This window comes from Nelumbo lutea, chromosome 6 (assembly GCF_056320005.1).
Source record: "Nelumbo lutea isolate HS-2025 chromosome 6, American lotus-T2T, whole genome shotgun sequence".
In the NCBI taxonomy this organism is placed as follows: Eukaryota; Viridiplantae; Streptophyta; class Magnoliopsida; order Proteales; family Nelumbonaceae; genus Nelumbo; species Nelumbo lutea.
In genome coordinates, this window is record NC_142689.1 from 15,827,311 (window position 1) to 15,899,399 (window position 72,089).

A 72,089-nucleotide genomic window follows, 5' to 3' on the forward strand; every position below is an offset into this window, starting at 1 on the left:
CAGTTTTTTTGGATTGGGTCTGGGTTGGAAATATTGGGCTTAGCCTTAGGCCCAGTCTAGGCTTGAGTATGAGGCCCACATCTTAGGGTTGGATCTGGATTGACCATACACTTAGATTAGCCCACCATATTTAGTCAACATTTGACATTCCTTATTTTAAAGACTTATCTTCTCTTTGCGGTTAAAAATTTAATTGCTGTTTGTCAAGTCTTTTTGAAAGACCTTTTGGCAAACTTGACAGCTAAAAGCCGATGTGATCTTTTGCATTAAGATTTTAGCAACTTGAAGACTGTTTGGTTAAGGTATATCTTTCCTCTCAAACACTAATAAGTGCTTAATGGTGTGGTCCCTGCCCAAATAAGCATTTATTTTTAATAAGGACTTGTTTTCAAGCACTCCCAAACATGGCCTAAACAAAATTATATATTTTGTAACTTATTAATTAATAATTTAATCCACAATAAATTAGTGGATAAAATACATTGATTATTTTGAAAAAATAGAATTATTATTTGTATAAAAATATTAAAGAAGTAACAATTGATGTTGAAATTTTGGTTGAGAGTGAGGGAGAGGTGAATCTAACCGGCAAATTTAGATTCTTCCCAAATAATATGTCCTAAATATGCACACCATGAAATAGGCATTGGTAGTGAGATGAGAATGAGGTGGGGAGAAGAAAATTAAAACATCAGTTGCTTATTTTTGTGGTTGTCAACTTTTTGCTTTCATTGAGATTGTGCCTGCTCTAGGAGAAAGACTGTTGCCCAAGGAAGAAAAAGAGAAAGAGAGGAATGTGTATAGTGTTCAAGTCCAAGACACCAGGGTTAGGCTATTATGGGTTGAGGTATGGTTGCCTCGATTGTCCAGAAAAATACTTGGAGCTCCTATACCCAGTTGGAAGATATGCATCCGACCAAAGATATTTTACACATTAACTTAGGATTTAGGGGTTTACAATTTAGGATTTACGAGTTTAGAGTTTAGATTTTAGTGTTTAAGGGTTAGGATTTAAAGGTTTAGATTTTAGATTTTATCTGGCTTAGATATGAAATCAAGGGGTGGTTGGGTATATATATATATACTTTGATACCACCATGGTAGGAGCCAACTATTGGACACTCTATCCACTAATTGTTCTAAAGGCTCAGTTTGGAAGGAGTACAAATACAAATATATACAGTGCAAAGAATACAAAATACAAGGTTTTGCACTCTATAAATTTGCATTTGTACTCATTCCAAGCTGAGCCAAAGGAATGGTTGAGGTGGCAAGCCAAAAGTTTCCACCACAAGAACAATGACTATTTTATCTTGGAACTACAAGGGTGAGGGGAGCACCTCTGTAGTTCGGCACTTTCATCATCTCCTCAGAAATTAAAGTTTAAACCAGATGTCGTCTTCATTTTAGAAACCTGGTGTAATCATGAAAAGTCTCGATAATAATTCTTTCTAATCTTTGTCACAAATTTCTTTTTGGTGGAAGCAGAAGGCAGTTCCGGAGGTCTTTGGATTATTGGGTGGTACAAGAGTAATAATCTTAATATTCTTTACTCTTGAAAGAATGTTATCCATGCCAGTACCTTGAACTTTCCTTCTCATATCCCTTGGGAGTTTATTGAAGTGTATGTACGTGTATGGGCATCCTCATAAAGAGAATAGAGAGGAAGTTTGGAATGAAGTCAGGGCTATCTTCAATCAAATATCACACCCTTGGTGCCTTATGGGTGATCTCAATGCAATAGCAAATGACAGTGAAAAATCCGATGGTATGCGGCTGGATGGAAGACATATTCATCTTTTCAACCAACTTATAGAGGATTTAATTTACTGGCCCACCGTTTACTTGGTCGAATAGAAGGCAAGAGGATTTAATCTTAGAGCATCTGGACCGTGCACTGGTGTCAGCTGATTGGCTTAATAGTTTCCCATTTTCTCATCTTAAGCACTTAACAGCAGGCCGAAGTGATCATAAACCGTATAAGAGCACCTTTAGTAAATTTACCAGATTTGTATCCCTTTGGACTAAACTTGAGGACTTTAAACCAACTATCCAACAGCTCTGGAATTCTTGTAGTGGTAACTTAAGCAGTAAAGTTTCAGCCGTTAATGACTCTCTTTCTAGTTGGGCCAGGGATAAAATAGGCAATTTTCACAAGCAGATTGCTAAAATCGAGAAAGCTCTTTCTAGTATCCTGCTGCATGATGTCAAGGAGGAAACAAGACTCCGTAAAGAACTTGATCACCTTCTGGAAATTCAGGAAGTTATTGGAAGCAGAGAGCAAGAATCGAATGGCTTCAAAGTGGTGATAGGCAAACTAAGTTTTTCCATCTAGTGACAACAAATAGTGTTAGAGTATCTCAATAGTTATGATAGACTTGTAACTGGGATGGGTATCTCTGATAGCTATCCTAAATAACTGATCATGATTATTTAGGATAGCTGATCATCTTATCTCATTATCATGTAATTTCCTAGATAAGTTCTAACTCTGTAATTGTTATTTTCTGTACATAGTTATCCTCTTGTAACTTCTCTATTTAAATGATTCAACAAACCAGTCATCATTGACTGAGTCATTCCATTCTCATTATTTTTAGTATTTTTCTTATAAATAGAAAACGAAATAATCATATTAGATGGCTTAAAGATGGCAATGGGACCCGGACTTCAGTAATTTTGGTGCTCATCTCATACCTTCTCAAATCACAGTAGAAATGAATCAAATTCTTTGCTCTATTCCCTCTTATGAGGAAGTGAAAGATGCTTTATTCTCAATCGGTCCGCTCAAAGCTCCGGGTACTGATGGAGTCCATGCTCTCTTCTTCCAATCTTGTTGGGACATAGTGGGAATTGATCTCATCCACTTTGTTCAGGAAGTTTTCAGTAGGGCTGTTCATGGGTCGGGTTATTGCGATTTTTCTAATCGACCCGACCTGATCGGGTTACCTAACATAGAAACCGAAACCGACCCAGTGTTAAGCAAAACCAACCTGGTCGGTTTGAGTCGGGTTGGGTTGGTTTGGGTCGGTTTCGGTTCTAAGTTCATCCCTGTGATAAAATCTTGTTAATTTTAAAAACAGTAATAAATTGAACATCATTTCAACCATCTCCTATGATAAAATTTAAATGAAAAGATAATCACAAAAGTTGTTCATTAATCACTATCTACTAATCCAAAGTTTATTGCAACCATTCAAAAACTAGGTGGTCTAATGGGCTTTGGAACTTCATGTTTGAACTAAGTCGGTTCGGTTTGATTTGGTTGGATTGGGTCGGTCCGGATTGATCGGTTTGGTCGGGTTGGGCCTTCTTATGAACAGCCCTAGTTTTCAGAAACTTAGATTTAATAGCTGAAGTCAATGATACAAATCTAGTTCTCATTCCCAAAAAGAAAGGCTTATGATACAGTTGAATGAGGATTTCTTATCCTTCTAAATGGTAAGGTTGGAAGCTCCTTCAAACCCGAAAGGGGCCTAAGGCAGGGTTGTCCTCTCTCCCCATATTTATTCATCATATATATGGACCTTCTCTCAAGAACCTTATTGCACAATTTAGATATTAGTATCCTGCAGGGGTTCAAACTTGCAAGAAATTGTCCAAAGCTAAGCCATATTTTCTTTGTGGATGACATTCTCATTGTTGGGAAGTGCTACCCTTGAAGCTTCTCATGTTAAAAATATCTTGCATAATTTTGGTTTGGTTTCTGGCCAAAGAATTAATTTTGGAAAGTCATCTATTTATATATTTTAATAAAGACGGAGGAGCGGAGCCCTTGAAACTTGGAGCTTCTACAAAAATAGAGTTGCCACACTATGAAGCTTACTTGGAGGTTTTTAACTGAACAAGATAGAATTTGGGCTAAGCAGCTGAGGCTTAAATATTTAAATACTGAGGAATCCTTCTGGAGCGTCAAACTCGAAGGATCATTGTCTTATATCTGGCGGTGCATGATGAACTCAAGGAGGGACCTTCTTAAGGGCGCTCGAATGCTGATATCTAATGGTTGGGACTCGTGGATCCCAAATGGAATCATTACTCAACATGAGTCTCATTTGAGTGGTAAGGTTGCAGAACTCATTGATTTTGATGCTGGTGTTTGGAAATCAGAAATAATTCGTGAGAAATTTGATTCCATGCTAGCTCAGAAAATTCTTACAATTGAAATTCCTACTTACCCCTTAGTTCACCAGGACAAACTCATCTGTTCTTTGACGCCAAATGGTCGATTCTCCAGTGCCTTGGCCTACAAATTATTGAATGTGGACTTGGCTGATTCATCTATTGGAATGTTTTCTGAGCTTTTAAGGAGCTCCCTCCTTGGATTCAGATATTCATTTGGAGAATAATTAGACGTATATATTCTTCCTCTTAAAGCATCTCTCACTAAATTTACCAGGAGAATTGATAATCTTTGCCCTCTTTGTTCTAACTCGGAGGAAGACTTGTACCACCTCTTTATCCATTGTCCAGTTGTCCAACTTATCTGGTTCAGTTCGTGTTTAGCTCTTTGAGTCGAGAAATGGCCTGAAAAAGAATTAAAGAGACGCCAACTAGGGACTTGAGCTTATTCAACAAGTTTTCTATTATTCTTTGGCATTGTTGGAAGGCAAGATGTAAAGTTGCTTTGGAAAATTCACCTTTCAGGCCCTCTTCGATTATTGCTACTTCTAATGCTCAAATTGAAGAGTTGATCTCACTTAAACAAAGTAATGCCTCAATACAAACATCGATCCCTGTGGTGGGTTCCCCAAATGTTTCTTGGTGTCCTCCTCTTCCACCCTTGATAAAGATTGCGGTGCTCACAATCATTCTCATCAGTCTGGTCTGGGTATCATAATACGGAACCACAAAGGGGAATTCTTATTTGGAAGAGCCATGAATGTTCCCTTAGATGACTCTGGTATCCAAATGACCAAGGATTTAAAGCACTCTCATATATGGATCGAAAGAGACGCTCAAAAGGTTGTAAATTCTCTGTTGGACGACCATCTGTGTACCCCATGGCGGTTGTTCTATTGTAGGGATCTTTAGGAAGACTTTCAGTCTTATATTGTCTATTTTAGGCCTCGTGAAAGGTTTCGGTGACGTTTACGGGAATTTTGGCGACGTTCACCAAAGGTGATTGCCAAAAGTTGACAACTTTTTTTCTTGTCGATCTCAAATAATGACAACTTTTGACGACATTTACAAACGTCATAAAAAATGCAACTGAAGGAGACGTGAACTAATTTCAGAAAAATTCCCGTAAACATCACCGAAACCTTTCCAGATTTTTATAGACACAACATTTGCGCAAATGTCACGAAAAGCTTTCTACGACGTTTATAACGATTTTGGTGACATTTGTCTAATGTCGCCAAAACCCTGTTTTTTTAAGGGGTATTGACCATTAATAATAGCCTGCGAAGTTGTGAAAGGGATTTTTTTTTTTTTTTTTTGGTTCAATGAACAAAACCTCTGGGCCAACAGCTTTTCCATACTAATTTGTCAGATGTAAAACTTCTAGGTTCTTAAAAGAAGCCCGATAAAATAAACCAACCAGCAAATCCGCTCCCATTTTAACATTAAAATTCGGTACTTATTAAGGCTGCATTTGCATATGGTTGCACTGCAAATCTTGTTTGGATGTAAAATTCATATTTAGTTCAGGTTTGCTTTTGTTTGTAATTATGATTTGCTTTCCTACTTTACAAAGTTTATACCTTTTGTCTCTTTTACACTACTAGTTGGAAGAGTAAATTTTGCATCCCAAAAAATTTGCACTACCTTCCCCTTGCATCATCTTACATCCTAGACATATAACCCTCCCCCTACCTCCATTCCCTTTCACTTAAAAGCAGAGGTCGCTTCATTTTATTTCTTTTGTTTTGTACTTTTGCAATCAAACAAGACAAAGTCAAATTTGAAGCAGAAGTAAACCAGAATATATTTGGTCTATTTGTACTCCTATGCACTTACTCCACTGCAAATGAAATTCGCATTGCAACCAAACACAATTTAAAAGCTTTTTTTTTTATTAAATATTACATAAAAACAAAATTTCTGCTTGCCCAAATAATTACAACTTTCTAAAGTGGTGCAAATATGGTACAAACTCGAATTAATTATTGAAATAAGTTAACTAATTAAAATCTTTTCCACAATTAAGTGCTAACAAGTAAATATTTTGTTTCAGTTCCCATATTGGATTACAACATTGCATTTAGTAGTTGGAAACCTTTTGGTTAAGTTGAGTTTTGAAACCAAAGGAACCCCCAATTCGCATTTAATCTCCGGGTCATAGCCAGAAAAGCTCAAGAATCCAATCCTGTACTTTGTTCGTAGTAGTAGCTCAACTTCAACTTGGAAAATGCCAGCAGTCTTTTCTGCATTGAAATTATCAAGTTGGGAGGCATCCTGCAATGCCGGTGATTCACCTTTGAAGACAGGATTCAGAACACAAGTGCTGTTGTGGCCTTGATGAAAAGGTATCAGTGTCACGTTACCGATCAATAGTTTCTGAAAGTAGGCATTCCCCTCAATCTGAGAGTAGTAGATACCAAGCTTGTTGTTTGGGTTCCTCAGAGACATGTTAAGCGCCAGATTGTAATGAAGCATCCCATCAGTGGACTGATTGAATTCAACGAAGGAAGCATTAACAACATGGCATTCTACCTTCTTTGGATGAACAAGTAGCCAGAATATGAAGTAACTAATCCAGAATATGAACCCTAAACCAATGATGATCATTACACAGATGAATAGAAAAGGCTTCCAATCCTTCCAACCTTTCATTCTCAAATTCGAACAGAGAGGAAGAGAAAGAGATGGTATAATAGGGAGGGAGAAGAAGTGATTTATATTTATATGCATGATCCAACAAACAAGTTGTATTGCCGTCAATATTTCCTGAGGCCAAAAGAGAAACTTTTAGCAAAGGAGTTTTGGCCTAGGGCTAAAACCGTGAACGGCCTCTGTTGTATTGCTGTGGCCTCACCTTGAAATAGATGAACTTGAGGCCACAGCTGAGAACCCACAGAGTGTCCCACACTCTTTCCCCTTGTGCATTAGGAACATCTTCTAAGCTTGTCATAAGGAGATGTTCCCAATTCATGGCAGGGATGAAATTAGATTGGCACCCCACATATACATGGATCGTATATCTCAGTGTGCATTAGAAACATTTCCTGTACTTATCATGGAAGGTGTTATCAATACATGGATGGGAGATGATGTAGAGAGAGGCACCAATCTGATCTCGGGAAGAATGGGCTGTGAGACACCTGTGGGGAGCTAGCCCACCGTTTTAGCCCTAAAACAGTGAATTAAGGCCCTTGACGTGTTGTGGTGTGATGTTGAATTGGATGAAGTGATATTAAAGTAGTATCACACAATAACATTAAAAGCCATGGTTTCACGATTTTACCTCAACAGAAGCAATACATACATGAAAGGCTGTGGTTCATGATTTTAGCCAAACGTTCATTTAATGGCTGTGTTGTGGGGCGGGCTATTTTACGAATTATACCGCCCCACATCAGCCATCATGCGTACTTGAAGTGAGAAGAGTTTGAATGGATTCAGAGTAAGAAAGGATGAATCTGAACTTGCCATATTCCTAAATTTCCTACCACCAGAGATTTTAATAAGAAGAAAACAAATAAATCAAACCATTTGTCAACCAATTCTCCTCAAGGGAAGGCGAGCTTCAGCCTTGAACATTTAATTCTGGATAATATTGCTTAATATTAGTTATGTTTGAAATGGCAAGCATCTAATTAATGGAGGAGAAGTCAGTGGGGTGTTTATGGGAACTCTACCCTGTGATTTCTGATTTGTTAATTTGTGAATCCCTGAAAAAGTCAATAATATGTGCAGTAAGCATTAAATGATTATTTTATTTTTCAATGCTTGTTTGGTTTCAATGAAGGTTCAAAGTATCAATACAGAGCTATGTGCCGATAGGGTGTATCAGCCTGTATCAATACTCTATTATTATTATTATTATTTTATTCTGCTTCATAGGAATCAATTTAAAGCCCGTGTACCCCTTGAACCACTCGAAACAACCCCAAAGCCAGTTTAGGCCTGTATCCATTCATATAGGCTCTAACATTAAAGAATAAAGATAGAAGGTAGGGGAGAAGTGTGGCCTGCACCTCCAATTTCTTCCCCAGCAGCATTGTTTTTGAATTGCAAAGCTTTTCCATCTCAGCTATAGGACACCTGACTTGATGAGTTTGTGGTTGTTTTTTAGGGTGATAGAAGTAGTAGAGCAATGTATCACTGGTGGTGATGTTGTGGGGGGAAAGTTTCGTGTAAGAGAAAAATTTTAAGATTTTAGGGGCAGAAACTATCTAATGAAAAATGTAACATTAGAATATTGTCAAATGGACCAATTCCTAAAGAATTCAAACTTGCTCTTATGTAAATCGGAAGAAATTCGATCTAAATTTTCTTAGATATCATTTTGAAAGGATAATTAACAAAACATTTGCAAAGATGGATGAATTCGAGAAATGCTTTGGGAGATAGCATTGGTTGCCTATAAATTACAAAGCTCAAAATCAAACGCTTTTGTTTATGTTTGTCAAATTTATGCTGATTTTATTTTACATTGTTATTTTTATTAAAACATTATTCATGTTTTTTGTTTAAAATTTCTTAAGTCTTATTTAACAACTTTTCGTTGTTTTACTTAATGGGAATTTAGTTGTTGGTCGTATGAAAATAATGCAAACATCAATAGGAAATAGGAAGCCCTCCCTTAGAAGTTTCTTTAAATATTAAAGTTGGGCAACTTGTTCAGGTTAAAGGCAATGCTAAGACCTTTTCCTTTTTTTTTTTTTAATATTATTTTCGCAATAAGGGGTACAAATCCATTTGCTAAACGCTTAATATTTAAGACCTCTATTCATCTTATTCTTTTGATGTAATATCTTCTCCTTAGTGTTGTATGTTTCCTTGTACACTTATAGCACTGTTTTTAATATTTTATTTTAATCATATATATTAAAATTTTAATTATCACATGCATGCTTGCATAATTACTAGTACCCCAACGGATAAGTACTCTTACTCTAACCCGTAGCTTGAACCAACTTTTGGAATATTGATCTTCATTACAAACATAGAACAAATAATTTAATTTTCGTTGAAAATAACCTTTAATAGATTATCAAGAAGAAGAGTCAAAACAAAAGAACAAAAAAAAAAAAAAAAAATCCTCCAAAATAAACTAAAACTTGGTCCCCTAAATCTAAAGAGTAAATAACAAATAAAATTAACCAATTGTACTATAACAGCTACTAAAAGCGTCGTTCATGTTGGACTTCAGCGCTCCAACCTTGTACTTTGTTTTGAGGTAGAGTTTAACTTCAAAAACTGAAAAGCCCACCACTCTTCTCTCTATATTGAATTCCTCAATTTTGGATCCCCTACCAGCACCTGAGATTCACCATGCAACTCAGGATTGAGCAGTGAAGTGCAATGTTTTAAAAACCAAATGTGGAACCGGAATTTTTTTGGCCACCGGTTTTTGGGTTAGTGGTTTGACTGGACAGACTGTTTTAAATAAAAAAAAAGATTAAATAAAAAATGGCTAAAAACGTTGTTCGAATTAAATGAATCGATGGTTTGACCATCCGGCTCAATGGATCGCTAACCTGGCCACCGAATAGATTAAGAGTAAAAGAGAACAGTTACCTAAACGTCTCTTAGACTGAACGATCCGACTGTCTGAGTTAACACTGGTGAAGTATTTTTATGCTTTGATTAAACGGAGACAATTTCAGGCTACCGATCGAGAGCTGCAAATCCTTCCAATTTAACTCAAGCTTTTTGCAACATTAGTCTTCTAATGTGGTTTAGCTATTAAATGTGTTAGTCAATTGTTTTGCTCGGCTCAAACTTCAAAGAGATCCCATGTCAGAAGACCCTGTTTTGCTCGCCTTTAGGAACTGTTTGACAATGGCTGAAGGGTAGAGTTAAAAAAACTTATTGCTTCATCCTTTTAGTGATAAGTTTTCAAGGAGGTTTTGGGCTTCTTAACATCTGAAACTGAAGTTGGGTAAATTATTACGACATTGAATATTTTATATTTAATTATTTTGTCCATTAAAAGACTTGGGTTGAACTGACTTGGTTGGGATATCAGGTAACCCGAGCTTTGGCCAAGATCAGGCCAAGCCAAACTGAGCCCAATCCAATCTTATAGGATATATATTTTTTTTCTATCTATACATAATATATATTATATTATACTGTAATGTAGAATGCATATTACCTACAATATGTATGTAACTAACCTCTGGCCCATACTTAAGGCTGTGTTTGGTTGCAATGCAAATAAATTTGCGTTGATACAAATTTATAATATAACAGTGCAAATTACTTGAGTGTAAATTATGACGTATTTTTGTTTCAAAATTTAGCTTATTTTCTTTAATTGCAATATAAATGGAGTAAATTAAAACATGAAGCAAAATATAGTAAAACCTTAAATAAAATTAAACAAAAATTTGCACTTTTTTTTTTTTTATTTGCACTCCCATGCATTTGTACTAGTGCAAATAAAACCGCACTGCAACCAAACACGGCCTAAAGAACAAACATGTAGAAATTCACATATATTATATTATACTGTAATGTAGAATGCATATTACCTACAATATGTATGTAACTAACCTCTGGCCCATACTTAAGGCTGTGTTTGGTTGCAATGCAAATAAATTTGCGTTGATACAAATTTATAATATAACAGTGCAAATTACTTGAGTGTAAATTATGACGTATTTTTGTTTCAAAATTTAGCTTATTTTCTTTAATTGCAATATAAATGGAGTAAATTAAAACATGAAGCAAAATATAGTAAAACCTTAAATAAAATTAAACAAAAATTTGCACTTTTTTTTTTTATTTGCACTCCCATGCATTTGTACTAGTGCAAATAAAACCGCACTGCAACCAAACACGGCCTAAAGAACAAACATGTAGAAATTCACATATATTATATATGCTTCTCATATAGACCGGTAGATGTGTCTTCTTTTAGTGGCATCTCTGTATTATATATTTCTTTTGTTCTATTCTAAGATAAATTATAAAATTCGATCATTATTTGAATTTGAAATATTGGTAAGAAGGTTTTCCAAATGCCATAAGGCTGCACAAGCCAAGCCGAGCCTATGACAGCTTTTGTTGGTTTAGCTTAGGCTGGGCTTGATTAACAAACTCTGGTTATGCCCTGGATTGGGTTAGACCCTGGCACGAGGTTCAAGTCTTAGTGCCTGTTTGGGACGTTCTTTGGGATATGGCTTCCGGTGTTTTGAGCTAAGTCCCACATGGAAACACTGGAAGCTGCGTTTGGTAAAAATCTGGAATGTTAATATGAGCTTTCTGAATACCCAAACCACTGTTAAAATATGAAACTACCTTCTCCAAAACACCGATGCGGTGATGCCCAACCACGGCGACTCAATTAATACAATGCACCCCAAATAAGTCCTCCCAAACAAACTGTTAGAGTTGGACCAAAGTTGATAGAGCCCTAGGTTTTAGAGAGATGAACGATTTGCGAATAAGAAGTGATTATTAGAAAGAAAAAAATGAATAAGAAATTAAAAGAACATCACAAAGTATATTTTTACTATCAACTGTAGATGGATTTTGATTCTGAAAAATAAATACATATTATACAACTCTTACTTTGTTTACTTAATTAATTAGTAGGGGCAATATGGGCTTTGGATATAAGCCTCCATAGCACGATAATCAATGACCTAGAAAGCCCAATTTGAACATGGGCCCAAGTGTGCCGGAGAAATCTTTTTCTTTTGCCTCTTCTTTTAAAAAGCCCACATGTTTTTTGTTTTAGAACACGAGGACATTTGGTTGATCGTAAGATGCACATGTCAGGATTTGAAAAACGAAACATCTTCATCAACTTCTTGGAAAACATATAAGAGTAGGTCAAAGGGTTAAACTTACTCCATTAAGGGCGTTTTATAAGTATTTACTAATTAAGAAAGAAATTCGACATTTTATAAGCTTTTATTACGTTAGTACCTAATCCTATTTTAAATTAAATAAAAAAAAGGAAAAGAACAAACTAAACCAGCAATCCTTTATCATCATTTTTATTTTCTTAACTTACTCTCCTTATTCTTCATTTGTTTGCAGTGGAAATAAAAACGGGATGCAAAATTTGCACCTGGTTCAAATTCACATGCATTTACTTATCTCATTTTCACATGTTGGGAATACAAAATTTGTATCCCTGGAATTGATGCAAAACCTGCATTACCTCCTCCCTACGTTAAAGTGGGGACACATCATTTGCTTCCCATTTTACACCCCCCCCCCCAAAAAAAAGAAAAAAAAAAGTGAAACCTGAAACAAAGAAAACCAGAATTTGTACTCAGCACATTTGCACCAGTGTTGATTTAAATTTGCATTATTAACAAACAGAGCCTTATTTTTGTACCTGATATTTTGCATCCATTTGTTTGTAATAATGGTTTATTATCCTATTAGTACAAACTTCGCACTTTTTTTGTCTCATTTGCACTCACCGGCGTATAAATTTTGCATCCCACTTTCCTCCTGCATCAGTTATCTCTCATATTAAATGGGGACCTCATCTTCTTGGCTGCTGCTTCCTAGCTCATTCCTAAACAAATAACCCTTCTCCAACCGCCATTAGACCATAACATTTTACTTCCTACTTCACTTCTTATAAACAAATAAGATAAAGTCATATCTAAAATAAACCAGAATTTACACCCAACTTATTTGCATTCCCATGCATTTACATTTACACCAGTGCAAATAAAACTCAGACTTAAAGTCGCAAAAAAAAAAAAAAAAACGTACCTATCTGAGCTTTCTAGTTTCCAAGGCAAGCGGATACAATCTACGCATGGTTTTAATAAAACTGAAGTTGTGGGGGTTGTGTTGTATAGCTACAAATCATCTCATCCGGCAACCTCCGGTTGTAGTTGTGTTACGATAAGAATTGACATGGAACCAAATTTGGCACCTAATCTCCTGTTGGTGTTGAGGCGTGTTAAAGAACATAAACTTGTACCGAGTCCAAAGGTAGAGCTTCACCACGATTCTGAAGGTGCCTTCCTTCTCTTCTCTGTTGAAATCTTCAAGTTTGGAACTGTCCCTTAATGCAGTCGAGCTCCCAGTGAAGGCAGGATTGAGAAAAGTTGCCGCCGTTTTGCCTTGAAAGAAAGGTGTTGAGTAGGTTACATTTCCAATCTTTTCTCCATAGTAGTAAGCTACAGCCTCAATCTGATCATAGTAGACACCAATCTTCTGGTTTAAATTCTGCACAGTGATGTTGAACGTGAATTTGTAGTGGAGAACGTTATCTGTAGAAACATTGAATTCCACGAAATTAGGGCTATAGACATGGTATTCGACCACCCCACCAGGGGGAACTAATAGCCATAAGTAGATGAATGTAGTGAGGACTATGAGCCAGACGATTAGTATGCAAGGGTTGTGCAGGATGTTAATTAGCCCAAGTCTGGAAGAGATTCTAGCCATCTATATCTATGTCAGAGAGAGAGAGAGAGAGAAATGAATTGCTTTGGTTGAAGTGTTTGCTGATAATATCTTTGTTGAGAATTCATTTTAAGGAAGAATGAACGCGTTTGCTTCAAGGAGCTAGTTTAACTTCTATGTTCCTACACTGTATCCGAGTTTGGATCAAGTCCCAACAACCGGTCCCAACAGCCATGTCATAGAGGATAAGGGAGATGTTCTCAACGCATGGTTGTAAAGGCTGTTGTGACCGGTTGTTGGGACCCTTGTGGACTAGATTCGGTATCATCTGTTTTGTGTGCTGGCGTAGGCTTTTTTAGTTTTTTGGGTAAAATATAAAAATCTCCCTTCAAGTTTCTGATAATCATAAAAATCTCCCTTATAGTTTCATTTTAATAAATAACTTCCCTTTATTTTTGAAAAAAATCAACAAATACCTCCCTTCCTTCAATGAGCAATACAGAAAACGTTAAAGAGATGATAATTTTTTTTTTCAAACTACCTATTTTACTCTTTTACAGATTAATGTGCATCTGTTTTCTTCCTTACGAAACCCAGCGGCAGAATAGCGGTGCACTCCATAATCCGCTCGAGAAATCTATAGGTTCTCAAGGAAAAGTACTACAAAAGGTCATCCCTTCCTCTTTAAAACCTTTGCAAACCCTTCTTGTCAAACCAGAGTTTCTTGCCTCACTGGGTTTCTCTTATCTCTTCTCTCAGATGATGAAGAGCTTCGGCAAATCTGCAATCTCTGGCTCTCTACTTGAACGTTCTCTTGTGCCGGCTCTAACAGTGCTCGGCTTTCAACTCTTCACCTGCTTGAACGTTCTCTTGTGCCGAATCCGCCAGCTGATGGAAGCTGAGACCCCACCTACCCGTTATCAGTAATGAGTGGGGTGGTAGGATTTCTGAAAGATCCGGCAGGTGCCAAGCCTACAACAAAAGTTCTGCTGGCATTATGCCTGGTAGAATGCAATGGCAACGTGGTCATGGAGGCGGGAGCAGTTGCAGAGGTGGTGGCGCTACAAAGATCGGCAGCAAAGGCAGGAGCGGTTGTAGAGGTGGTGGAGACGTGGTAGAGCTAGAAGGATCAGCGGCAGAGGCGGGAGCGGTTATAGAGGTGGTGAAAACAATGGCAGAGCTAGAAGGATCGACAACAGAGATGTAACAAGATGGTAACGAGATCGGCGCAGAGGTGGGAGTGGCTGCTGAGATGGTTACAAAGATGGCGGGAAGAGGGAAAGAGCATGGGAAGTGATTTTTGGAGGGGGTGGCTCCGTCGGAGGAGGTTGGTCGAGCAGTGGTGCTAGCGTTGTAGGGAGAGTGCAACGCAAGGGCGAGGAGGAAGGGGGCCCAAATTCGGTGCTTCAAGAGAATGGACGATTGGTTCTGACAGAGGACGGGCACTGATGAATGTTGATGGACTTTTGCTTATTTTGGCATAGAGGAGCAAAGTGGGCTGCAGGTGGTCCGCGCAAAGTACAGGCCGTGCCGTGTTCGCCTGCGGGCCGTGGTCGGTCCAGCACGGCCTACGGCCCAGGCCCACATGGGCCCATGTTGTTTCGTAGGCCAAGCTGGCTCGTGGGCCAAGCCTTGGCCTAAGTTGAGTCATGGACCAGGTCAAACCTATTTTTGCCTATTTATTTAAAAAAATAAAAAAACTTAAAATTTTAATTTTATATGAATTTTGATATATACAATTGCTTATATATACAATAATTAAATAAATTAGTATAATAAAATTGAAAATATTTATTTATTTTATTAATATATTATATACATATATATATATAGTCGTGCCAGGCTAGGCCATGGGCAGTGCGACCCGTTTGGTCGTGCTATGCTGTGTCGGCCCGTGGACTTCAAACCCCAGGTCCAACACAACATGGACCGTCATGCCGGGCTGGTCCAAAATCGTGCTTACACCTCTAGGCAAATTGCAGATGTAGAATAGAGAGAGAGAGAGAGAGAGAGAGAGAGAGAGAGAGAGAGAGAGGGAGTGGTCCGAGTGGAGAGAAGAAAAAGAAAAGAAAACCCCCCATTTTTTTTGGGTAAAATACAAAAATAGATGCACATTAATTTGTAAAAGGGTAAAATAAGTATTTTGAAAAAATGTCATATCTTTAACGTTTTCCATCTTAATTATTAACAGAAGGAGGTATTTGTTGATTTTTTAAAAAATAAAGAGAAGGTTTTTATGATTGTCAAAAACTTTAGGGGAAGTTTTTGTATTTTACCCTAATTTTTTTAGGCTTTTTTGACTTTTTTGGATTGCTTGGTGTGTTAGGGTATTTGGTTTGTGTTTGGGTTCGTGTCAGTGGGACCTTATTTCAGCAAAATTATTATAGTTTGGAGTATCAGGTATCAGTCTTCTTTGGATGAACCTCCCCCCTTGGAATGTATACATTCGTTCTTTCTTTTCATAATAATTAATGGATACTTTCATAAGTCTCATCTTCAATCGGCAGATATGTTATTTAGGTGGGTTAGAGATGGAGATATCCTATTGAATAAGTCCGACTGAGATGACCCAAATGATTGTATTGTAGCGGTTGTACTTAATCCTTTGCTAGGCTTATGAGGCCAATGTGTTCTGCTTATATTACGTGTAAAGTTTGTAATTCCACATTTTTAATGTAAAGAAGGACCTAACACTTTCGTCATTTCTTCTCCTTTTCCTTTTTCTTATCATGTTTTTCAATTCAAAGAAAGCCTCCAATGCGTAATGGATTAGAATTTGAGTCCGGTTGAAATCCTCTAGTTTAATTATTTTTCTTGTTCTTATATATGTTGAAGTCATTAATTTGTTTGTGTTTGGTTTATCAGAAAACTGAAGGACAAGCTTACCATGCATTTGTGTGAATTCGTGCCGTAAAGATCAAAGGATATAAAAAAGGCAAAGTGATGAAGAGACTTGGGCCCATTTGGCATCACTTTGAAGAATTGATTCTGGTGATTCTCGCAACTCTCTGGATGAGAATTAATACTGTTTGGTTATACAATTTTTCTAACTTTTGGATTCTATTTGGAATAGCAAAACATGATCAATGGCTCATTTCTCAAAAGTATTTTTTTTTTTCACTTCTAAGAATTCGATTCTTGCAATCAAATGATTCTAGCTACATTGTTTAAGTAAAATGAGCAGATAATTAAGATCAATTTATCCATTATCCATGAGAAAAGGGGTATTACATATGGTAATTTTATACAAAAACATAACATCAGCTGAAAAAGCCAGGCAAGATCTGCTGCCCACAAGTTGTTCCCACATCTTTACCCACAGGAATATTCAGCTGAGCTAGCTAGTATTTGGGAATATCTTCCTTGTCATTCATGGGAAGATGTTCCCAATACGGCAGTGGTGTTCAGTGGGTAGAGATCTAGCTAGGAACAACTTGTGAGTTGCAGATCTGGAGTGGAAAAAGTCTATCCCTCCTCTCATTCTGTGATCTTGCTTCTTGCTTCATTCTCTCTTTGCTCAATGGCTCTCCTTTTGCTCATTGGAGGTCATTTTCTCAGTCAATGGTCATTCTATTTTTGTTTTCATTTGGTTTGTAAAAGCAATTCTTTCAAACTTTTTTTTTTCTTCAAATCGTCTTTTCAATGAGTTTTCCTTCAATATGTGGTGTGGTAAGGTTACGTTCAAATCTGATTCAATCGGTTTTTCCATACCATTCTTTTTTTGTTTGTACGCGTATGTGTTTGAAGACGTTTGAATCTCTGTTCAGTGTGTGAAGAAACTAGGGGTGAGCAAATGGGTAGGTTCTACCTGGAAGCGAATGGAACCAGCCTCGAACCCACCTTGAACCGACCCTATCCAATCTGTTACAGGGTAGGGTTTGGTTCCAAATTCTTAGAATCGACCCCTACCCAGGCCGGTTCTAGGGTCTAGGGGTTTACCCTACCTGAATCGACCTGAGTTGGCCTTAGTGGAACTGACTTTGGTGGAACTTGCCTTGGAGCCGAGCTTGCCTTGAAATAAACCCCCAAAACAAAATACTTGTAGAGATGTGAAGATTTAACCTAAGCATTCATGGTTACAAAGGCTATGGTCACACTCAAACATTTAGTTACTTAACTTATTTGATCATTTTTTCATTTTAATATTTGAATGTGTACAATAAGTAATGTAAAAGGTAATATTTATAAAATTTAAATTTAAATTATAAGTTTTGAACCATATAACAATACTCTACATATTAATTAAGTTACTCAATTTAATCAAATAAAGATAATACAAGTTTTAAATTATATATTATATTTATTGAATATCATGTTTTTAAAGAACATGCTTCTTTTTTTTATTTTTTTTTGAAGGGGGAGTAAAGAAAAAATAGGTTTCATAGATAAACCCTAGAACCAACCCCGGAACCACCAAGGCCAAAACCGACCCTAGAACCAACCTTCACAGGATAGATTTCGATTCCAAAAACTTGGAACCAACCCCTATAGGGTAGGCTCTAGGTCCTGCCATAAAACTAAACTGAACCGACTCATACTCACCCCTAGAAGAGCCCCTTTTGAATGGGTTTCTTTATATGGGATTATATCTGATTATTGGTGGTAATGTGGTATCAAAACTGATTCAGCATCAGAAATAGAGAGTAGCATTTTGTTTTATTATTAACTGACTTTTTTTTTTTTTTCGTTTTGTGAATGAGTCTGTTCAAATACTTGGTGAACTTTCATTTAACTTATTTATTGAGATCTTGCATTCGGTTGCTTCCTTTGTCTCATGAACAGTTGGGGGTATCTGTTTTTTAGTATCATATATGCACCTTTGTGAGCTAAAGAAAATTTCAAAAAACCTTGTCTTGATCTCTGTTTTTAGTGCCATATCTGCGTACTATACTTCTTTAAATGTCTTAACTTATTGATTGAATTTAAAGATCAAAATATTTGAATAAATGCTATTTGTAATTATCAACCCTATATGATATGATATTATTAAAATACTCTGAATTAATTTTTATAACTTGCACGAAAACCAAGGTAACATCTATAGTATATATTAAAATAAATTGATCAAAATCAGCAAGCTTTTCCTTCCTCCATTTCCCCACTACATGCTAGCATATACGAATGCCACGTGGAAGCATATGTATATTAATGTATTCAAAGACCCGTGGTATGCAATATCGTTAACTTACCTTGATATGTCATAGGATATTCATTTATACTACTATGTGATATTCACACACACGCATACATATATATATATATGTATACCATTAATTTACCTTCGAATGTCATATGACATTTTCATATTATTGACTTATATTTAGATGCCACATGGCATTCTTATATATAAAACATTTTATTGTATTCAAACACTATGATGTGCTTTGCTTTGAAAAACATGTTTTACAAAAATTTTTACTCAAATGGTTTTTTAAGTAAAAGTATGAAATCAAAAGTATATAATGTACTTTTTACTTTGATACTGTTGAAAATACAAAGCACAAAGTACTGCGAAATAGGGCCTTAATTATTGGGTTGTTAACCAAGTCAATGACTTTTTATAGACATACACACAAGTGGTTTAGGCTGAAAGAAAACAAATCCACTACTATGCTATGCTTCGATCTTGGCTTTAGCACATGTTTTAATAAAATAATGAAATCATAGTGTAGTAGTGGATATGTTTCCTTTCGGCCTAAACCGCTTGTGTGTGTGGCTTGAGAGAGTTGAGTCTGAGTTTGTTCCAGATTGAGTAGAATTGATTCCAAATTAATAATAATTAGGACAATAGATCAGGAGCTAGAACCGATTCATTAGTACCAGATCTTGGAACTAGAATTGGCCCAATCAATTTGGGTCTATTGGATCGAACCCTAACCCATTAATAGCCCTACTGGGTTGGGTTTAAGATCAAGGGTTGGGCCTAAGGCTTGAGCAAAATTGAGCCAGATGTCAAGCACGATCTTTCCAATGCAGACCTTGTCCAAATTGAAATTGACATACTTAGGTTAGGCTTCGGCCCGAACCCAACCTAATTATCATTCACTAATTTAAATATGTAAATAGGAATTGTGTATGTATGTTTGTATATATGCATGTATGATTGGTTATAAGTATCAACATTAGGGGTGAGCAAATGGTTAGGTTCTACCCAGAACCAAATGGAACTGACCTCAAACTAGCCTTAAACCAACTCTATCCAAGCTGTTATAGGGTAGGGTTTCCAAATTCTTGGAACTGATCCCCACCTAGGCCGGTTCCAAGGTCTAAGGGTTTACATTACCCAAAGTGATCCAATGAACCGACCTTGCTTGGCTTTGGTAGAACTGACCTTGGTGGAACCAGCCTTGGAACCAAACATACCTTGAAATAAACCCCCAAATACTTTTGAGGTATTTAAACCCAAGCACTCATGGTTACATAGGTGATGGTCTCACTTAACCATTGAGTTACTTAAGTGATTTGATCATTTGCTTTTATTTTAATATTTGAACATGTATAATAAGTAATGTAAAAGGTAATATTGACAAAATTTAAATTATAATGATAAGTTTTAAACCATATATTAATATGTTATGGTAATCTATATGTTAAATTACTCAATTTAATCAATAAAGATGATATAAAATTTAAACTATATGTTATATTTATTGAAAATCAAGTTTTTAGAGAACATGTATTTTTTTAAGGGAGAGAATAAAAGAAAGAATAGGTTACACGAGTAGACCTTGTAACTGATCCGAGAACCACCAAGGCCAAAACTGACACTAGAAACGACCTTCACATGGTAGGTTCTGGTTCCAAAAGCTTAGAACCAACCCCTATAGAGTAGGTAGGTTCCAGGTTCTACCATGGAACCGAATTGAATTGGCCCATGCTCACCCCTAATCAACGTGTGTGTATGCATGTATGTGGTTGAGCTGGGTTTGGATTGGACTAAGGTCAGACTCGGCACGGGCTGGGCTTGGGTTACCTACGGATTGGGCCCAAGCCCAGCCCGTAAAATATAAAAAAGCGTGCGATTTTGAGCCCAAGCCCAGGCCGAAGACTGAAATCTAAGCCCAGCCCCGTATAAAAATGCAGACGGAATTGGTCTGGGCTCGAGTTGGACCCAACCAAGCTGCACCCCTACCTTCCGATCGAACCGTTGACAGCCCAAAACCAATTGGGACACATGATTTTACGTAATAATAGATTTTAAAAGAATACATCTAAGGAGTGAGAAAATTTTGATTAAGAAGACCAAAACTTCGATTGAAATTTTATTAACCGGAAATACTTTCTACTAACTTATTACCCAAGAAATCTAAGTCAATCATATACACATGTAAGCATTTTCTAATCACATCTAATGTCATTTCCAATCAAATAAAGAAAATGAAAATAAAAAACTAAGGGGTGTTTGCCATTTTCCAAGGTTATGTTGATGTGTGCAATCGTTTTTGTTTTGAAAATCAAAACCATGTATACACATTGACAACGGGGCTACTTGTACAGGGCTCATGCTTGATAAATCCTGCAGCCCATATTCTTGTTAACAATTTTTGAGATCGATCGAAGTATAATTATAGAAGGAGGTTCTCAATTGGTAATTAACAATCTATGAGGCATTGAAGATCCACCTTGGAGCATCAAGATGATCGTTGAAGAGTTCCATTTTCTTTGTTTTAAATTCAGGCCGAACTCTATTTATTCTCATATATTTAGAGAAGCAAATTTTGCTGTATAATGCTGGCTTGCTAATTTAGGGGGTGTTGTTTTTCTTGTAGAAAAGCAAAATTGTATTGTTTTAGCTGATGTGGCAGTTGTTTTGTTTGTGATACAGCTACTTTTGTTTTCAGAAACAAAATTAACCATATTGTCTAACAGCCCCTTAGGGCCCGTTTGGTTGGTGGGAATAAGGGTCTAGAATTGGAATTGGAATAGGTCATTCTGATTTCAACTGTTTAGTTGAGCAGAATTGGAATCCCATTCCAACTCCTGATGGAATGGCATTCCCCATTTGAAGAAATGGCCATTTCCTCCCCCCTCCCTTGAGAATGAAATCCCATTCCAGCTGATTTTAAGTCCCATTCTGATTCTTATATGTAGAAAATAGGTTATGGGAATAGTTCATTCCCATTCCAATTCTGATTGTGAATAGGAATGCAAATGGATCGATACTATGAAGAGCATATCCGGTCGGATCTCACAAATAGGGATTTGATTTCGAATTTGATGAGGAAGTCGGATATTTGAATATGATCCGACCCAATTTATTTTTTAATAAATTAATAACTTATTACAAGAAAAATAAAATATAACAATTCAAATAAAGAAAAACAAAAAATACAAGTATCTTTTCAACTATTTTCATCATATATATATACATGCTTTTTATAAAAAATAAATAATATAACAAATTTACAAAAATACAATATAAATTATATATATATTCTCAGATCAGATAGAGGTGATCCAAATTTGATCCGATCCATTTGCACCCCTTTGTGAACCAACCAAACCCTTATATATTCTCTCTCACGTAGCCTGAAAGTCTCTAAAAGAGTTTGTTTCAAGTTGTATGGACCCATAGTCAAAAGCCAATAAGAGTTTAAAATGTCTAACATGTAGGTTATTCACAACAGATTCATTAGGCACAAGATAAGAAGCACGTTCAATGAGCACTTTATAAATATTCTTACAATTGTTAAATATTATTTTTAATCTTTTTCAAGGGTAGATTGAGGGTATTTCAAGGAACAGGTGTCAAAAACAAATTTAATTGCTCATTGATGCATGCATGCCAATCTCATCCGAATCGTGTGCAGCTGCTGTATAGTTTTACGACCTGGATTAGGCTGGTCAGTGACCAGCCTGGCCCATGCCCATTACATTGCATGGGTTGAGAATATCTGGACCCGACAATCAGCCCGTAAACAGTAGAGCTGTCAACGGGTCGGATCTGTTTCGCGACAGGGTGTACCAGTCCCAACTGATTATTAATCGGTCCATAATATGGATCCTGATCCAGAACGAGAACCAATTTTTAATCCGGATAAACGTGTCTGAGCCTATTAGATCTGATTATATTTGATATCTATAATTATCTATTATAATAATTAACTTAAAACGTTATTTTTAATAAATATAATCATAATAAAAATGACAGTTAATAGTAAAATAATTAAATTGATAAACTAGTTTTTTTAACCAAAATTGTCTCATATAACCTCTATAAAATTTAGATGTTTAGACAAAATGCAAATAAAATTATAAAAAAATCATGAGATATTTATATACCACTAACCATATAATCGGTTCGATTGGCTGGATTCTGTCAGGTAGACCCGACCCATTGATAGCCCCATTCACGGATGACTGAACAATTACTACATTGACGACATGTTCAAAGAGAAGAATTAAGACAATAAGAAAAGGAGTTAATTAGCAGAAGAATTTCCCAATCCCCATCTATCTTCTTTAATTAGCTTCTTTTCCTTGTACAGACGACATATAAATTAATGAAGCTAATAATCTATCAAAATATTAGTCATTAGATGGAAGGAACGACCCAGCAATTAATAATTTAATATTATAAAACTGAAAAAAGACAGCATCTCAATTAAAATTTCGTTACTAGAAATTAAGTATAATTTAATAGATACATATATGCAAAATCACAGGGACAGAATTAAAATATGAAGGAGAAAGAACAAGAACCAAGCAAGGCACGCAGGAGAACAAAAAAAAAAAAAAAATGAAAAATGAAAGAATGATCAGATTTGAGGCAAAAAGATGATCAGAAGTCGACATCACACTTGGTGCTCTCGAACCGTGTAGCCAAGGTTGTTGCATTGGAAGAAAGAGGAATCCTCAATTCGCACTCAATCTCTGGCTTGACGCGCCTAGTCTTGATTGATCCAATCTTGAATCTAATTCGAGAGTAGATCTTAACATCGATATAGAACAACCTACTACTCTTCTCGGCATCAAAAGTCAAGATATCTGATGCATCAAGGACTACCACCGACTGTCCATGGAAGTTCACAGGGATATTAGTTGTGTTCTTATGGCCTTGGTAGAAATGAGGAAGATTGTCCCAGGCGAACCTCTCTCCTTGGTAGGAAGCTACAGCTTCAAGCCTATCATAGTAAATGCCAATTCTCTTGTTTGGGTTCCTCACAGCCATGTCCAAGGAGAGGTTGTAATTTAGTGTGTTGCCATTTGTGAGATTGAATTCGCTGAGATCAGCTGTTACCACGTAGAACTTCATTTTGTTTGGGCGCAGGACCAGCCATAAGACGAGCACTGTAATGCCAAGAGCGACACAGATTGCGATCAGAACTTTCATGAATGTGCTAAGCACACAGCAGCAGACTGGGCGCCTGCGGTAGGAGTAGGATTGCTGAGGGGGGATTGGAGGTCCGTAGTAAGCTCCATTTAGATGGGTTTCTTTTGCTTCAAACATGGTGAAGAGAGAAACCGAGAGAGAGAGAGATGGGATCCCTGGACGTAAAGAAATTAAGCTTCAGAGGTGCAGGTGTTCGAGCTGTGGCTTGTGAGAGGAGGTGGAGCAGCAGCTATATATAGATTATAGAGAGAGCCTTTTGACAAACGCATGTTTTGGGAATTTGATCGGCCTGCGTGTTTTGATAACGTGTGGAGAGGAAATTGTAGTTTGAAAGATGGAACAAGCTGTGAGAATTTGATGCAGGAAAGAAGAAGAAGAAGAAGAGAGGGAAGAAAGTTCGTAATCTAGAAAAGATGGAAGGTTCGAGGTTTGGTAGAGACGACGTCACGCTGTCGAGCCTCAGGCCCTTTCTGTCTACTGAGCCTCTCAATGTTGATTTCCCTCATTGACTGACTCGTTGGATTTGGGATTGGGAACCAGCAGTCTTCATTGATATTTTATTTCTGGGCTAAAGCGTTTTGACTACATGGTGGGATGGACGGTTCGACGTCGATGTCTTCTTGTCCACTCACGCGGCTATATGGCGTTCGGGGCCATGCCATTAATTGGGTCCCACTTGAGCATGATGAAGAGTCTGGTCTAAACCATTTTGGAGAATCAACCGGTTCGTGGTTCACTTGGACCTCCGGCCGGTGGCTGAAGTTGTGGTTTGGTCTAGGTAAACTAAAATAATTAATTCATTCCCTTTTTGTACATAACAAAGCTTTGACTTGGAAATCAAACTGGTTAACTTTGTTTGTAAAAAACAAAAACAAAAACAAAAACTGATTAACTTTGTTGTGTGGGTCGATTGGTTGTAAGTGGTTCGGGTAGGGGTGGACCAATATACGTACTATGTAGCATGGTTTTCAAAACCAGACCGGATTGGATGGTCAGACCAGAAAAACTGGGAACCGGTTAGTTGATTGGTTTTGGTTTTTCCCAAAATTAGAAATTTGCCCAAAACTATTGATTTTGGTCGATAAACTGCTGACCTGGGAAGTTAACCGTACGAACTGTTTGAATGGTTTTGACCGTTTTTATTTTTTAAAATCTTTTAATTTTTTTGTCAAAACGAATTAATCATTTGATTCAAATAGTTAAACCGTTCAACCCGATAACTGGACCCCTACCCAATTCGATCTCCTGATCGTTTCTAAAAATCATGCTATTTAGTAGGGGCATAACTGCATAAGTTGGTGTGGATAATAACCAGGTGTATTGGGTCTGGGACCATTGTGAACATTGTAATTACGCTATCATTTATATGAGTGGTTGTTATGATTAGATAAATAAATAAATATCAATTATACACATACGTTGATTTATAAATTCATACATACTAGCGGAGGGGCCTGCTTTGTAGGGGTAAAGGTAAGTGGTTTGTCAAAGGTAAATTATTATATAGGAAAAAATTTTATGAAAAGTAAAATTTTCAATTAAAAATTTATTAGAAATTGATATATTTAAAATAAATAAAAATTTATGGATAATAATATATTTATTTTAATAAAATGAAATAATAAATAAATAAATAGTCATGGTCGCAGGTAATAGAGTGAAAGAGGGAGAGATTACTTTTGTCATTATTTTTGTTTTATATAGTAGAATAATTGTAAATAGTTAAATAATAATTCATTTAATTTAATAAATAAATAAATTTATAAAATAAATGAGATAATAGACAATCAAGTGAGATATTAAATATATACACGACTCTATGTCTTACTTTGCTGGCAATAATAATTTGTTAGATTATTAAATTATTAACTAATTAAATAATTTAGTAAAATAAGTAAATAAGTAAATAAATAAATAAAACTTTATGTATTATCAACACAAGATTGGTAAAGGCTATCTCAACTTATTTAATAATTAATTTAGTATTGTTAATGGGTTGGGCTAAACTACTAGGCTATCGAGCCCATGAATAGGCTTAGCCTGGTTCATGGCCCAGCTTGGCCTAAGACTTGGCCCATAGACCAGCCTGCCCCGTGGCATGGTAGGGGCCCGGGGGGTTCGAGCTAAAATAAAATTTTAAGATCTTCTTTAATTTTTTGTCTATTTTTCTTAATTTATGTTAAAATTTTCATTATTTTTTTAAAATGTTTATAAAACATGGCTTAGCCTGGTTCATAGACTTGTTCACGGGTCAGGCCTAGACATTTTCTATTGATAAAGAGGGAGAGAACGGCCTGAACTTGGCCCATGAACAGGTCTATCGATTCATGGCTTGGCCTGGCCTAAGACTTGGCTCGTAGATCAACTTGGCCCATGGTCCGGCACGGGCCTACGTAGGCTCGGGCCATATATTATATACAATAAGTATATAATATATTAATATATGTAATTTTATTTTTAATATTATTATATTAAACAACTGTATACATTAAAATACTTTTTAATGTTTTATCTATTTTTTTATTCATGTTAACCTTTTCATTATTTTTTCAAAAAAAAAAACATAGATAAGCCTGGTTCGTCGCCCGACCTGGGTTAAGAGTTGGCTCGCAACAGGACACAAGCCTACACAGGCTTGGACTGAGGGTTGTGTTGGGCCGACCTCCTAAAGTATCCCATCAGAGGGAAGCACGACTCACATGACATGGTCCAACACGACCCGATTGTAAATAAAATGAGAGATAAAGACAATTTTAACAAATATGGAAAATGTAGAAATTTAGTGGCATCATTGTAAATAGTTAGCCGTAGAAATCAACAATACCCCCCTTTCTCCTCTTAAGGAAGTTTACGCTTCTTGCATTCTGAACTATGTTGTACGCCTCTACATAGTGGAATTCCTCTGTGTTTTAAAACATTGATATATTTTTTTAGTTTTTAGAATAAAATATGCAAAATAATTACTTCATCTATTATGTCCATAAATTCATTCAATTTTTTGTTACATATTTACTTTTCTTAATTTTAATTTAATTTTTAGAAGAAAACATGCAAAATAATTATTTGAATAAAAATAAATAATTATTTAGCTTTTAGAAAATTCGAATAACACATGCAAAATAATTACTTGATCTATTATGTTCATAATTAGATAGTATGTTTCTATTCCCAACTTCCCGTTTATTGATTATAATATGTGATAGGTCCCAGTCAAAGCTAGAGAGAGATTTAGTATTCTATTTAGGGTGAGAATAGGCCACAGGAGGTTTATTAACTTTCAACTGCGCATCCATGTGGTGGGGTGGTGTCTAAATACATAAACTTCTTAACTTCCTACCATTGAAATAGCCTTAAAGTAAGGGATTAGCCTTCTAACTATATGGCCTATCCCTATGCCTTCTCATGCTAACAACTTAACAGAAATAACAAATGACTTATTTGACTCAATCTTGCTTAAGACCAGCTAACAACATGCTTAAGACTAGCTAACAATCAACAACTAACTGCTTGATTGATTCTTGTGGCTTGACCGAATCCTGCTCTACTGGGTCGTTGAATGGGCCATGCATGATGGGCTGGCTTTGCATGGGCCATGCATGCGCATTATTAATCCATGTACCTTGGGTTACGCATGGGTACCCTGTTCGATCTTCCCGGCCCATCATTGCCCCCATCCTGAAGATGGACCTTGTCCTCAAGGTCCAGATTGAGATACTTCTTGTGCAACTCTTGAGAATGGCTCCCAAGTGGCATCTTCGCTAGTGCTCCACCCAGCAGGTATCCAGAATGGCTGCTGGTTTGGTGAGGAGTTCTCCCTCCTTGTTTATGAGTGGTAAGTCGGTGTTAGTGGCAGTGGTGTCGCCCACCTGTTTTTTGAGTAAGGAGACATGGAAAACTGGATGAATGCGCGAGCCCTTGGGAAGTTGCAATTTATAGGCTACCTTGCCTATTCGTTCCTCCACTAGGTACGGCCCATAATATCGACTGGCCAGTTTGTGATAGGCCCGCCTATGAACCGTCTGCTGTTAGTATGGGTGGAGCTTGAGAAAGACCAGATCGCCCACTTGGAACTCGACATCTCTTCTTTTAGCGTTAGCCATTTGGGTCATGCGGTTAATGGCCGCATGTAAGTTTACTTTGAGTTGCTGCAAAATGGCATCGCGAGAGAGCATGGCTTGATCTACTTCTTCTACTAGGGATGTTCCACCTTGGTAATTTGGAATACAAGGTGGAGGTCTTCCATATAGTGCTTGAAAGGGGGTCATTCCGATAGAGGAATGATAGCTGGTGTTATACCAAAACTCGGCCCATGGCAGGAAGGAGCTCCACTTCCGAGGTTGCTGAAAAACAAAGCAACAAAGATATTGCTCTATACAACGGTTGACCACTTCTGACTGTCCATCAGTTTGGGGGTGATAAGCGGAGCTCATTTGCAATTTGGTACCAGACATCTTAAAGAACTCCCTCCAAAAGTGGCTGATAAAGATAGGGTCTCTGTCACTAACTATCATCTTGGGCATACCATGCAGCTTCACAATGACTTCTACAAACCTTTCAACTACTATCTTCGCCGTATAGGGGTGCGGTAGGGTCAGGAAATGAGCTGATTTAGTGAGATGGTCTACTACCACAAAAATAGTGGTTTTACCTTTGGAGGGTGGTAGTCCTTCTATGAAGTCCATGGTAATGTTGTCCCATACTTGGCAGGGGACGGGTAATGGCTGTAACAGTCCTGCTAGGGATAGAGTGTCCGTCTTATTTTTTTTGGCAAATGGCACAAGAAGCTACATATTGTTGAATATCTTTGTACATGGAGGGCCAATAGAACTGTTGTGCCATACGCTTGTATGTGCGTAGTACCCCAGAATGTCCACTATAGGGGGAGTCATGGAACTCCTATAAGAGTATAGGAACGAGGTGGGACTGAGGAGGGATCACGACGCGGTTTTTGTAACATACCAGTCCATTTTTCCGTGTGTAGTGAGCTCCAGGATTCTCCGTTGCCAGCTTGCTGATGCGGATCATGTAGGGGTGGGTGTTGGCTTCTTTCTTGATGGTGTCCCACAGAGATGTTTGAGGCATATAGAGAGTATTAAGGTTGGGATTGGCCAAGACTCTCGAAAGTGCATCTACAATAGAGTTTTCCAATGCGCTGCTCTAATAGATACTTGAGGCTGCGCTGATCGGTCTAGACGTAAAACTTGCAGCCCAATAGGTAAGGTCTCCATGTCCGTATTGCTCGAACAATGGCGAGCATTTCTTTGGCATATGTGGACCAGCTTTGCTTGTTGATGCTTAGAGCTCAGCTCATGAATGCAATGGGTCGTCCCTGTTGCGTCAATACTACTTCAACACCTGCGCCGGAAGCATCTGACTCAATGGTGAGGGGCTCCTCAAAATTAGGCATTGCCAGTGTGGGAGTCGTGGTCATTGCCTTTTTTAAGGTTGTAAATGCTTCTTGGGCTTCGGTGGTCCATTTGAATTCACCCTTCTTGAGAAGATTGGTAAGGGGTCGAGTTATAATCCCATAGTTGTAGACGAACTTCCTATAATACCCTGTAAGGCCTAAGAAGCCACGTAAGTCAGTAATATGAGTGGGTTGAGGCCACTTAAGAATAGCCTCAATTTTCCCTTGGTCTACCTTGACCCCGTAGGAAGTGACAATGTGTCCCAGATACTCCACCTCTGGCTGGCCGAATATGCATTTACTAAATTTGATAAAAAATTGGTGATGCCTTAAAACCTCAAAAGTTGTTCGAACATGTTCAAAATGCATGTTCCAGTTGGGACTATAGATAAGAATATCATCAAAGAAAACTAGCACAAATTTACGGAGATAGGGTCAGAAGACAGAATTCATAATAGCCTGAAATGTGGAAGGTGCATTACACAGGCCAAAAGGCATAACCAAATACTCATAGTGACCATTGTGTGTGCGAAATGCCGTTTTATGAATGTTCGGTGGGTGGATCCGTACTTGGTGATATCTGGATCGTAAATCAAGTTTGGTAAAAAAGGAGGCTCCATATAGTTCATCTAGCATATCGTCAACAGTTGGGATAGGAAATCTATCCTTAATGGTCATGGTGTTGAGTGCCCGATAATCGGTACAAAAGCGCCAAGTCCCATCCTTTTTCTTAACTAGCAAGATAGGGGAAGAAAATGGACTTGTGCTAGATCGGATGAGCCCCAACCGTAACATATCTTGTACTTATTTTTCGATCTCAGCTTTTTGGAAATAGGCATACCTGTACGGCCGAACGTTGATAGGTTCCATTCCTCCTTTGAGAGTGATGCGGTGGTCTATCTCTCTTCGTGGTGGCAGTTGTGTCAGTTCTTGGTAGAGATCACTAAATTCCGCCAACAGTTGCTGCATATCCGGGTGTAGTTGTGGAGACACCTCTTCTGCGACTGCTTGGAGACAGATGGCAAATAGAGAATGTTTCTGTTTGATCCCCTTCGTAATTTGTTTGAAGGAGGCAGGCTGAATTGTTTGGTGGTCGATCCCCTTCAACAATCAGTGTTGGTTGGCCCAAGAAAACTCCATCGTCATACGCTTCCAATCACACGCCACAGTTCCCAACTGCTCTAGCCAATGGATTCCTAGCACCATATCTAACCCAATTAGTGGTAAAGAATAAAGTGTCAAGGTGAATGGAATACCTTGTAGTAGGACATGCACGTTCTCAAATCTTCCTCGGCACTTAAGGGGTTCACCATTGGCTACTTTGACGTTGAACGACTTGGTAGGTGCAGTAGTTCGGCTATCTTATTGTTGATGAAGTTATGGGTGGATCCACTGCCGATGAGAACAATCAGTTCGTGTGATCCTACCTTGGCCGTGACGCGCATGGTTCTAGCTGCCGACCAACCCGTGAGAGCATGCAGAGATATTTCAGGCTCCATGCACAATTCAGTGAAGCTTGGTTTGGCATCCTCTGTTCGTCGTCGCTGCAGTTCTCGGCGAGTAGACCTGTTCATGGGCAGGGCCAGGCCGGGCTCGGGCCAGGCTTTGACTCTTTATTAACAGAAAAATGTTAGGCCCGAGCCCGAGCCCGACTCGACCAACGGGCCTAAAACTTGGGCCCGAGCCTGGCCCTGATAAAAAGCCCAAAGCCCGAGCCCGAGCCTGAAGCCCGACCTAATAAAAAAATTCAAAATTTTAACTATTCAAATAGACATTATCTATTTTAATTCAGATGTTTTTCCCCTATTTAAATGAACAATGGGCCTACAAGTGAATCAACAACCTTCTCAAATCAAAAAAATTATTCAAATGGACATCACATAGGGTTTTTACTTAGGTTTAACTATAGGTCAGGCCGGGCTATTTTGGCAAAGCCCGAGCCCAGCTCAAATTTTATGCGGGTTGGGCTTTTTGGCCCGAGGTTAAGCCCGCGTGCCAAAAAGCCTGTTCAAGCCCGTCTGGGGGTCGGGCCAGGCCGGGCTGATCCGTCGGGCCACCCGACCCATGAACAGGTCTATCGGCGAGCAGTAACAGTTGCGGTCCATTGCATTTATGTTTGGGCCCAAACCTCTCGTCAAAGTTGAAACATAGACCTTGAGCACGCCTTCGCTGCATCTCTGTCCAAGAAAGACATTTCAATGATGGGGTTGACTTTGTCTTTGTCGGGAAAGAGTCGCCGACAGTCCTGGTGGTTGTACACAAAGTCCTCTCCTGACGACGCAGCTGTTCATCCTTCATTCTAGCCAGGCTGATAGCCTCCTTCAAGGATTTCGGTTTAAACATTTGAATCCTGTCAGCTATGTTAGTTTTGAGCCCTCCCATGAACGTACCGACCAACGTCTTCTGGGTCCATCCATGCACCCCATTGCCCAGTCGTTCGAACTCTTTCTGATAGTCACATAGAGGCCCCATTTGCCGTATTTTGGATAACGACTCATCAAAGTCTTCGTAGTCGGTTGGGCTGACACGGGCCCAGAGTTCTTCTACAAAAATCTTCCATGTTACCTCCTTTCCGTCTTCGAGATAGGTCCGGCGAAGCCATTGCCACCATTGGTTTTCTTCTCCTTCTAGATGGAAGGAAGCTAGTGACACCTTCTATGGATCCTCGGTGTGTTGGTATTCGAAGAACTGGTCAACACGGGCAAACCATTCGGTTGGGTCATCACCTGCATACTTGGGAAACTCGAGCTTGGCTAACTTTGTGGAAAACATGGGTCGTCCTCCTTTTGTATTGTCACGGGATTGTCTGTAGGAGGACTGTTCGCTGCGTTCATTAGCATGGCTCGCAGATGGTTCCTGCCACGTCAACAAGACTTCAGACATCTTACTAATAGCTGCCTCAAGCTGGTGTAACTTGTCATTAACACCTAACTCGAGCCTCCTCAAACTTGCTTGGAGTCCTCCAAGCCCAACTTCCAAACTCTCAATTCTTTCTTGTTGGTTGCCATGGAGCCTAGCTCTGATACCAATGATAGGTCCCAGTCAAAGCTAGAGAGAGATGGAGTATTCTGCTTAGGGCGAGAATAGGCCACAAGAGGTTTATTAACTTTCAACTGTCCATCCATGTGGTGGGGTGGTGTTTAAATACATAAACTTTTTAACTTCCTACCACTGAAATAGCCTTAAATTAAGGGATTAGGCTTCTAACTATATGGCCTATCCCTATGCCTTCTCATGTTAACAACTTAACAGAAATAACAAATGACTTATTTGACTCAATCTTGCTTAAGACCAGCTAACAACATGCTTAAGACTAGCTAACAATCAACAACTAACTGCTTGACCGATTCATGTGGCTTGACCGAATCCTTCTCTATTGGGTATTGCTCTACTGGGCCGTTGCATGGGCCATGCATGATGGGATGGCTTTGCATGGGCCATGCATGCGCATTATCAGTCCACGTACCTTGGGTTACGTGTGGGTACCCTATTCGATCTTCTCGGCCCATCAATATGTTTTTTCATAAAACCTACTAAAATGTGTTATTTTTATGCATAAATAACTCATTTATGTCTTATATTTAGTGATATTGATGTTTATTTATGATTTATTATAGTATTTATAGCATTTCCATGTGTTTCCATGTGTATCTTAATTTTTCGTCCTATTCCATGTGTATCTAAGGCGTATTACGATACATCTCTTAAATTTACCTTTCCGATACACATAGCGTTTCCGATATTTAAAACCTTGGTTAGACCTGTTCATGGGCCAGCCCATGAATGGGTCAACATTAAGCCAGTTGCAGCTTAAGAATGCTAAAAGACCTTAGGCTCAGTTTGGAAGGAGTACAAATTCAAATATGTATGAGTGCAAAATCTCGTTTTTTGTATTATTTTATATGTATTTATACTATACATATTTGTATTTATACTCTTTTCAAACTGAGCCTTATTGATATTAATTTGGTAGTGGTATCACCTGAATCAACCAGGCAGCATTAATGGGAAAACCTCCGTCTGTTTGATAAAAAAAGAAACAGCCGGGGCTGGGTTGCTTTGGGAGCTTCCTGCACATGACATGTTTTCATTAGTGTGGGTAAAGGAATATTTACAATCAATATTCTTTTTCTTTTTGTAAACAAGACAAAGACAAAGAAGAACCTGAAAAGGCCAAACTGTTTTTTCATAGGGCTACTGGGCTACACAACGGTGGGTAATCCATCCCCCCAACCCTAATGAAGCTAGGATTGGATCCCAAAGTCTCCATTACAATCAGCCAAAATCCTTACTGACAAGCCAGTTGGGTATGAATTGAACAAGTTTTGAAGTGATGATCTAAAAGAAAAAGTTTCTCTGTGACTAAAATTTGTATTCTTCCTTTTTTTTTATCTTTTGGGTATGAATTTATCGTAATAAAAGGCAGAAAATTACATATTTTTTCATATTTAACTACAAATCATGTGTTTCTTCACAACAAGGTGAAGGTGAACATTTTATGGGTAAATAAATAAATAAATAAATCTATTAACAACCATAGTCCTAAGCTACAATATGTACCAACCGGACAAATGGGCTATTCCCACTATCTCACAAAACTAGACATAAATTTAGCTGACTGGGCTATCAAATGAGCTAGCTATACAGTTCTCATCGTCCCTAGGTAATATTAAACGAAACATATAAATCAAACCCGAAAAAAAAATTGGGCGAAGTGTGGGAGGGTTTATATGAAAAATAAGTGTTTATTTTAATAATAAGCATTCATGAGTGTTAGATGAAAAGGCTAATACAGGCATTTTCAAAATGATGCGTCCTGCCAAAGACAAACCAGAAAAGAAGTAAGTACTAAATATTTCACCTTGTCTTATTTGTTTAAGAGAAGTAAAATGGTGTGATTCTACCTTATATATATACAAGAGAATAGAGGTAGGATGGTTATTTGCACGGGAAAGAGCAACTTCTGCTACGTCCTCTTCCTTGAGGATCACCCCTTTCAGATTAGCTCCTTCATCATTGATTTTCTCAGTTTATTCCTATCCTATTCATGTCTCTTAAGATATTGCTAAAGAAAGGAGTAGCAACTGCTTAGGGTGAAATGCAATTGACCCTAATTCCATACTGCCCGAACTTTTCACACAAGGTCTTAGACAACCCAACAACTCCATACTTGGAGACTAATAAATTTATAACAAATTGAACAGTCCAGACATTGAATTGGACCGATCCAAAATGGTGTAATATATTTATTGGATTAGATTGGATCTGGCCCATTTGTAATGAATTCACATTGAACTGGATTAGATTGGGACAAATCCAATCCAATTAACACCCCTACTTGGCCCCATGATAAACAAATTAACAATCTTGCTGTATAGTTACCTATTCCACTGGCCCCTCCAGTTATGATTGCAACCTTCCCTTCCAATCTACAATATCACACATGCGTCTTAGATAGATTGAAGATGTTGTTCTGCAATTGCTGCATCTATCCCCAGTGCTTAAAATAGATTGAAGAATTGGGAAACATATAGAATTAAGCTCTATGTAACCCTGATGGTTGTATGTGCCTATTGTCTAGCTTTGTCCTTTGAGCCTAAAGTTGCTTTACCACAAGGACATACATTTGGGCCCTAGTTAATTCATTGCCAAAAGTCCATTTTTGGCCACTTCTTATTGATGGCAGGCATGAAGTGGTTGAGATATTGTATATAATATATAATACATTTTAATTTTTAAGGGGTTAAATTATAAAATAGATATATTTAGAGGTTCTACATAACATTAAGAATATGGGTCAGCTTTACTACATCCAAAGCTGTAGAAAACTAGAAAAGTTATTTTTGTTAGTTTAAAGTGGTTTACCAAAGAATATGGGTGAGCTTTGCATTGTTGTTGCTTTAATTTATTCTTTAACATTTATGTAATTAGTGAAAACAATATATATATATATATATATATATATATATAACATGTTGCAAGTTATTTTCAACATGTGATTTGGAGCCCCACCAATTATTAGAAGAATAGGACAAACATTAAATAGCTTGGTATTTTTTGAACCAAGAATTTTTTTATTCTTTTTTAGAACTTCCATTTTTCTGTTTTGTTTCTTTTTGGAAATATGAACCAGATATCACTCTCTATTCCGTTAGGCTATTTTGGTTGTAAAGATTTTCCTACCTTACTACTAGTATTTTCTGCGGGAAATAAAATTTATTTTTAACAACAAGTGATGACAAAAACTAGTAGAACAAGATTTCAAAACCAAACAAGCTCTAAGCCCAGCATCATCTAGAGTTTGGTCACTCCAAACAGGGCTATCAATGGGGTTCAAAAGTCCGATAAATGATCTGAGATCTGATCTCAATATTTCAGATTAGGATGATCTATTTACATGATCAGAAAGGATGTATATCCATTTGACCCTAACTCTAACTCCATGTCTTGGCCAACCTTGGAATTAACTTTACAGCATGAACCGGTTTTGGGTGTCAAAATGGCAAAGCAAAGATCTTTGTAGAACAAAGAGCAAAGCTAGCTAGGTTCAAATTAAGACTGGAAATTGACTTGACAATTACAAAGTTCAGAGCTACTTTGGTCCCAATATTGTTCTATGTATACTATATGACATAGATCAGTTGATAGCCAACTGAGTGGTGGCTCAGTTGGTACATAAATTAGATAGACTAGATCAGATGCAATTTTGCGCCTTATTATTGGCTCTCACCAAAAGAGTTATTAATATTGTTAGAAAAAGTGTTATACTATACCAAAAAGAATTGAATTAAGGCCCCCAGGAACCAACGGTCTAATATTAGGGCAGCCAAAACCGCGTTTGGGGTCTGAAAAAGGAAAACAATTTCTTGGGATATGGGTATAGCTTCATCCTGAGCTGTTGACATCTCGGCGTAAGTTTGAGTCTTACCTCCGCCCAAGATCATAATTTCTGGCTTCTGGGTCTGAAAGATCTAGAGTGGCTGTAAGTGATTGAAGTGTATCACGATTAAAGTGATTCACAAGATTCAACGAGCAATCAATATTTTGTCGTCAAAGGTCTGCAAAAAATTTCTGAAAAGGGTGGAAAGTATTATTCAAAAGTTATGAAAGATGCAAGTCTAGATCTCCTGTCCATGAGAACTATGCCTACTTTTATTATAGTTACACATGGAGAGCATCTCATCCTCTACATGTTATCATGCAGGGAGAGATGTTCCCAATTCATGGGAGTAATATATTGTGGGTAGGAAATTCGGAATTGAAAGATGCAACTTCAAAATATCTCCTGTTTTCCGAATAAAGCATGTTAATCCTTTAAAAGCAAGTAAGGTCTCAAAATGGTTTTCTTATAATTGTCCAGAGTCCTGCTCTGAAAACAAATTAATTAATTAATTAATTAACATATGCTAATTTTACCTTGAAATTACTTTGGAAGCACTACACTAGAAGTATATTCTAGATTAAATGAAGAAGTTTATATATGAAAGATGTTTTTGCCACTACTTTTGCTTATTACTTCACACCCTTCATAATCTTCGGGGTGGTGTTAAAAGATGCGCATGAGAGAGTGATCACATTCAGCTTTCTAATATAAAGGAACCTGAATTGGTTGCAAGTGGCCCCTGTTTGATTGTTTTTTTTTTCATATTTTAAAATAAAATAACTACAAAATTGAGTGTGCTGACTATAGTAACAGGAGAGTCCTGTGCATGTATAGGCTGGTTTTAAAAGATGACCATGTTTTATATACATGGGAGTGATTACAGGTTTTCTAATTAAAAGGAAACTGGATCCATGCATTGTGATTAGCTCAAATTTTTTAATCGAAAAACTGTAAAATTCTAAGGGGTAAGGAATCAAGAGAGGATAGCTGATGTGGACAACTATATTTTAGATATAAGATTAGAAGAGCCTGTTTGATTCACAGGCCTACCAAGTTTTATTTATTGGGATATTATCTGAAATTCATCATGACTACTTGTCAAAATTTTCAGAGAGACCCATGTCAGTGAGTCTTTATTATCCAAAATTCACCTTCAGTCAGATGATTGTTAGGGATCCCTAATAGAAGTTGTCATGCAAAGGTGTCTTGCTGCTCGTATTTGAGACTTTGCATCAAATAGATTCAGCAACGGCATCAAGGGGGGTGGCGGAGGGGAGCCATGGCCCCCTATGCCTTCAAAATTCCCTTTAAATTTATTTAAGTTTCACTTGTATTTTAACCATTTTATTCATGTTTTCTAACTTTTGGCTCCCCTCAACAAAAAATCTTAGTTCCACCCCTGCCTAGATTGGGGGATGGGTGAACCTCACCCCTACAAAGTTACAATGATCCAACTCCCCTAAATGGTGAGCCAATTTCTGGCAATTACGTTGATGGCGCCCCCCTTCCTTATCCCATTTTAGTTTATTCCAAATCGCATCCATATTCATGTTTAAATTAAACAGACCATGCGAATAGACCATTCAAATTACAATTTGGATTTTGATTCTGATTCCCACCACAAACCAAATGGACTCTAAGTTTGATAAATAAAAAAAATGTCAATAATAGTAAAAACCCCACAATGGTTGATTTTAACCAGTTAACATAACAAGTTGTTGGTCTTGGTTTTTCTTTCATTTCATCGTCTCTACTGGAAGAACTCTCATGTGATGACATTTGAGAGAGCTTGGAGGATACGAAATGGCAAGCCCCTGTTTAGTAGTTTGGAAAAGGGTAAAAGAAAAAGCAACTATAAGCTTCAAACATTTGCTTCTACTTTGGAAATGCGATTGACTATTGTTAGGAACTGGGGTTATGAAAACTTGGAGGAAAAGATTTGAGACATGTTCAAGAACCTTATTTGTCCATACTCAATTTTATGGAGTTTATTGTTGGGTTATTATAGGCAAATTCGTTCCCAAGATATAACAACTAAGCTTTAATCGAGAATCTGCAATCAATAAAATTGAATAATTTTTTAAAAAAACTTTTAGGAAATGGTAATAGATTGGATTGAAAAACAAATTGAAAATTAGTTTTAATGTAAGATTTTAAAACTATTTTCGAATTGCATATGCAGGTGTCATTTTATTAATCAATCAAACGTCATTCAATTTAATCTCTAATGAAATTTAAAATCCAACAACTACAATGCTGGTGTCCTAATGTTTTCCACAGTCACTTGTAATTAATTTCTCCCTAAGATGACGGAGAAATGACTTAATCCACACAGTTCAAATTAAAGTCGGCAATGAGAGGCTGTGTGATACAGCGACATCGATTAGAGAGTGGTTGCACTTCCGGGAGTTCACATCGATTAGAAAGAGACGGAGCTGTTTTGGTGTCCACTGGCCACTGCCATTCTGGCAGCTGCATTGCAGACGACATAGGAGCGGAGGACAGAACGGACACAGCTGACGGCGACAGAGGCCACCATGGTTTTCCTGAATTGCAATTGCGTAGACTATGGAGATGCTTTGGGGTTTGGGTTTTCCCATCCCAAGGCCCGAAGGAGGAAGCTTCGACTGGGTTATTTCAACTGTGGGTTCTCTGGTGAGAGTGGTTCGGTGTCAGAGGAAGACGACGACGAACAGTGCTTCTCCCAAGAAGATCACTAATGGGGGCTTTCTGGAGATTTAATCAAAGGTGACTTTAATTGTTTAAGATGGAGAGAAATGTCAAAAAGTCATAATGGATTTTAGATAATATCCCTTATTCTGTTACTTGTTTAAATACAGACCACAAAATTTAAAAGTGATGACGGCAATTGGCTTATTGGCAAAGCTGAATCGGGAGCAAAATTTGCATATAGTTCAGATTTGCAATCACAGGCCACGGGGATCAATTTAGCCAAAACCAATTTAATTTGTTGAGCTAATGGAGCTACTAGTTTTGTATGGAAAATAAAAAGATGGAAATCGCATTCTAATTAATTGCAGCAGCACACAGCAAACTCCGGCAACCAAGATAGATGACTAACTGGGATGTGACATGGCTTGAGCTAAAGCAGTGTTAAAAGCATGATTGGCAACGCTGTAACCACCATCAATAACCAGATTAAGCCCACTCACGTACTTGGACTCATCACTTGCCAGATAAAGAGCAGCTTCTGCTACGTCCTCTTCCTTGAGGATCACCCCTTTCAAATTAGCCCCTTCATGACCGATCTTCTCAAGTTCATTCCTATCCATGTCTCTTAAGATATTGCTGAAGAAAGGAGTAGCAACTGCGTATGGAGAAATACAATTGACCCTAATCCCACACTGTCCCAACTCTTCACACATGGTCTTACACAACCCAACGATTCCATACTTTGAGACTGTGTAAGGATATGATGAGGAACAGCCAATGGCTGTAACAGCACTTGCATTAAAGATGATGCTTCCTCCTTTCTTCTGTGGAATCATCACCCTTGTAACATGTTTGGCTCCTAACAAGGAACCCACAAGGTTGACACTGAGAACTCTTTCGACTTCTTTCTTATCAGTACTCAAAATGGTTGGAAGAAGAGCTCCTGAAATGCCCGCATTGTTGAACATGATGTCAAGCTTTCCATACTTGGAGACGGTACTGTCCACAACATTTTCGATATCGGCCTCTCTGGTAATGTCGCAGTGGATGAACAAGGCATTTCCGCCTTCGACGACTGAACCCAACTCTTGGCACAGTGCTTGGCCAAGCTCATCTTGGACATCAGCAATTACAACCTTGGCCCCATGATGAACAAACAATCTTGCTGTACACTTACCTATTCCACTCGCCCCTCCAGTTATGATTGCAACCTTCCCTTCCAATCTGCAATATCAGACACGCATCTAATTAGACTGATTGAAGGTGTTGTCCTGTGATTATATTGCTGCATCTAATTATCCCGGCCCAGTGCTTTGCATAGATTGGACAATTGGGAAACATATATAATTAAGCTCTAAAGGAAACCTGAACAGGTATTTGGTGTCAAAATCATATAGCAAATTAAGATCTCTAATTTCTAGAACAAAAAGCAAATTATATTAGCTAGCTAGGTTCAAAGACTGGGAATTGACTTGAAAATTACAAAGTTAATTAGAGCTATTTTTGGCCATAATATTGTTATATCTGTACTATACGACATAGATCAGTTGATATATATAATTATCTCCAGCAGGAACCAGCAGGCCAATGTATCAAGTTAGCCCAAACCGTATTTAGGACCCTGAAGAAAGAAAACAGTTTCTTGGCAACCTGGGTCTGCCTTCATTTTTTGTTGTCGACATCTGGGTATAAGTTTCAGCCTTACCTCGATCCCACCAAGAGCATCATTTCTGGGGCTGGATTTAAACTTGATGATATTCCAGCAATGACCAAAAGAGGAGGTAGGTTTGTTGGATAGCCTTACCTTTTGGTGACAGGAACTACCACAGAAGCAGCACTCATTTTCACCCAAAGAACTATTTGTTGAGTGAGTACTCGCTCAGCCTGAGTTGATGGAAGATGGAGATGTAATGCGGAGAAGGTTTGTTTTGCCTTCTGAGCTCTTCTACCATTTGCTGGTTATTTATAACCACTCCTCGATCCGGTTAAAAACAGAGTTTTTAACTTTTTATCTAAACTACTCTCTCACTACCAAATCAATATGAAATATTTTGGTTTTTATTTTATTTTTCATTTTACTTAATAGCTTTGCTTTACTTTTTAAATTTTAACACTTGTCTCTCCTTGCTCTTTTATTTATTACTAGTAGGGAAAATTTGCTGGTAAAAATGATCAAAAGGATATATTGAATGTCGGCTCCTGGTAAATTTCCAAAAGTATATACATTAAATTATTGATTTTTTAAATATATTAAATAATTTATTTTCTTTTTTAAATATATTATTTACAAAATTACACTAATTTATCTTTTATTGTTCAATATAAGTTAATTAATAATTTCCTTTTCTAAAATTTTCCAGTATTATACTAATTTATATTAATAACAGAAATATTTTGTGTAATTATTGGTTCAAATTAATGTTTTCCTTTACCAATACTAATTTATCTTTAACAATTTAAAATGAAAATCACACAATTTTTAAATAATTTTCCAAAATCTATCAAATGTAATAAAAATTCCCAAATTTCCAAAATATTCAATAATTATTTACTACATTTTAAAGAAAATTTTCAAAATTACATTAATATATATTTTTTATTTTCTTCTCCAAAATTTTCCAAACTTATGATATTTTGTTTGTAAATTTGCAAAATCCACCAACTCTTTCCTGTAGCTATAATTGTTGAATTTATTTTTTCAATTTTATAATTTTTAATTTATCTTAAATGAAATTTATAAAGAAATTATGGGTTGAAAATTTTGTATATTCATTGATTTCTAGTAGTTTTTTTTTGGAAAATAACACAATTAAGTTGTTAGCGTAATAAAATTAATTTTAAGAACTTGTAACTATAGTAAAACATTCATTATAATGATTACTCTATTTAATTACTACACCAAAATTCCAATAATAATTATTAGTGCAATAATTATTTAAAAAAAATATTAATTTAACTACACTAATAATTATTATTGGAATTACAGTTATTTCAAAACTACTGTAATTACGGTATTTTGAAAATAACAAATTTTACTATAATAATTAATGTAACTTAATAATTATTATTACACTAATAAAATTACATTAATAAATTTCTGAAAATGTAATAAGATGGAAATATATTTTAATGACAGGGGTATAAATGGAAGAATGAAATCAGGGTCCTTTGACGTAACACAATTTAATTGTTAGTGTAATAAAATTAATTTTAAGAAATTGTAACTATAGTAAAACATTTATTATAACGATTACTCTATTTAATTACTACATCAAAATTTTAATAATAATTATGATTGGAGTTACAGTTTATTTCAAAATTACTGTAATTACAATGTTTTCAAAATAAAAAATTTTATTATAATAATTAAGGTAACTTAATAATTATTATTACACTAATAATAAAATTACATTAATAAATTTCTAAAAATAGAATAAGATGAAAATATATTTTAATGACAGATGTATAAATGGAAGAATGAAATCAGGGTCCTTTACGATAACATTGAGCCATTCTTATTTTTATTAATGAGCAAGATATTGAATTTTTAATATTTCATTACTTACATAAGACATAAATTAGATTTTACTTTACCCAGCACTAATTATCCCAACTTCTCTTTACACTATATGCAACCCTTACACGTTGATCTATAACTGCATATAAGAGGACAAAATAATTAAATGAGCTCTTATTTTAAGGAACCAACTCTTGCCACTATTGTCTCTTTTTTTATTATATGTTTATATATATTTCCAAAGGCTTCAATCCTCAATTTCCTCTCTCTCTCTCTCTACACGAAATCAACATGAAATATTTTCAATTTTATTTTATTTGATATTTTTCTTTACGTTCTAAAATTTTAACATTTGTTTGGTTGCTTTTATTTGTTATTATGAAATTTTAATATTCTATTTACTTATAAAAGACAATAAATTAGATTTTACTTTTTAAATGTTATTTTGATTTTACCTCTTTTACTATTTATACTTTTATTTTTTTATTTTTTCATTTTATATTTTAGTGTTAAATTTTTTTACTTTAGTTTTTATTATTTTTGCTCTAAGTAATGTTTTTTTCTTTTAATTTCCTAATATATATGACTGGTTACTTTTCTTTATTATTATGAATTTTGATATTCCTTTTGTGCTTTTATTTTATTTATAAAAATATAAATAAAAGTTTCAAAATTACATATTACTATTTTCTATACTCTTATTGATTTCGATTTTATTTTTTAACACTAGATTATATTATTTTATTTTTAAAATATTAAAATTTCTACTTAACCCTCACCCCTCATTCACCATTTTATTTAATAAATTTCAAATAATTATTTTGCATCATTTTCCTTTTTATTTGCCTATCTATTCCATGACTATTTTTTTACTTCATTTAATAAAGTAATTATTATATAAATATTATTTACCGTATTTCTACTTTTCACTTCATTCAATTCCCTCTCATTAAGTTTTATATTTAAGGCATTGACTCATATTCTCTTTCATCGAATCCTATATTTGAACGTTTTTTTCTCACTAATAAATTCTATTAATTATAATAATATAAAATCCATATTTTTAAGCCAACCGAAAAACGAAACCGTTCTTCCATCCTAGTGGAAAGTAAATTGTCCAAGTCAAATGGGTCAACCCATGATGCCATTGTTAAATAATAAAACATTTAAAATATAAATAAATACAAGAAAATTGTAGGAAAATTTGGCACATCTCTAATATTTTATATTAATCATTAAAAGAATAATAAGAGTGATAATAATAATTGATTGTATTGATGTTAGAAATGAAATACTTAAATTGACCCAAAAATGAAATTATTTTCCTATTCAGTGGCAAGTTAATAGTTCAACCTTTTGGGTCAATTGTGTTAACCTTGATTTTAAAACTAAATAATAAAAATTTTAAAAATAAAAAACAGAAAAAATGAAAAAGAACACAAAAATTACTAATTAATACTTTATACTAATCGTATTAAGAAAATTAAGTATGACAAAGGAGAATTGTTTTTATTGATGAGCGAAAGGAAATAGAATACTTAAAACTGACCCAAAAATTAAATTGTTTCCTTATTTAGCTATTGGTAATGGTTCAACCTTTTTGAGTCAAACATGGTTTTAAAAAACAACTTGGAAACGGAGCCGTTCTGGCCACCAGTTTCTGGGTCGATGGTTCAACCGTTTGGTTCAAACGGATGGCCCATTCTAACAACAAAAATTTAAAAAATAAAAAAAATAATAATTAAAAATAAAAAAATGACCAAAACTGTTGAATGGGTTGACGGTTCAATCGCTCGGGTCAACGGGTTGTTGACCAATTCAACAGTTTTTGGCCAAAGATCGGGTTTGGGCCGAACAGTCTGACCGTTCGGGTCAATGACGACTCGAAAACCATGGAGTCAAATGTGTCAACCTTTGATAGCATAGTTAAATAATAAAATTTAAAAAAAGATAAAAACATAAAAGTTTTATGAAAAACATAGAAATTTTATACAAAACATTTTGTTACATCTCTAGTATTTTATATTAATCATATTAAGTAAAATAAATGTGATAAATAAAATTTGTCTTTATTGATGTTGAAAACAAAATACAGAATTTCAAACCATCCAAAAAATGGAATTGTCTTCTTGTTTGCTGGTAAGTTAACAATTCAATCTTTCTTGGGTCAAATGTGTCAATCCTTAATGTCATAATCAAATAATAAAAATAAATATAAAAGCACAAAAGTAATTACAAAAAATATGACAATTTTATAGAAAACATGTGGATGTGTCTCTAATATCATATATTTATTATATTAAACAAAAATAAGTGTGGTAAATAAGAATTATTTTTATAAACATAAAATATAAAAAAAATCATAGAAAACACCCTTCTTTATGACTTTTGGACTTTTCTAGTACTATCCAAAAATTATTGTGAATTACTTCCCATGGATTTTGGACTTTTCTTTACTAAAATACCATTCTTTATGAAGTTGGTCCCTCTCTATTGTAAGGGTAAAAATTGTAATTTAGATATTACTTTACAATGCATTTCATTCCCTCATTACGTATTTTTGTCTTTCACAATTAAATTCCATCAAATAAATCCATGAACACTATTATCAAAAAGGTGAATCCATGATGCTATAATTAAACAATACAAAGCTATAAATAGATAAAATATAGAAACTATATAAAGAAAATTTGGGCACATCCCTAATATATTTTTGTCATATTAAACAAAAATAAGTATGATAAAAATTTATTTTTATTAGTTACGGAAATGGAACAAAGAAAATAAATTTAAAACTGACAAAAGTGTGAGTAGCTCCCAATGGATTTTAAGACATTTTTTCTTAGCTAAAATACCCTTGTTTATAAATTTGATCCCTCTCTATTGTGAGGGTAAAAATTGTAATTTAGATATTACTTTTTGGTGCATTTCATTACCTTATTAAGTTTCATATTTAAGGCATTAACTCTCATTCTCATATTTAATAGTATCAAACCTATGTGTTAAAATCGACCTAAAAATGAAACCAAGTAGTTAAGCAGTTCAACCGTTTGTCAAAAAGGTGAATCCATGATGTCATAATTAAATAATGACGCTTTAAAATATAAATGATAAAGTTTATTGTATTTACAATTTTGGTTATGTTTGCAAAATAATGTTGAAATTGGTGAACGGGAAAGAGACCTAGAACTTTTAGACAAAATTACCCTTGTATACTTTAGTTTTCGTTTTCTTAGTTGGTGATCAATTGGAACATCTTGGAACCTCTCTGTGAATAATCTTTCCAAGCAAGTATGGGTCTGTCGGGATTCCAAAACAACGATCCCTTAGACCTTTTGAATCCTCATGAAGAACATGGTAGTGACAGAAACGAAGAAGAAATCTTGCCCAGTTATGATGTTCAGTTGATTCAACCCATCAAACTTCCTTAATCAACAAAATCACAATTGGAGCAATGTGGGGGAAACTAGGGTTTGGTATTTGGTAGATTCAAAGGACCAACACATGTTCTCAAATTAGAGTAGGATTTCTATATTTCAGTTTCAGGTCTCTCTTAGGGTACTTTCTTTTTTTTTTTTTTTTTTTTGAGAGGAGGGAAAGTTGGTCAATGGGATTTTGATTCTCATTGACCAAAAAACCCATGTTCATTTTTCAAATTTACATGGGGACCAATGAAAGTTTATTTTCTTGGGTATATATCACTTACCCGAGTAAGTGATACCCATCTCCTAGGTGAGTAAATTAGCTTTCCCATCTAGGGGAAAGTTGCCAATATTTTGATGGGACAAAAATGTCCCTTTTAATAATAGAATTTTTATGGCTAAGATGGTCATTGCCTTATTTACTTGGGCAAGTGACTTATCGAAAAGCAAACGAGGCATTAATCAATTTTCTTCAATGGAACTTACCGGAATTCACATTGTTTCTAGAGATTATGAATAATTGAACTCTTATAGCGAGTACAATTATACGAGAGCGATTCCTTCTTTTTTCAAAATGAGAATATCCTTAGAAAGCTCATTGCCAGCTTGATTAAGTCGTTTGTAAGTTCTTTTTTTTTTTTAAATATCTTTGGGAAGTTCTAACGGTCAAAAGATGTTGTAAGCTTTTGCATTAAAAACTTGACAATCTAAAGATCATTTAATTAAGGCATGTCTTTTCATGCATCTTTTTGTAAAGAGATGAGTTGAGAAAAAAAAAACCACAAAGTTCCATTTGAAACATCCTAAAAATCACTCAAGACAGGTTTTACATGTCTTTTCATCATAATGTCTTTTGACATTTAAATCTTTTCCCAACCAAATAAGAAAAGACAAAAAACACAAACAGTCAAATTTCTAAAAAACCAACAGTCTGTATGAAAAGACACACCAAGCAAGAGTAAAATGATGATAAGGTTAAAAGAAGAGCCAAAATAATTCTATCCACTTAGAGCATTGACTTTCTGTAATGACTGTTAAATATTCTTTTCTTAAACATGGGAAAAGTACCATAGAGGTTGACGATATGTAATACTTCCACGCTTCTAGCATACCGATCTTAATAAAGAAAAGTTTTAAATGCACACAGGAATAAATTTTAGAAGTTGAGGCAAGAGATATTGGAGCAATTAAATTCGAAACAAATTACTACTCTTCTAAAAGTGGAAACAAAGTTTCTCCAATCTCCACAGCAGAAACAAAACGGAGTATACAAATAAAACAAATCCAAAATCTGACTGCTAACAAGAATAATAGAGCTCTCGATTCCCTAACTAATGTATCAAACTATTTGCAAAATAAAAATCATTTACATAGTAGAATGGTGATCCAATCTGTGACATCAAATTTCGCAACCAGAATTTTGATTCAGAACTCTCGAAATCAAACAACTATACAAGGATGGATTAGAAAAAAATAAATAAATAATATTGTTTATAAGATCGGGGGCTCTTTCCATTGCTTCCGCCTTTTATTTCTGCTTGTCTCTAAGCTTATAGCAATGTGTTTTGAGTTCGTGAGAAGGTAACGAGTAAGAAATCTCCCCATTGTCTTCTAGCAATGAGTTCTTTTCTTTCCTCTTTTTATTGTAAGAGTATTTTTCGTCCAAAAGCTTTAAATCTTCTTCCCCGTAGCCGATTCCAACATTAGTTTCAAAACATAGCAGGATTCGCCAATATAATCAACTTCATCATTTATAATGCAAAATCCCATTAAATAATACAAAGTTAAAAGTAGATAAAATATATAAATAAAGAAGTATGATAAAAAAGTACTTTTATTAATTATGAAAATCCAATTCAGACGTCTGACGTCTGAAAATTTTGTTTTTCAGACGTCTAATACATTCGGAATGTATCTGAAATAATGATTTGAAATGGTTTTTCAAATCTGAAATATTAAGATCGCACCCCCACGGCACTTAACGCGTTTAGATGCGTTTTAGATGAAGCCCAAAGACAAAAATACCCCTAAATACTTTTGAAAAGATGCAATATGCCCCTATTTTTAATCCACTCATTCTTCTTCCTCTCGAACAAGGAAGAACAATTGTCGCACTGTCGAATCCGAGCATTCATGTTCTTTCTCTTGAACCAGGTATATTCAGCGTCTCAAATTCAATTTTTGCTTTTCGTTTTGCTTCTTCATTGTCATAAATCCAAGCTTTCACTTTCCTTCTTACCACTTTCTGCATTTTTTAGGGTTTCAAATAGCATTCCAACATTAGTATTCTGTGGTGCACAGTGTAGACAACTTTAGCGCTCATGGCCTGTAATCCTTTCCTCTCCCATCGAATCTCAATCTCTTTTTCCTCATTATGCAAAACTCTCTCTCTTCTCATTCAAACCAGTATCTCATTTCTGATAATGTTCGTTCTAGTTCAATCCGATAAGGTTTCATTCCCATTCTATGATAGTGAATAGTTTTCCAAATTTCAAACCTTCAAGGATCTTCGAAAGGGCCAAATCTTGTAATCAATTGAATGCGTAAGTAGTATCTCTCTTTTGTTTGTTTGATTGCATAGGTCGTTTGTATCTCGGCCAAGAAATTGTTTTCTATCTTTGAAGGAGAGTGATTCTAATAGTTGAATGTCGATTTTTTTATTTTGTCCATACTCCATATCTACTTACAAGGAAAAGCAATCCGAATTCATCCCTTTTTTTTTTTTATTGAGGAACAAATTGTTGGCTATACCATAATTAGTATGCACCTACATCCTTTTGGATTCAATAAACTGAATTTGGGCTTCTAGTTTACCAATTGATGTATTTTGAATTTAATATTTTTTTCTTTTTTATAATTTTTATTTGTATCAATTACTATCTATTTTAATTTTTATTAAGTATTAATTATAGATTAATAGCTTTTTAATTATTAATTGTTGTTATTAATTTTTATTTGTATTAATTATTTATATTTTTTCAATATTATTTTAAATTTAATAAATTATTTTTATGAAATAGTGCAAATTGAACTTAAAATTACCAATTAATCTGTTTTAGGGATAAAATAATAAAATCAGAAAATTTTAAATGTTGAAGGATTGATCAAACACAAACAAGCTTAACTATTCATAGCCTCTAAAAAATAGAAAAGCATATGTGCCTCTTTTCAAATTTTAGACACTTTTAATATCTATTTAACTTTTCGGATTTCATTATCAAAAGCCACCTTAGAAATGAAATTATTTTCCTCTTTGAGTAGTGGGTCAATGGTTCAATCGAGAGGTGGCTTGTCGGTGTATTAGCTGGTTTGTTCCAGTAGTGACATGGAATTGAATCCTGCAACCACCACTTAGGGGAGAAAAGGGGTCAAGGGGGGAGGTTTAGTGGTGCATATATAGCACCAAATACCAAAAAAAAAAAAAAAATCAAATGGTCAACCCATAATGTCATAGTTAAATAATATTTTTTTAAAAAATACAAAAGATAGAAAAAATTAAACACACACACACACACACACACACATATATATATCTATATATATATATATATATATATATATATATATATATAATATTATATATCATTCATATTAAAAAAGATAAGTGTGATAAATTGAAATTATTTTTATTAATGATGTAATAAAATACAAAATTTAAAACCAAATGTGTCAATTGTCCAAGTCAAAGGGATCAAGCCATGATGTTATAATTACATAATAAAAGTTAAGTAATATAGAAATACAAAAATATATATATTTATTTGTAGAAAAATTAGCACATCTATAATATTAATATATTATATAGTCAATTAGACACATATTAATGAAAATAGATGTAATAAATATGAATTATTTTTATTATGGAGGAAATGTAATACAAAGTTTAAAGTTATTTTGGAAAGAAAAATGTTTTCCATTTTTGGGATGGCTTGGGAATTCAATGGTGTAGATTGATCCATGATGTCATAATTAAATAATAAAAAATTATAATAGATACAAATACAAAAAAAAAGAAAGTTATAGAAAAAGTATAAAAAGTTTAGGGAGAATGGCGGTTCAGCCTAGGGTCAGAATTTGTAGGCTCAAAGTACATTTGGGGTAGGTGCCATCTCGGAATTGATGGAATTTAGGGCGGGTATGGGTGCATAGAGTGTGGGTTTTTGACCTTTTGAATGTTTATAGCTCCGGAGTGGAAATTAGAAATCTGCATTAGGCTTGTCCGTACTTCTCCAAAAAGTTTATAAACATAATTAGGAGACATTCCTAATTTTATGCATTCGTCATATTATAAAAAATAATATATTCATGATTAAATAATTAAAAGAGTTTCAGCAAATTGATGTCAAAATTAAATAATATTAAATTTATAATTAGATAAAAAATTTAAAAGATTATAGAAATGTAAAAAATTCATAAAAAAACATTGAGACACAATTGCAATTATCATTATCTGAAATTGCCAAATGCAATGCACGTGAAGATTGACTAATTCTACAAATAGGCTCATTCATTCACACAACTGCTTAAATTTCAATGGGCCCAGCCTAAATGCCTCAACCTCATTTAGTGTAAACTCTTCAAACTGAGAATCCAATTTGCACCCCTACGGCAAAAAAGTTTTTCTAAATCCAATGAAAAAGAGTCAATTTTATGAACCCGGGTTAGGTGCAAAAACAACAGACCATCAGGGTATGAACCTGGCTATGTGACCAATCAAGAATACAGTTAGGGGTGTTCACGGTTCGGTTAACTGAATCGTGGGACATTTTTTGAAACCAAACCGATAGTATCGATTTTAGAAAAACTAGTAATTGGAACCGAACCAAAACCAGTCGGTTGACCGGTTCAGTTAACCATCAGTTCAGTTTGTCGTTTTCTTGGTTTTTTAATTTTTATAATATAATATTATAAATATATAATAAAAATTATAAATATATATAAAATATTATAAATACATATATTTATATATATATAATACATATTTATTAATTTATAATATATAATATATATAATATACATAAATATATATAAAATATATAAAAATATATGTATACCGGTTGATTCGATTAACCGAATTTTCATTTTGATTTCAATCGATTCGGTTTTTCGGTTTTTTTTTTTTCTTACCCCTAAGTGCAGCAGACACTACGCTAAGTATCCCATGTGGGTATCATATGTACAGAATATTTGGCATGTTTAATTGTGATTGGTAAGTTAGCCAGGTTCCCACATTTGTGTTGGTAACAAATCCCTTGCGCAATTTTACACTCCTGTACTCTTCTAATCCAACGAAAAGCTTCAAGATTCAGTTACTTGGATTGGAAATGAGGAAATCCAAGCCAATTGAAAGGAAATGACAGAAATCACACAGCCTGTTTGTTCCTCTCTAGCTCAGGCATCTGTGTTTTGTTCTCCGAAAATAAAACGTAGTAAAAAACAACAAAAGGAAGAAAAACCGTGAAAAGTAGACACGACACCCAAATTCTGCACTCAGAGATCCTTCACCCCGTTCTCCATGGGACAGGGATGGGGTTGGGATTTTTGGCCTTGTCGACAGGGTTGTACTCTGCTCCTCACAAATGGGCGCCTCATAGGTACATTCACCATGCATTGGGAATATTTCCCGTGAATTATAACTAATAAGTATGGGAGATGTTCCCAATGCATGATAGGATGTGTGTGTATGCGGTGTCTGTTGTGAGGAGAAGATTTGGTCTCGGGATGGAGAGGGCATGCAAAACCTGGCCCCACCCTGCTTCGTTGTCATTCTTAAATTTTGATCCTAAAACTCAATTTAGAAAGAATATTGATGAAGGAGGATTTGGCCCGACCTCACTGTTACGCGACACGTGGCAGAAACAATAGCTCGGCAAAAGGGCCAAGCCTAAGGCGTGAACAAGGGGACACCAGCGGACTGAACTCCCTACGGGGGCCCGAACTCACCCTTGGCCCAAAACCAGAGTAATCCGAACTATCCAACCTTGTAACAGCTCGGGATATACCTCGCTGAACTGACCAACCTTGTAACAGCTCGGGATATACCTCGCCGAACTGACCTTGTAACAGCTCGGGATACACCTCGCCGAACTGACCCACCTTATAACAGCTCAGGATATACCTCGCCGAACTGACCCACCTTGTAACAGCTCGGGATATACCTCGCCGAACTGGCCAACCTTGTAACAGCTCGGGATACACCTCGTCGAACTGACCCGCCCTATAGATACCTCCGAACTCAAGACTTCGCCTCGCTCACCACTCCGCATCACCTTCTGGGCACCAAAACCAAACAAGTCGTACCATGCCTGACACTGAGGAAGTCCGTGCTCGAGGGCGCCGCACCTGACTGACTTGGGATCTGACGCTTGGCGGCCGCACTCTAAACGGCCACCTGCCACCGCCACTGACACCGCCATCTCCAGTTAGAGAGACGATTAGGCAGTGACGGTTCTGTCCTAGCAGAAAAGACAACGGCCGAATTGACAAGCGCAAGGGTAATCATACCTGACATGACAAGGGCCTCGGAGCAAGTGCGCGAAGTGATTATAAGAGCCCCCTGCCCCCAACAAACAAGGTATGCAAACTTTGTGCTATCTGGTGTTATCTTGCTTTTGAAGGATTCTAACTTGAGCTTCGGAGCCGCAACACCGGGTTCCCCCCGGAGCTTCCTCATCTCCTCCGTCTCAGGTTCCCTGCTACCCCATTCAGAAGCAAGGTCGTTGATAACTAAGACCGGCCGGATCGCGCTTCATCAATTGACTCCGTCTGTGGGAAACGCTTCAAAAAGTCTCCCTCCAAACTTTCATAACCCCCTTTTCTTCAAAAAACCCAACACTCATGGCCTCCTCTAGCAACGCCAGACGTGGCACGGAGACAAACACCACCGGGGAACAACTTCAAGTCCCCGTGGTGTGCGTTGGACAGTTCACCATCCCCCTTTCGGTGGATGGGATCCCCAGCTTGAACACGCCACAAGTAGTGGCGCCCGTAAACCTTCCTACCACAAGCATCCCCTTTCCTCCCCCTATTGAGACAACCTTTACTGAACCAATTGCCGTCCCCCTGGCAGCCAGCCAAAACCGGTTGGACGACCTAATGCAGTGCATGCGGGCAATGCAAGCCCAAATGCAATAGTTTCAGCAGCACCAGTTTCACCAGCACCAAGTACTACACAACATCTCCCAGTATCACTATCAACAGCAGTTCCCCCAACTGCCGCTGAACCAACCACTACTTCCACCTCGCCACCCTGCTCCGAGGCTGGTCAAGGCCTCCCCGCAGGATGGACGCCCCCACCAGGCGAAGGCCTCCCGACCCCAGAACCCCCCTAACAGCCAGGCCTCGTCCCCAGGCCGAAGAGAGAAAAATGTCATCCCCGCCTCGTAACTCGTAGGCGGGTCGGGAACCTCGCCTGCGAGGTCGGCACCCCGGCGCTCCAAGCCCAAGTTCCTACTCATGGAAAATCGATTCGGCGCCCTGGCGGCAGACTACCAGCATTCCGGGCCCATCGAGCTTGGTAACACGGAGGCCAGCAGCGCCAGCACAAGGCCCACTCAACAACGAAGGCGCCGACGAAGTCGCCGAACCACCACCCGTGTCTTGTCAGAGCTCAGAGGAAAAGAGACGAGCTCGGACGAGGTAGGAGCTGCCCCGATTCTCTCGGTTCCTTCCCCCCTCGCATCAGAACTCCTGGCGGTCCCCTTCCCCAGAAATTTCAAGCTCCCACCTCTGGACAAGTACGACGGGTCCTTCGACCCCAACGACCACGTTGACGCTTTCCAGTCCCAAATGCACCTCGCTAGGGCCAGCGAATCGTGCATGTGCGTGGCCTTCACCACCACCCTCAGGGGAGTAGCCCGCACTTGGTACAGGAACCTGGCCCCCGGGTCGATAAAGTGTTGGGCCTAATTCGTGCAGGCCTTCACCGCACACTTTGTCACCAGCCAACGGTGCCCCAGAACAGAGGAAAGCATCTTCGGAGTAGTCCAAAGGGAAGGAGAATCCATCCGGGGCTACATCAAGCGATTCAACGAAGCTTGCTTGCAGATACTGCAGTTGGACCCCGCAGTGCAGCTTGCGGCGGCCAAAAGAGGGGTAACGCACAAAGAATTCAAATGGCACATGGTGGCTAACCAGCCCGCAACCGTGGCCGAATTCCTCAAGCTCGCGGACAAGTTTATGAGGACAGAGGAAGAAATCAACCAACGAACCAAAGGCGTGAACGAGAAAAGAAAGAGGGAAGGCGAGCTCTCCAACCCGGTCGACAGAAAAATCCCGGCCCGGGAGACAAAGCCGAACCAGTCGTTCCGAGCTCCCCTAGCAGTTCGGATGGATTACACGCCATTAAACACAAGGTGGACCGAGATCTTAATGACGATCAAGGACGCCCCGTACGTGAAGTGGCCACCTCGCCTAAAGGGAAATCCGAACGAGAGAAATAAGAATTTGTATTGTAGTTTCCATAGAGACCATGGTCATAGTACCGAGCAGTGTAATAATCTCTAGGACGAGATAGAGGGGCTCATCCGTCGCGGATACTTGAGAAACTTTGTACAACACAACAATAATAACAATAAAGCAAGTCGGCAAGGGGAGCAAGAAAGGGATGCCCCCGAGTCTAGCAGTAGACCTACTGAACCGTTGCAGGGACAGCCTCCGGAAGAGAAGCCAGTTCGGGGAACCATCCACGTGATTGTGGGAGGTTCGGTGGTGGTAGGGTGTACCTCGGCAGCGGCCTGGACTTCAGTTCGCGAAGCGGCCCTCGAGGAACGGAACCCCCCAAAGAGACCAAAGACCGAAGAACCGATCTTCTTCACGGAGGACGACGTGCGAGGGGTCCGCTACCCCCATGATGACGCGCTTGTCATTAAGCTAAGGATCAACGACTTCGAGGTCAGACGCGTACTCATAGATTCGGGAAACTCAACGGACATCCTCTTTAAATCAGCATTTGACCAGCTGCAGCTACAGAGGAGCGAGCTGCAGCCCGCGAACACTCCCCTGGTGGGTTTCAGTGGAGAGGAAGTCAGGCCCCTTGGAAAAATAACAGTACCTGTGGAAGTTGGCACATGGCCTTGTGCGGTCAGACTCAACCATGATTTCCTGGTGGTCGTGACCCCCTCCCCATACAATGCCATAATAGGGCAGCCGATCACGCATATCCTACAGGCGGTGGTCTCCACCTACTATTTGGCCATGAAGTTCCCTACGGACTTCGGTGTGGGGGTAGCACGGGGTGACCAGCTCGAGTCCCGCAAGTGTTATGTTGCCGCCCTGAAGGGAAAAACCAAGGCGGACGACGACCTCGAACTGGAGCGGCCTGCAAAGCAAGGTGAGGAGCGAGCTTCGCCCACGGAGGAAACGGTCGCAATCCCGACTTCGGCTACGGACCCAGCTCGCACACTTCAGATCGAAGCTTCCGTTGAGGAACCCCTACGAACCGAACTGGTGAGTTTTTTACTTCAAAATTTAGATATTTTCGCCTGGTCCGCGGCTGACATGCCCGGCATTAACCCTGGCCTAATAACTCACAAACTTAATACTGACCCTGTAGTCAGACCCGTTAGACAGAAGAAACGCAACTTAGCCCCAGAACGCTGGAGGGCGGTCGACGAGGAGGTCGAGAAGCTCCTCGCAACAAACTTTATAAGGGAAGTCCATTACCCGAGCTGGGTGGCCAACCCGGTGTTGGTAAAAAAGGCAAACGACAAGTGGCGCATGTGCGTCGACTACACCGACCTGAATCGAGCTTGCTCGAAAGATTGCTTACCCCTCCCCAGAATTGACCGCCTAGTGGACGCGACCTCGGGAAATGAGTTGCTAAGCTTCCTGGACACCTACTCGGGCTACAACCAAATCCGAATGGACCCATCCGATGAGGAAAAGTCCAGCTTCATAACCGAGTTCGACCTATATTGCTACAAGGTCATGCCCTTCGGATTAAAAAATGCCGGGGTGACTTTCCAAAGGCTTGTAAACAAGCTATTTCGGCCCCTGATTGGCACGAAGATAGAGTGCTATGTAGACGACATGGTCGTCAAGACTCAGTTTTCACAAGAATTAATACAAGACTTAGATTATGTCTTCCAAATCCTGCGTCAGTTTAGCATGAAATTGAACCCCAACAAATGTGTCTTCGGCGTCACCTCGGGCAAATTCCTAGGGTACACTGTTACGCGACACGTGGTAGAAACAATAGCTCGGTAAAAGGGCCAAGCCTAAGGCGTGAACAAGGGGACACCAGCGGACCGAACTCCCTACGGGGGGCCTGAACTCACCCTTGGCCCAAAACCAGAGTAATCCGAACTGGCCAACCTTGTAACAGCTTGGGATATACCTCGCCGAACAGACCAACCTTGTAACAGCTCGGGATATACCTCGCCGAACTGACCTTGTAACAGCTCGGGATACACCTCGCCGAACTGACCCACCTTGTAACAGCTCGGGATATACCTCGCTGAACTGGCCAAACATGTAACAGCTCGGGATACACCTCGCCAAAATGACCCCCCTATAGATACCTCCGAACTCAAGACTTCACCTCGCTCACCACTCCGCATCACCTTCTAGGCACCAAAACCAAACAAGTCGTACCATGCCTAACACTGAGGAAGTCCGTGCCCGAGGGCACCGCACCTGATTGACTTGGGATCTGACGCTTGGTGGCCGCACTCTAAACGGCCACCTGCCACCGCCACTGACACCGCCATCTCCAGTTAGAGAGACTGTTAGGCAGTGATGGTTCTGTCCCAGCAGAAAGGACGACGGCCGAATTGACAAGCGCAAGGGTAATCATACCCGACCTGACAAGGGCCTCGGAGCAAGTGCGCGAAGTGATTATAAGAGCCCCCTACCCTCAACAAACAAGGTATTCAAACTTTGCGCTATCTGGTGTTATCGTGCTTTTGAAGGATTCTAACTTGAACTTCGGAGCCGCAACACCGGGTTCCCCTCGGAACTTCCTCATCTCCTCTGTCTCAGGTTCCCTGCTACCCCGTTCAGAAGTAAGGTCGTTGACAACTAAGACCGGTCGAATCACGCTTCATCAAATATAAAAACAAATATATACAATATAAATACATGTAAAATAATACAAAATATAAAATTCTAACATAATTTTTGCTTATTGTATTGAGGCCTTAGGTAGCTAGAGTACAACCCGACCCAACACTAATTGGGCTCAACGAACTCAAGTCTGCCTAGAGAAATATATACATACTTGAACGTCAATTACATTTATATAAGAATATTTAGGACAGTGTAGACCTGGGCCCAGGCTTAAGTTCTAAAGCCCTGGATTTGGGCTTGGTCCAAGCCTGGCTTATATCCCTTATAACAAGTGCAAAGTCCAACCTGGCCCCACCATCACCCCAACAACATGTATATATGTATAAAATATATATATATATATATATATATATATATATATATATATTATATTTATAAATTAAATTTATGCATCTTTTGAAACAAATATACCCTTAAGTTGGGCCATAAAGCCCAATAAAAAATGCATATATAAAATTATATTCATAAATTATTTCAAACTCAACCAATCCAACTAAGCCTAACCTTACCCAACCCAAGCATGAGCTTGAGCCTTGCTAAAATTGTGTTAAAGTAAGGCCTAGGTTGATATAATCCTGGGTCTGACCGTAGGTTAGGCGAGACTTGAGATTATGGTTTGCACGCTTAGGACTGTGCCTAGATTTACCTTCAGTTTAACCCAATTGACGTGAATCTCAGAAACAGATATTTCCGTGCATCAGCTAGGCCTCACTATAGTATAAAAATGGTCTTAGGCCCTATTTGATGATTAAGTACTTGTTTTACAAGTACTCTAACAAGTACTTATTTTAACCACTTAAGGTTGTTTGGTAATCTATTTTTCAAATTATTTATTATGTTTTTAAGAACTTATTGGGGTGGGAATGTTTGGTAAACTACTTTTCCCATAGTAGAGGTATAAATTAGGTTGTGTCGCCCGCAACCTGATACAACGGTCTGTGGGCCGTGCCAGGCATGGTACGACCATGTGAGCCGTGCTGGGCCTGGGATTTTAGGTCAACGAGCCGGCATGGCATGGCACGACCGAGCGAGCCGTGTCACCTACGGCCCGCGGGCTGGCACAACCCATATATATTTTTTATATATTATAATTATATAATAATATATTAATAAAATAAATATTTTTTAATGTTATTATACTAATTCATTTAATTATTGCATATATAAGCAATTTTATACACAAACTTCGTATAAAATTAAAATTTTAAGTTTTTTTGTCTATTTTTTTAAATAAATAGCTTTGGCCCGATACATGTCCTGACCCGACCCAAGGCTCGGCCCATGGGCTCGGGCCGTAGGCTGTGCCGGTCTGACCCCCAAAATTTTCACCAGGAAGGGCATTAAGGCCCATGATGGCCCACGGGCCGCCCTGGGCCGTGCCCACTTTACACTTCTACCCCTTAGGTGCTTATATTGGCACAAATGACAATTTTAGCCCTCACTTCACTCATACATATAGACAATGGTTTTCACATGTTATAATATACATTTCAATTACAGCCCACGTGGACTGTCATGTGGATCCAATTAATAATAATAATAATAATCATAATCATAATCATAATCATAATCATAATAGTAAATAATAAAAAATAATCATAATAATAATTATAAATAATAATAATAATAACTAATATTAAGAACAACAACAACAACAACAATAATAATAATAATAATAAATAATCATAATAATAACAAATAATAAAAATAATAATTATAAATAATAATAACAAAAACTACTATTAACAACAACAACAACAACAACAACAACAACAATAATAATAATAATAATAATAATAATAATAATAATAATAATAATAATAATAATAATAATAATAATAATAATAAATAACTAATCATAATAGGGGAACACGACAAAGAACAAGTCTCCAAGCTGACGCAAGACGCCAACGAGTCCGGCCATGGCAACGCCTTCAAGTAGTGCTTCGGGATCATCTTTATTGGCAACTCTATACAACTCTGAATTGGCGATGTTGTACTCGTTTCTTATTTGGTACCTTGTAATGGGCATTTCGTCCAAGTATCACAAACTGACAATGTGATGAATCCTAATTGAAACTGGCAGAAATGGCGATGCTGTACTCGATAGCTCTCCTAGCGGCAGTTAATTTCATTGCTACATTTCCACCATTAACCGCCATTGGGAGCAGTTAAAGGGGAGAGATCGGGAGAGAGAGAAAAATAGGGGTGAGATAAGGAAATGAACTTACGAAGAAGGGCCATGATTTAGCGATTAGAAGAAAAGAAAGAAGAAAGTTTTCCAATGGCAGAGTTGGTCGGCAGGGAGGTGAGGTAGATGAAGGGACAGAGCAAGGAAGGGAGGGGCGAAAGGAAGATGACGGAGTTGAAGCCATGAAGCGTCAAATTGGGGAGTGGGGACAAGTCAGGGAAGAAGATGATGAACAATGCTTTTTGGGCGTGGGGGTATTTTAGGCATTATAGAAATTTATCAGGGACTGATTCGTCCTATTTTTTTGGAGAAATACTTTTTCAAGAAGTACTTAAAAAAAAACCAATTTGAAGTCACTTTTTTAAAATACTTATTTAAAAAAAATACTTATTCTTCACGTTTTTACCAAACACCCATAAGTAGTTAAAAACCACTTTTTTACCAAACACCCATTAGTCACTTTTTTTAAGAAGTAATTGTTAAAAAAAGTTAAATGTTTTCAAACATGGCCTTTTAATTTGATGACAATTTTGTTCCCAATGTTTAAAAATACATCATCACCAAGGGTCAATTTTTCACAATGTTAAGAATAAACAGAACGCCAGATGAGATATATCGCTGCAATTCAAGGCGCGTGTGAGTAAAGAGTCGTGGGCTGGAAATCCCGTTTGTAGCAAACGTTGTGAAAATAGAATTTCTTGCGACGTATGAATTACCAATCGTTGCGAAAAATTCTTTCTCGCCACTTCACTTCCGCCCTTTCCCAACAATAACGTCATGAAAGGTCAACATTTCGTGAGGCTTATTTAAACATCGTCTAAAGTGGATCTTTGGCGATATTTAATCATGTACTTAAAAAATACATCCAACGGGACTGATGAAATATTGTAAACTGAGATAATAAACAGAATATGCCGAGGCCTGGGCTGTTTATAAGGCAGTACTAACAAATACCAACCCAATGTGATTCACATTTTGGGAGATAATTTAACGGTCATTAACTGCTTGAAGCCTCACTTTTTGCTCATGGCGCAATAAACCAGTTTTTGAGGATACTTTGTCCTTGCTTTCAAATTTTTATGCTGTCTTTTTTTCATGTTAAGAGTCAAGAAAATGTATTAGCTCATAAATGTTATATTTTCCATTGTAAGGTTTAAAGTATCGATATGTGTCAATTGATACGTATCACTTTGGGACTCCTCCGATATGCCCCTATAGTGAATGTATCGGGGGTCTGACCGGTTTAGGGGGTGGAGGTTGGTTTAGGGTTGCCCCTTAACCCCCCACCCAATGGATATAATTTATACCTATATGTTTTATTAGAGAAGGTCAAAAGAGTCTCAAATTAATGGAAGGGAGGAAGGAATGATCTTACAAACGTTCACTATTAAAGAGAGAGAAAGAGAATTTAAAATGATTTTATTAGAGAAGAATAGTGATATATTTTAATAGAGAAAATTGAGATAAAAGAGTGTTTTCATGAGGAGACATGTGAGGGCTAAAAGAGTTTCAAACACGTTTAAAAGAAAATAAAGGATTTAAGAGGAGGAGGAGATGTCACAAATATGACTATTGAAGAAATAAGGTACTATCGGGGAGAGAGAGAGAGAGGGAGAAATGATTTTACTGGAGAAGAACGATGGATTTTAATATAGAAAGTTAATTAAGACAGAAGAGGTTTTTTATGAGAAGACATGTTTATATTAGACTTTATGATAGGAGATTAAGATAGTTAATTATTTTGGTAAGCAGACCACATACACAGGGGTGTCAATCGGACGGTTTTGGGTTGGATCCAATCCGAACCGAAATCAGTCGAATTGGTTTTGAACGGTCCAGTACAGAAATTGGGTTGGACTCAATCCAAAATAAATTCGTGCAAATTCCTGTCGGTTTGATTTGGACTTAAATCAAAACTCACAATAGAACCGAAAACCAGAAGTCCAGAACCAAACCCTGAAATTTGGAATTCTAAGACAATGAAAATCCCTTGTTCGAACTTTGGAGGTTTGAAGGCCTGAAATCTCATTCTCTGACTGCGCTTCTCTTCGGCAATATCTCTGGAAAACAATCTCTTCTCTTTCTCTGGTGGTGCTTCTCTCTCCGACTACGCTTCTTTCTGGCAATATCTCTGGTAAACAAACTCTTCTCTCTCTCCGGTGGTGCTTCTCTCTCCCAAATAGAAAACGATCTCTTCTTTCTCTCTCCAGTGGAGCTTTTCTCTCCAACGGCATATTACAGATAACTTTTTTCCTATTTTGGAGTTATTCCAATTGAAGAGGTGAGCCCAATCTTTTATTATAGCAAGCAATAGGTATTCCTATACGTGATGGTTTTGTTTTTCTAGAATTTGATGGATCGGATTTTATTATTTTATCTATTTTATCTCCTATTAGATGTCAAGTTGTTAGGATTTGGTGTTATTGTGCGTGGGCTGCATATTTTTAGTGTTTCTGTTTTGTTATAAGGCTATATAATAGCCAGCTAGTTCTGTTAAATAAAAATATACAACTTTCCCAAATATTGTATATTCTACTTACAGTTTTTGGTGCTTATATGGTATTAGAGCTCCATCACAGGGCCTGACTGAAATTAAGAATCACCAGTCTTCTTAGAGTGTAGCAGAGAGAGTATGGCGTCAGAAAGCAGCTTTGCACAACCAGCAATTCCAAAGTTTGATGGGTACTATGATCATTGGTCTATACTCATGGAGAACTTCTTGCGGTCAAAGGATTATTGGGCACTGGTGGAGAATGGAATCCCTGCAGCAGCAGAAGGATCAATACCCTCAGACATGGTGAAGAAGACCATTGAGGAGCAGAAGCTGAAGTATTTGAAAGTGAAGAACTATCTCTTCTAGGCGATCGATCGAACAATTCTTGAGACTATTCTCAACAAAGACACTTCAAAGAACATCTGGGATTCAATAAAGTAGAAATACCAAGGCACAACAAGAATCGCTTTGTCATGGCTCTTGTCGCAAACCCAACTCTTATCTTCTTTAAAGGCAATATCTCTGCTTACTATGATCTTCCGAGAAACTGGATTATATAATCTATAAGCTTTTGACTCCTCACTCACTCCAAGCCAAACACAACTGAAACTCTTGTCATTTAGCTTTGTTCTTTTATTGTCAAGTACATGAACATAAGAGACACATCCAAAGACCCGAAAATGATCAACTGATGGTTTCACTCCATTTCAACCTTCTTCTGGAGTCATGTTTCTCACTGCTAATGTTGGACTCCGGTTTAGAACATGTACGGCCCACTTGACAGTAAAAGAACAAAACTAGATGACAAGAGTTTCAGTTGTGTTTTGCTTGGATTGAGTGAGGAGTCAAAAGCTTATAGATTATATAATCCAGTTTCTCGGAAGATCATAGTAAGTAGAGATGTTGCCTTTGAAGAAGATAAGAGTTGGGTTTGGGACAAGAGCCATGAAGAAGCGATTCTTGTTGACTTGGAATGGGGTGATGATGAACAAGAAGCTGCTATAGCTGATGACAATGGAGTACAAAATGCAATTGACCTTCTAGGTGGTAGAGAAGAAGAAATAGAGAATGAGTCATCATATGATCCAATTGAAGAGAGCTCACCTAGCTCAAATGAAGGGAGAATTAGGCAAGCACCAATCTGGATGCAAGATTATGTAAGTGGAGCGGAACTTTCAGAAGAAGAAGATGTGGCTAATTTGGCCATGTTTGCAGATGTTGATCCAATTTATTATGAAGATGCTGTGAAGAGTGCAAAATGGAGAAAAACTATGGATTCGGAGATAGAAGCAATAGAGAAAATGATACATGGGAACTGACAAAATTACCTATTGGAGGAAAGAAAATTGGAGTAAAGTGGGTTTACAAAACAAAATTCAATGAGAATGGAGAAGTAGACAAGTACAAGGCTAGACTTGTAGCAAGGGGGTATGCTCAGCAACATGGGATCGATTATACGGAAGTGTTTGCACCTGTGGCACGATTAGACACAATCCGCTTGGTGATTGCACTTGCAGCTCAAAAGGAATGGACCATATACCAGTTAGACGTAAAGTCAGCCTTCTTACATGGTGAATTGAGTGGGGAAGTTTTTGTGGAGCAACCTCGTGGTTATGAAAAGAGGGGTGATGAGCAGAAGGTGTACAAGTTGAAAAAGGCTTTATATGGACTCAAGCAAGCTCCACGAGCATGGTATAGTTGTATAGAATCTTATTTTGTGAAGGGAGGATACGAAAAGTGCCATTGTGAACATAGTTTGTTTGTCAAGACAGCAAAAGGAGGTAAAATATTGATTGTGAGTCTTTATGTTGATGATCTTATATTCACTGGTAATGATGAGCCAATGTTTGTTGAGTTTAAAATATCTATGATGCTTAAATTTGACATGATTGATCTTGGGAAGATGAGATACTTTCTTGGTATTGAAGTAATGCAAATGTCTAATGGCATCTACATTAGTCAAAGGAAATATGCTCTGGAAGTATTAGAGAGGTTTGGGATGGATAAAAGCAATCTGGTGCATAATCCAATTGTTCCAGGTTTCAAGCTCTTGAAAGATGAAGATGGAGCAAGAGTGGATGCTACTATTTACAAGCAGATTGTGGGAAGTCTCGTGTATTTGACAGCTACTTGACCAGACATGATGTTTGTGGTGAGTCTTATCGGTAAATATATAGGAAATCCTACTGAGCTTCACTTACAAGCAACAAAGAGAGTCTTGAGGTATTTGAAAGGTACTACTGATCTTGGTATCTTCTATAAGAAGGGAGGAAATGAGGAATTGATTGCTTACATAGATAGTGATTATGCTAGGGACTTGGATGATAGGAAAAGCACTTCAGGATATGTGTTTTTATTGAGTTCAGGGGCAGTGTCATGGTCTTCAAGAAAGCAGCCTGTAGTAACTTTATCCACTACAGAGGCAGAATTCATAGCTGCAGCCTCATGTGCTTGTTAGGTTGTATGGTTGAGAAGAGTTTTGAAAAGCTAAGTCACATTCAGAGTCAGTCCACCACAGTTTATTGTGACAATAGTTCAACAATCAAGCTTTCCAAGAATCCAATATTGCATGGACGCAGCAAACATATAGTTGTTCGCTTTCATTTCCTTCGTGAACTTACAAAGGCTAGGACTGTGAAGATGGTTCATTGTAATACTCTAGAGCAAGTAGCAGATGCGATGACTAAACCTCTAAAGCTCGATGCTTTTGTGAAGCTACAAAGCTTGTTGGGTGCGTGTCCAGTACTCAATGTAAACTGAATGCTATCATGGCATTTAGTTTAAGGGAGGGTGTTAAGTTGTTAGGATTTGGTCTAGGCTGTTCCCTATTGTTCAGGGAGAGTTTGTTTAATTTGACCTATTCTCTAGCTCTATACCACACAGTAGGAGTTGTTGTGCGTGGGTCATATAATAGCCAGCTGGTTCTGTTTTGTTGTAAGGCTATATAATAGCCAGCTGGTTCTGTTCAATAAAAATATACAACTTTCCCAAATACTGTATATTCTACTTATTGTTTTTGGTGCTTATGATAGGATTTATAATATTTTATTTTAAATTTTACGACCATTATTTTTGGTGCTTGTTTTGCTCTAAAGATGAGTGCATTTTTTTTCTTCTTTTAGGAGTTGCTTAAAACTACCAATTTTATTATTTATATCATGCAAGAACTCTTTCAATATTCTATCCAATGTATTTTCTGTTAAGGTTTCCAAATTCCAAGTTACATAGTTTAGTTAGTGTCCGCTTGCTTCATAATCCGAATCAGAATCGGAATCCAAATTCTTCGAAATCGGAATCGGAATCAAAACTGGGATCAAGAATAAAATTTCATTCCGAATGGAAGGGAGGAATGGCCATTCCCTTAAACGGGGGAATACCAATCTAGGTTGGACAGTCCAATAAGACAGTGGATTGGATTAGTCTATTGAAAAGGCTAATAAGATAGTGGATTGGACCAGTCCAAGTTGAACAGTCCAATGAGTTAGTGGATTGGACCAGTCTAGTCCGGTCCAAGTTGAACAATCCAATAAGACAGTGAATTGGACCAGTCTAATCCAGTCCAAGTTGAATAGTCCAATAAGACAATGAATTGGACCAGTCCAATCCGGTTCAAGTTGAACAGTCCAATAAGACAATGAATTGGACCTGTCCAATCCAGTCTAAGTTGAACATGTTGAATTATAATTTACCAAATGGTATAAAACATTTGTCTGAACCTCACTAGTTGGTGTAGGCTTCAAGAAGAAGTTGTTTTAAGCTATAAGCAAGAATCTTGATCTCCTAAAATGTAGAGACAAGCCAATGAAGCCACCGCCAAGTCAGTTTTATCTTCTTCTTTGACTTCCTTCATAGTATATATTCAAGTAATATCCTAATTTCCTTTAGTTGCTTGTGCAGAGAAAGAGAGTTTATTAGTAGTTTTGTAACCTACTTCTTACATACTAGTAGTTTTGTGTTTCATATTTTCAGTAGAAGATTATAAATACTGTGAAGCTTTCATATGGTAACTTTTTTAACTCAATGTTTTTTCAACTATGACAACAAATTATATGGTAACTGCATTAGCCTAGAAAGAAAAAGGCTAACTTGTTTACTGACCTTAAGTCTTGCAAAGCTACATATGGTTCAATACCAATGGAACTTGTTTTAGAATTTGTGTCTGAAGCCTGTGGCAGATTATGTGCTTAACCATTTGAGTTTTAGAATTTTCTTGGAATTGTAAGTAATTGGAATTCAATGAACTAGAATTCAGGAAACTAGAATGGTTATTCTTTGGACCAGAAAGTTGTTTTGATTGGGAAACTATAATGGTTATTCAGGAAACTCTGTAAGAAAACAATAGATTTTTTACTTCCAAATGTTAAACTATGAGCCCTTTGATAATCTCTTGCAACTTCAATCCTGTCATTCACAGTAAAAGTTCAAACCTGTCATCCAGTATCATTCCCATATACCATTTTTGAGATAATAAAGGTAAAAAAAAAAAAAAAAAACTTCACAAAACAACCCCCAGGCAGATTATTCACTCTGATATCTTTTGTCCTATCACTATTAATTAGGCTGAAGAGCCAGGGATGGGCAATATGTTCAATGCTTAATCATTTTATAGCGGTGGAAATATCAGAGGAGATAAGAATCCATTAACAGTGAAAAAAGATTTAGAAGTGCAAAAAATCAATCTGATCTATCTCAACCGACAAGACCCAACAATATAACAGAAAAGGAGGCAAACTAAACCCAATCAGGTATCTCAACTAAGACATGTCCCAAATACAAGGGGTCAGCAACATGAATCCTGTTATGCCATTCCACATTGTTCTGTGCCATATCCATTGTTAAGTTTATGGGCCCATAAATCTTTCCTTGCTACTTCAACCCATGCCCCTTTTGGCCTACTCCTAATTCCTCAGTCCCTTTAACTTGTAACAGATCAGTTCTTTTCGCTGGTGCTATAGATGGATCCCAAGTACACGATCAAAAGTAGTAGACATAAGGAAAAAAAGGAAAAAAACCCCAAGGGAAGACTATTCCAGAAAGAAGAACCCCTAATAAAGCCAAGATATCCCCACTCTCCCCAAATTATCAACTTAGGAGTTTGACCAATTTTTAGATCCATCTAAATAGGATGACCTCTGTAATGAGATCAATGGAATATAATGGTCCTCAATGCCATCTCAAAACCAACTAATTACCTATCAATGTAATAAGGGCCGTTAGGTGTTATATACCAAAATTTGCATCGACTCTTCCTTTTATTAATTCCTAATGTTGTAGCATTTTTCCAACACTTGTTACTTTGCATTACACTTTTTGTAGCATTTCAACAATGTTCCAAACTGAAATCAACCTAAAACCTTGGCAATTAGCATTCATAAACAAGCAGGTCTTCTGTGTCAAATGCACTCAATGGCGAATTTGACCCATTGCTTGATTGAAAAATGATGCTCCAACTCATAACAGATCTTAAGGCTAAACCTGGACACCAGGGTAGATTGTAGTTTACTTGTATCTGCTTTATGCAACTTAGGGGGGAGAGAATCCCTTGATTATGGTTCTCAATCGTTTGATCCATCTTGCAGGGTATTAACTTCAGCATTTAACAGTTATGAAAAGGTGGGGAGTTTTGCAGTAGCTTGAAACACACACAGAAGTTTGGACAAAATTTGATGGTTTGATGTATTCATGTTGGCAGCACACTTTTTATTTAAATGAAGTAACATTGCTTTCAGTTATGGTAGTACAACTTTTATTCAAATGAAGTAACATTGCTTTCAGCAATGGCAGCAGTAAAGCACAACAACTGAGGAAATAGTTAATAGTGGCTGGGGGAGTAAAGGGATGTTGTTATCTTGGTTGTCCTCAAATTCTTTGGCCAGTTGATATTTGATAATTTTTTTGGTAACAGTTTCTAGTTTTGTAATTAATCAGAAGTTGTGCAGCTATCTGTTTTTGTAAACTCTCCTATGTAATTAATCAGATTCACCATTCAGTTTAATTGTATGCACCAGAGAGTATAAAATTGGTTCTCCCTAAACATATGGTTGAAGAGGTGTGAGGAACATGGTCTTGTTGATCAGATACAGTAATTTCTTTGAAAGGAATGTTGATTATATACAGTAATTTCTACCTGGAATATATGGTTGATACAGTAATTTTTTGTTTTTTATATTTTTGTGACAAAATTTAATATATTTTTTGTAACTTTTTCACATTTTTCTGGGTTTTCAAGTATTTTTTGAATTTTCATTTAGTTTGGACCGGATTGGACCCAATCCAGTCCATTTGCATTTCAACTGGACTGGATCCAATCCAGTTTGTATAGATTTGGATTGAATTTGGTCCAGTCCATTTGTAAATGGACCAAAGTTGGATCGGATTGGATCCAACCCAAAACCATCCGATTGACACCCCTACACATACACAAAGGAAGAGGGTCTCTCAAAGTTGTATAACCTGCAGCTTCAAATTCACAATCTTAGAACAAAGAAATCCATCTTCGTTATTTCGATTTTCGCAGAAAGGAAAAGCATCGAAAGTTAAGAATAAAAGCTAAATAAATTAGTTAGAAAAGTTCACCAGAATATGGGGAAAACAAGCAATTCCTCTTCATACTAAGAGGCAAATGGAGCTTTTACAGTCTCCCGTTACCTCTCTCCCGGCCGGTCACCACACAGTCTTTATCACCTTAAGATTCATGAAAGGTTGAGAGAGAGAGGCAAGATGGCATTCGTCTGGACCTGCACCTGCATCGACACCACCTTTAGGTGCTTGTGCTTCTCTTTATCTGGTCTCTCTTTTTGTAGGGAGAAATGAACACACAGAAAACTTGGGTGCATGCAGGTGCAAATGCAGACATATGCAACATATTGACGATCAACATAAAGGAGGAGCATATAGACGACTGATCAGAGAAAGAAGCAGAGAGAGAGAGAGAGAGAGAGAGAGAGAGGTGGACCAGGTGGCCAGGTGGGTTATGAGATGAGAGAGAGAGACGTTGCTTTATCCGGTACTAAGTGTGGTTGGGTACAGTGAGTGGCAGTAGTGATAAGGGAGCTCACATCCTCTACATCCATGTTGCAGAAAATTTTCTACAATTGCAAATTAATTTATGTCACGTCATTCTTGCTTACAACCATTAAATTTAAGGGAGTCAAGACCGTTAACGGACATTTGGACTAAAAATATCCCTCTTCTCAAGTTTCAAATCTCTCCAGTCTCCCCTCAAATTCCTTTCTCTCTCCCATCGCCTCTGCCTCTCAGAATACCGCAACTGCGAAGGTCTACCGTTGCAAACACGGAGTGTCACCGTCTCCTATTCTTCTGTGAACGTTGTTCTACTTCCTCTGTCCTTCATCCCAACTCCCACTATCTAGCAAATGATCCAATCAAATAAAACAAGCCAACCATGCTAGTTCTTAATGGGTCTCTCCTATTGCGCAGACCTCATCATTAGACATGATCATACTCATTTGTATAACTGAGTGTCTAGTTCTCTCATCCAAAAGCAAAACAATGAGATTTGACACCATCACTAATTGTTAAAAACAAAAGTTGAAGCTTAAGCCATTTGAAAAACAAGATTTAAGAACTCCTAATCTCTATACTTAACCCTCCTGAATTCACTCATCCACTCTCTTCTATTGACACTGCGATGAATTGAAAATCGAAGAATCAATCAATCCTTGAGAAAATCCTTCTTGCCCCATACTCCGGTATCCAAACCAGACCAGCCACCTCAAACTGCTTTCTCTTTAGTCTCTCACATCTAGAAACCTTCGGTACCAATGGATCAACATTGACGGGTTCCTTTTGGATGGCATTGACGACAGTAAAGGGAAAGGGACATTGTGTCATTCAGCAACTAGACAGTCCTCGTCCCGCTCTTGGGTTTTAGTGCGTTCAAAGGTGTAGGAATAAGATGATTGGTATTACTTTGACTCAGGTGACTCATGTTCATTGGGTACTTCTCTATATAATGAGAATATTCGAGCCTTGTTTCTGGGTACTCTTTGCTTAATTTCTTATTGAGTGCAATAGTATTAAGGGATTTTTGGACTGCATTCCCCCTTGGAATTTTTTTTTGCACCCCCCTCCTAATTTACTAGTAACCCCCCTCCTATAAACCACATCCTGCCTGTGAATTTGGTATCAACCCACGGACAAGATTCAATCCACCCCTAGGAAATCCTATCTCCACCTAGGGATTTAAAGATTTCATGGATCTTTTATATGCGACGCTCCACAGTTGCAGCGGCAGACCTTCACAAGGTTGCAGAAATCTGAGAGGTGGGGGACAGTTCGGTGGTTGCAGATAGAGGACTTTGAGCTCGAGAGGGAGAGGCGGGGGAGGGGTGAAACTAAATAGGGGAGAGATTTGATAGACGAAATTTTAGGTATTTCAAATTTTTTAGAGTGTAGAACGTCCGCTAGCAGTCTTGACTCCGTTAAGTTTAATAGTTGTAAGTAAGAATGACGTGGCATAAATTCATTTGCAGTTGTAGAAATTTTTTTGCAGAACGGATGCAGAGGATGTGAGCTCATGGTAAGGTACTTGGCGGCCACGTGACAAAAGCCTAAAACACGTGGGAGTGTTTTCACCGTCAACTAAAGGTACTTGTCTTTTTGTGTTTGGTTGAACCAGATACCTTTTGTTGATAGCCAAAATCCCATCAACTTACCTCTTCCCTGCTCCATCGATGTGGCCAATTCTGGTTGGTCCTATTGGTGCATAGAACATGGACTCGATTTTTAGATGGTGTTTTGGGAATATCTCCCTATGAATAATAACACTTAGTGTGAGAAATGTTCCTGATATACAGTTGGGATATGCCATGAGACCAGTACGAAGTATGCTCTGTTATCTCTCCAAACATTTGAACCTGAAATGGCTATGGTACCAAACATAACCCAAATCTACTACAAATAGATTTTATGTGGACTGAAGAGTGATAAATGGATGAATTGGATTGGTTGAGGGTTGAAGGCCAAGCCATCCACGAATAACCCTCTACTCCTTCCCACCCACGTATTCAGGTATTCTCCAATTCTCAATAAAGATTAATGATAAATGATGAAAGATCAAAGAAATACCCCATCTTAGGAATTGAACACACTTTACACTATTCATGGACTGGGTAGGGCTCGGCTCATTATTTCTTGGGTGTGGACATGATTTTTAGTTCTGTGGACTCAAAACACTAAGTTTTCGGGTCAGGTTTAGGTTTTCTCCAAAAATAAAAAAAGAAACAATTTTTTGTATAATGAAATATATTTTTATTATATAAAAAAAATTATATACATTTTTGTTCGACTTTTCTTGAGACCTTTCAGTATTTTCGGATTTTAAAGTAATTTAATATAAATAAATCAATTTATTTATTTTTTAAATATAAAAATTCCTTCTTAACCAATTTCTAAGTTGGGCTTCGAGATTTATGTAGGGCGTGGACTCAGACCTAAATGTGTTTTATTAATAAAGATGCAAAGCCCGGTCTGTTTATATGAGGCTGACCCATGCTGAACCCAACCTATAGCATATAGGCCGGGTTGCAGAGGCATTTTATTTAGTGGAGTTCAGGTTAGAATAATTTTAGGTCAGTTTTGGGTTAATCCAAACTTGTACAGAGCCTGATAAGCCAAAAATTGCATCTCTCAACTGTTCAAGTGGCTTCTCCTTCCTACTTAGTTTTTATCCAAACTTGATCTCAAGCCTTCAGCAGTATCAATCATTCTGTCAAGACATTATTGCCTTCTAGATGTGAAATTTCTTTTCTCTTTTGTAACAGGGATTTGCCTAGTCCAACGAAGACTTTATTTGCCTATTTTAATAAATTAGTTAATGAAAGCAACCCTCTACTTGGAGGGCTACGTCCTCAAAACTCAAATCAAATGTACTTTTTCTTTTTTTTTTTTTTTTTCAACAGCAGTTGGTAAAATTTCAGGGTGACTGACTTTCCGTCTGGAATAAAATTTAGAGTTAAAAAAATAAAAAGAAAATAGTCAAAAGCAACCCATATATTAGATTTTTATTTTTTAACAAGCAAAATCATTAAGCACAATGAACTAATAATTTGACATTGATGAGATAAGGACTGAAAGGGACATCACAAAAGCAACTAGGGGGTGATTGGGTGAGAGATATGACTCCACATTCAATAACCACATCAACTTCCAATAATTTTGAGTTTACTAGTTCAAGACGTTTTGAAGGTGGTGAGGCACTGAATGTCTTAAAATAAATTTTCAGTGGTCCCAATTTGATAGATTGTCGCAATCTATGGAAAAATCATTTAGGGTCCGTTTGGTTAATAATTAGTTTTGGAACCGGAATCTGAATTGAGGTCAAAATCTTTTGGAATTAAAATCAAAATAGTATATTCCCCTGGTCTGATTGGTTTAGATAAAAAACGGAATGGAAATTAGAATCAGTTAAAATGGGATTTCATTACCAAGGGAGGGAGATTCATGGGCGAAATAACATTCTACCAAGAATGCGAATGAGATTCCAATTCTGCCAATCAAACGGTTGGAATTAGAATGGCCTATTCCAATTCGGATTCCAGACCCCTATTCCAATTTCTATTGACACAAATTCCACTGTTTTAT

At 37.3% G+C, this 72,089-nt stretch overlaps 3 protein-coding genes and 2 pseudogenes across 4 annotated transcripts; 1 reads left to right on the forward strand and 4 right to left on the reverse strand.

The window, feature by feature from the left end:
• Positions 1-6,174: 6,174 nt before the first annotated feature.
• On the reverse strand, positions 6,175-7,059 carry LOC148847570 (NDR1/HIN1-like protein 10 pseudogene; annotated as a pseudogene).
• A 5,815-nt stretch (positions 7,060-12,874) lies between these two features.
• On the reverse strand, positions 12,875-13,571 carry LOC148847571 (NDR1/HIN1-like protein 10). Its single transcript, XM_088948457.1, has one exon. It carries the CDS (start codon positions 13,537-13,539, stop codon positions 12,952-12,954), a length of 588 nt encoding a protein of 195 aa, XP_088804583.1. The 5' UTR covers positions 13,540-13,571; the 3' UTR covers positions 12,875-12,951.
• Positions 13,572-14,273: 702 nt separating this feature from the next.
• LOC148847572 (uncharacterized) lies at positions 14,274-15,073 on the forward strand (annotated as a pseudogene).
• Positions 15,074-23,097: 8,024 nt separating this feature from the next.
• Positions 23,098-24,281, reverse strand: LOC148847573 (NDR1/HIN1-like protein 10). The gene has a single exon (XM_088952309.1). It carries the CDS (start codon positions 23,945-23,947, stop codon positions 23,279-23,281), a length of 669 nt encoding a protein of 222 aa, XP_088808435.1. The 5' UTR covers positions 23,948-24,281; the 3' UTR covers positions 23,098-23,278.
• A 14,716-nt stretch (positions 24,282-38,997) lies between these two features.
• Positions 38,998-40,769, reverse strand: LOC148847574 (short chain aldehyde dehydrogenase 1-like). Of its 2 annotated transcripts, none has more exons than XM_088948558.1 (2): positions 40,598-40,769; positions 38,998-40,017 (listed from the first exon to the last, which is right to left on the reverse strand). In XM_088948558.1, exons 1-2 carry the CDS (start codon positions 40,633-40,635, stop codon positions 39,198-39,200), a joined length of 858 nt encoding a protein of 285 aa, XP_088804684.1. In that variant the 5' UTR covers positions 40,636-40,769; the 3' UTR covers positions 38,998-39,197. The 2 variants fall into 2 exon arrangements, with proteins under 2 accessions (XP_088804684.1, XP_088804685.1); XM_088948559.1 differs by having other exon boundaries at positions 40,499-40,730.
• Between the last annotated feature and the right edge of the window lie 31,320 nt (positions 40,770-72,089).

Excerpts from the sequence above, each read along its gene's own strand:
- LOC148847574 (XM_088948558.1), bottom strand. The coding sequence starts at position 40,635 with ATGAGTGCTGCTTCTGTGGTAGTTCCTGTCACCAAAAG. Across the intron at positions 40,018-40,597 it reads GTAGTTCCTGTCACCAAAAG|ATTGGAAGGGAAGGTTGCAA; the intron begins GTAAGGCTATCC and ends CTGATATTGCAG.
- LOC148847573 (XM_088952309.1), bottom strand. The coding sequence starts at position 23,947 with ATGTTTGAAGCAAAAGAAACCCATCTAAATGGAGCTTACTACGGACCT.
- LOC148847571 (XM_088948457.1), bottom strand. The coding sequence starts at position 13,539 with ATGGCTAGAATCTCTTCCAGACTTGGGCTAATTAACATCCTGCACAAC.